Here is a 67,634-nt window from a genome sequence, read left to right on the forward strand (position 1 = left end):
GGCTAACTCAGTTAGGAAAGGATCGAAACCAGGTGGAGTTGTTTCCACATCTTGGCTATCATGAACAGGGTAGCTATGACCAGAGGTGTGTAGATATGATTTCAAGATCTTGTTTTCAATTCTTTTTTTTTCTTTTGCAGTTTTTTGGCCAGGGCCAGGATTGAACCCATGGGGCCAGTGCCCTACTTCTCTGAGCCACAGGTGCTGCCCCTTGTTTTCAGTTCTTTGGGGTATACACTCAGAAGTGGGATTGCTCTATTTTTAATTGTCGTTGTGTGAAATTTCCATAAAGTTTTAGTTATGCAAGATGAATCAGCCTTAGGGATCTGCTGTGCTGCAGCGTGCCTATAGCCAAGGATACTGTATTATGCACCTGAAAGTTTAATAGGGTAGATCTCATGTTCAGTGCTCTTACTACACACACACACGTACAAAAGACACAAGGAAACTTTTGGAGGTATTGGATATGTCTGTAACCTTGGTTGTGGTGATGGTTTCATGGGTAGTATTCACATCCAAATTGTCTTCATTAAATATGGGTAGTTTATTATATATTAATTTTACCTCAGTAATAATAAAAAAAGGGTTAGGTGTAGTCAGTTGAAAACTAACCCGTGACCACAAAATGCCCCATGAAGCCCTGCCACTCTCTGATACTTCCCAGAACGGCCTCACTGAGTCCCAGTGACTGGAAGCAATGCTTCTGGGCTGTGAGAAGGATGCAGGAGAACCTACACGGATTGCTTCTGTATGTCCTGACTTGACAGGTGACCAGTAATAGGTTCCTTGCCACATCCCCCTGTGGCTGCAGGTCACATCCCATGGGGGCAACAGGTTCCAGATTTTCTTCACTGCCATGCGTTTCTCATCGTGACTCAGGTCTTACCGAGAAAACCAAAGTTTCACGCCGCTGCTTATCTTATGCTGGAAGATTCACTCTAATAGTAAATGTTGTCTGTCATTATTTTAGATGTCAGTCATGTCCCTGTAAATCAATTTTCTGACCCATCTATCTCACCCTCAGCATGAAGATCCCTGCCTTTGGGAAAACTCCCTCTGGTATATTATCTGCATGGGTCACTAAGGCAAAAAGAACAAAACCCAAATCTTGGCGCCATCCATTTCCAGCTCACTACTCAGCAAAAGTTCTGTTTCTGCCTGTTCAAGGCCCAACTCCAAACCATCTCTTCCATGAAGTCGTCCTTGTCCCCCTCCCTCACTTTCTGTTAGGAACACCCCCCTTTGGGATATATCCTCCTCTTCTATTGGGATCCTGCTCTCTAAAACTTAGCCTCGGGTCCATAAGCTGCACAGATTTTGCCATTTTTGTGACATTTACTAGATATTTGTCTTTAAGTAATAGCCTCACTTATTTTACATACCACTTCCATTAGCCTCATTCTGAACAAGAAATCCTGGATTTCACGTGCTTGTTATAATCCTAGCACACATTTGTGTAGATATACCTTAACAAGATTTTAAAAATTTCATCACATACCACCTAAAAATGTCTCCTTTGAGGAAAAACCTTGTTGTGTAAAGTCTAGAGGAGCAATCTTGATTTTTCTTTAGGACTCAATACATGGTATTACTCCATAAATATTTGCCAAATTGAAATCAAGTGAAATGGATTATTGGAACTTATCTACACCCTAACATATTAGCATGGGTCTAGTTTATCTGAAGAGGGAACTCTCACCTTGGAAAGCAATGGGACTGGAAAGGAAATGTACAGAGAAAAGAAAGTGTTGGTGGACAGAGAGGAAGAAACACCGAGAAGCTGGCCAGGACAGGCACGGCGGATGGGTTGGGAGGCGCGTGAGTGCAGGGTCGGCCAAACCCAGGGGATTCCAGCTCAGTAGCAGTGTCTGTGTGACAGCCCATCCCGGGCCTCAGGGCGCAGTCCTGCTGGCTGCCCCTTAGGGTCCACATTGCAGAGCAACATTCGTTCTGGTCCAGCTCCCCAGTTAGGACCAATTTGCGGGTGGTCCAGCCCAGGGCAAGTCTGAGCTGGAAGTGTCAGGGGGTCTTCCAGGATCGCTGCTGCATTCAGACTCCTGTGCAAATCCCACCAGAGACATGGTCCTACAGGGGTCTGGGTGGAGACCGGGCCCACCCTAGAGTGCTTTTCTTCTGACAGGATTAAACAGCCACTTGCTTAGAAGTGGCTACAACAGGTAAAATGGACTTTGGTAGGTGCAGGGACGGAATCTCTGGCTTAATTGAGCAGGGTGGAAGACATCATGCTGAGCCCTTCCCATGTTGCTTTTAAGGAAAAAAGAAAGAAAAGCAAGAAAAGGGCTCTATACCAGCCACTGGTGTCTTAAATTAAATTCTGAACAGGTAATATAAGGAGTGAGCTGTAAACTATTAAGAAAAAGATCCACGGAAGGTAAGGATTGTAACTAAATAAAGTCTACAGCAAAGTGACTCTTACTCATGGTAAGTTTTATTATAGTACATGGTAATTAGATATAAGTGACAGGTTGTTTAAAAAATAACCCTAATTACTGTTAACTTTACAACAGTATTATGAGGGCTGCTCAGGAAACCCCCTGAAGGTACCTGAGATTCTGGTTCTTCTGGGAGAGTGTATCTTAAGGCAAGAGAAACGATAAAAGATTTTAGACTGCTGTTCTCAAGCATGGCACCCTTTTGCATCTGTACTTAAGAGTTAACACCTGCTAGTCCTTTGCTTAAACTTCTTTGATTTAAAGATCTTACTTGCTGGGTCTTTTTGAAATATAGAGATTAGATGGAATCTCATCTTTCTGGTTGCCAAACAGTGCAAAAGAATTTTGTAATCTCATTTCATCTTGCCCATGATATGGCTCTGGGGAAAAGAACAAAAAGGCAGGCAAATCAGCTGACTTACTCAGGGGCTCAGCTGGGGGCTATAGGCTTAAGCTGTGGGTCTTCCTTTCCTGGTCATCAGGGGAAGCCTGCCAGATTCAGGATTCAGAGTTATTAGGCAATTGAGTGCCCGGTGAGGCAGAAGGCAGGAAGCATCTTGTTAAAACCAGCATCCTGGTGCTTGGATGCTGCGTGTAGGAATCAACACTACTGAGCTTATGAACCCCCTTGAAGACTCTCTTACTCATGAAACCTGGAAATTTTATTTCATTGTGTCCAAAAGAATATAGAGTCTATTCCAGAGGAAAGACCCCACTATTAACAGCAGGCCCTAAACACCCAAAGGCCCAAACCAGGCTTCTCTGGTGTAAGAAGAGAGGGAAGGCCCTGGGGGATGGGGTGGGAAGTGATTTTTGAGCATGGAGCATTTAAAGGAAGTACTTCCGGCTGCCACAATTAGAACACCGGACCTCTATAGAGTGAGTGGGGGGCAGATAGGGACATGCAGGTGCAACACTTTCCCCTTAGGGCAGTATAGAGCAACGATTTTCAACTGACGTGCCATGAGAGGATCTCAGGTGTGCGTGAAAAAGTTTAAAGGACATGGATTAAATTAAATTATTTTTGAAAGAAGTTCAAGGCACAGTAGGTATATTCTTTTTACCTACTCATTTTTTTGATCAACATAATTTAAGTGTGCCACAGAAGTTTAACTATAGGTTCAAGTGTGCTGTGAGATTAAAAAAAAAAAAAAGGTTGAAAAACACTGGTGTAGAGATACAGCTGTAGGGCATACCTGTCAAATGGTGATCATCACCGTCCCTACCTCACAGAGTGAAAAGGAAAGGAAAAGTCATAATGTGTGTCCCATATTGCAAGCAGGCCAGGGCACATAGTAGGTGCTTCATGTGCGTTAGTTATTATTGTTATCATTTAGGCCATTGCTGCCTCCTCTTTCCTATAAGACGCTGGCCAAGTGCCCTTGACTTTCTTGCACGCAGCTGATTGGGTGAGGTATAAAAGATGTCCATCAACTTGAGGTCTCTTGAAAGATGAGCTGGCCCAGTGAGGGTCTCTCCTTTTGTGTTTAAACTAGGACATTTGACAAGTGCTCAGGAAGTGCTGATAGGACAGAAAGTAGCAGACGTGGCGTGTGCTGGGCTGCTTGAACAGCGGGACTCCAGAACAGAGATTCTGAGCTCCTGGTTCTTGGATCCCTGGGTATCCTTTGAATTCAAAGCCACTATTCCCTCCAGCCTCAGAAAGGACCAACCCGAGACAGCTTCCTGTTCTAAGATTTCCATGAGATTCCCTTTTACTCCATCTGTGTCCCCACCACAAAGCCCCTTGGTTTGAGCCACCTCCAGGGGTCTCTGTTCCTTCAATCCAAAAGCCAACTGAAGGAATCTGGGGAGTATCCACACGTGGTTCCTATGTTCTTCTCTTTGTTTTTCCCTCTATATTTTTCAAAGTGAGCTTATACAATCAATTTATAATTTTCTATAATGAACACTTATTTTTTACCTAGAAAAAAATGTTGTTTAAATAAAAGAATTAGCCCACCCATTTGTAGCAAGCAGGTTTATCTGGGAAAGACCAATGAACTTGAGGTCAGATCCACGTTCATGTGGATCTAATCATGTCACCTTGGTCATGGTGCCTGGCCCTCTGGGCCTTGTCCCTAAAATGAGAAGTTTAGCTAAGGAATCTCTAGCTTCCATTCTAGTTTTAAACACTATTGCTATCTTAGTTACCATCCAGCTCAGCAAAATGTGCACCCCTAAACCTGCAGCTGGTCCACAGAGGGAGTCAGACTCTGTCCAACACCGGAAGCAGACCATTTGGAACCGGGTAGGTAGGATGATGGAGCTGGGGCTCTGCACTCAGTCCTTCATCTGTCCTCTCACTTTGACCAGCATGTACTGAGTATATCACCCATACCAGACACTGAGCTAGATGCTGACACAGCAAAGATGGGACAGAGGCCAGAGGAGTGGGCCTGTAGTTTCACACTACAGTAAGTGCCACATCTCAGAGGGTGTTCGTGGAGCCCTGTACAAACACTGAGAGGAAGTGCTTAAGTCTGGCTGGTGAGGTCAGGGCAGGCAGGCACTTCCCAAAGGAGATGCCTTTGGAAGGATAAGTATGAGTTTTCCAGGCACATAAGAGGGCTGTGCCTTCCAGGAAGAGACAGAGCACATGAAACAGTGCTGGGCCACAATGAACTGATGCTGGATGTAGTCACAGAGCTGTCAGTGGCCAAGCATGAGGGGGATTCTGGTGCCAGCCAAGAAGGGGGAAGACAAAAGGCCAAGAAATTAGAAGGGGTCAGATCCTGAAGGGAAGCACATGTTGTAGTAGGAAGATTGGATTTTGTTGTCCTTAAGAAAATGAAGAGCCATCTCAGGCAGACATTCTTCCACGGCATGAACGAGAGGTTGGCTGGGACAGAAGTTATCTGTGGCAGTCTAGGAAGAATTGCAGGGGACCTGAACTAAGACATGGTAGCAAGGATGGAAATGAGCAACAGTGGGGGGACACAAAGGGTGGCCCCAAGGTTATGACTGACATGATTGGAGAGGCTGGCTCGAACCTGCCAACTTTGGTGTATGTGGCCGGCACCCTAGGATATCTAGGTAGAAAGGTCCACCAGAGGTCTGGAAACTCAGATCTGGAGCCCAGGGCAGCTGTGGGAGGCATCACCACAGTGGGGGGAAGTTGTTCAGAGGAGGGGTCCTCGAGACAGGCTGGGTGGGGGCAAGTGTCATGTTCTCACTTGGGAATGTTGACACCACTGAAGCCTGTATGCATAAGGAATCAAGCACCTGGCAGTGACAGTCAAGGTCAGTACTTCCCAGGAGATTGTGTGTACAGGTTAATAGAAAAAGATCAGAGCTTGGGGGCAGGCACTGGGAGATACGAAGCCAGAGGATATGAGAACAAGGGAAAGAAGAGTAAGAGGAAAATTATAGAGCCAGATATTGGGGCTCACCCTAACATGCAGTGGCCCGACCAGCCCTAAATGTGTGGGGTAGCCTTCCCCAGCTGCAGGATCTCTCCCCTTGATTGGCTGGCTGGCTCCTGGATCTCAGCATGCCAAAAGCTGCTCCAGCTCACCTCCCCAGGAATGACCCACCATCCAACCAGCTGCCCGGCCTTGGATCTCGGTAGCTTTTCACTCTTTGTACTCCCCACTTTCCTGGAAATGGAGCATCCTCTGATAGCTGCCCAAACGCAGCAGTCATGATTTTGCTCTTTCTTCCCTGCCAACCCAGTTTATGTTCTCTGGCCCCAAGTCACTCAGCTCTCCTGCTGTCTTATGCTTTCATGACCCTCAATAGGGCTGGTTTGGGGGTCTCCCTGACTTTTGCCCTTCTTCTCCCCAATCCTTGATCCCAGATCTACTCACCTGAAGCTTTCTTTCCTCATGTGTGTCCTCTGCCCAGAGCCCAGGGGCTCCTCACTGCCCCCACTGCCATACACTCGCCTCTCACAGGTTTTCTGACCTTGACCAAATCACTTAATTTCTGTGACCCAAACTTTCTTATCTATAAAATGAGGTGGTTGGACCAAGTGATCTCCACAGCACTAGCTACAATTTCCCTGCTGCACTTTGAAGACTCTTCTGACCGCCCCCAGCCTGCCGCACAAACCCTGGGCTTCCAGGTCTCCTCTCACCAGCTTAGTCTCACCTCAGACCGTCTGCTCCCATTGTTTCCACCCAAAGCACCACTCCCTTGCAGCAGGAGTGTGACCCAAGAGAGAAGCCTCAGCTGCGTGTCCAGGCTGGGCTGGTTCAGTGGCCGGTGTGGGACACAGCCCAGGTCTCCCCATCAGTCTGCTTTGTGTCTGATCAAGACCCAGTGTGGGTGATGAGAGGTCACTTTAATTTTTTTTTTCATTTATTCATTCGTTTGGTTTTTCTTTTTGTTTCTTTTTAAGACAGAGTCTTGCTTTGTTGCCCCAGCTAGAGTGCCCTGGTGTCACAGCAACCTCAAAGTTCTCAGTTGAAGAAATCCTCCTGCCTCATTCAGCCTCTCTGGCAGCTAGGCCTATGGCCACATGCCACAATGCCCAGATAATTTGTTCTATTTTTAGTAGAGGCAGGGTTTTGTTCTTGTTGATCTTGAACTCTTGACCTCAATTTATCCTCCTGCCTCAACCTCCCAGAATGGTAGGATTAAGGTGTGAACCACTGCGTCTGGCTCCCTCATTCTTTTTTTTTTTTTTGAGACAGAATCTCACTATGTCACCCTCGGTAGAGAGCCATGGCGTCACAGCTCACAGCAACCTCAAACTCTTGGGCTTAAGCCATTCTCTTGCCTCAGCCTCCCGAGTAGCTGGGACTATAGGTGCCTAGCACAATGCCCAGCTATTTTTTGGTTGCAGTTGTCGTTGTTTAGCAGTCCCAGGCCAGGCTCAAACCTGCCAGTTTTGGTGTATGTGACTGGCTCCCTACTCACTGAGCTACTGGTGCCGAGCCAGCTCCCTCACTCATTCTTTACTAAATGTGTTCATGGTCCTTGTGAATTTTAGTTGCTTACTCACCAGCAAATACCACAATTCAAGCTTCCTTTGACTATGGATCTAGTTTTGTCCTGATATATCTAAATGAAATCAGGTAGGTTATTTCTGTGCACCCTCCCCACCCCCAGCCTTTTCCCAGGACTTGCCCGCCCCTTCCCCACTCCTCATCTTCCTACCTTTCTGTTTCTTGCTCCTGTCTTCCTAGCCCACATGTGCCAATCAGCCTCCAATACCCCATCCGGCCATTTTATTGGGAAGATCCACTGGGCCCACCTCTCCCATCTGCCCCCTGTGGACCTGAGCCTGCCAGTGGCTGCTCTTTCCATTTCTGCCTGCTCAAACACAGACACGGAAGGGATATTGAGGAAGTCCTGTGCAAATAGGAGTTTCAATAAAGCTAAGCAGTTCAGATAAGAGCTAATCCGAACCATCACAGGGTGCATTTGTGTGGCGGCCAGATCAGAGCCAACACTAACATCCTCTGCTCCCTTGAATTCTGTGAATTCTGTCTGCAGAATGCACTTACAAGGCTGGGAGACATCAGCCTGTTTCAGATCAGGAGCTGGCATGCCCTGGTTGCCCATGGCAACCCAGCTGCACTGGCGTGTTAGCATTTGTAAATGTGTGTGGGCTTAAAATTATATTATTGATTCTGTCTGGAAGACGATAGTCTGATTTGTATATAGCTCTGAATAAATTGCTCATTATCCTTTACAGTCATTGGAGTATGAGCCTCTCTCTCCTTTTCTTTCCTTTTTTTATTTTTTGTTTTTTTTTAGAGAGAGACAGCAAACTCTGTCAGCAGATGTGAAATGAAATGTTTCCCATAACAATATCCAGGACAGCAGCCTGGAAAGTAGTCCAGGCATTACTGAATAAATAACAAATGGATTTGGGAGAGATGGAACCTATCGGGTTATCTATTCCAAAGGGACCAGAAGGTGCAGTTTGAATTACAGTGAAATACAGGCAGGAATCAGGGAAAGGCAGCTCTACCCTGGGCTTGATCAGTTCACCGGAGCCCAAGTTTTCCCTTTTGTTTTCTTCCATGTGTATTGTATGTACTCAGGCAAATTGAGGTATTGCCATAATTCCTCAACATCCCTGAAACCACCCTCTTTGCCTTTTAATTCTGTGGATCCTCCTTACAAAAGGCATCATGTATTACCTTTGACCTTGGGCTTAGTTCTGCAGCTTGCTTTGACTAATCAGCCAAGGTGGCAGTGTGCCAGTTCTAAGCCAAGGCTGAAAAAGGCTCCAAGAGTTTTAACTTTCCCTTCTGGGCACTTGTTGTCACAGTAAGAACCTGCCTTGAACATTGCCCTTTCAGTTGGGACCTAAATGCCTAAATAAATACATGTGAGACAGTGTTACACCAGCTTGAAGAATTATCTTAGCCCAAAGAGCCACTCCGGCCAAGCTATAGATGCATGTGAAATAAATGCTTATTGATATGCTACTAAATTTTTGCATATGCTTGTTAGGCAGCAGTTGCTCACTGATACAACCCTCCATCTTTCCAACCTCATGGCAACCAGCATTCAAGATGATGTAAAAGACAAGAACAACATCTCTCAGCTCTCCATTGCAGTAATCATTGATCACAAGCCTTATTGCAAGAGAATCCAGATCATGCATTACAATTTCAACTCATGTTGGCCTTTTACTGTGCCCTAAACCACCAAATGTGGCGTTGCCACCAGGAGTATTCTGATGCAAATGCATTGTGAGAAGCCCCAAGTAAATTCTAAGACTCTATCTCCAATATTCCTTCAGTGCCCATGGAAGACCTGGCCTAAAATGGGTGAGATTACATTTGCACTGAGGAGAAAGAATGGCATTATACCTTTCATAAAGCACTATAAATGTTGCCTTCCATCCAGTCCAGAACACCTTTATCAGAATACCACATAGTATTATCTTCATGCTCTTTCTAAATTTCATGTCTCCACTCTTCACTCAAGCTTTGTCCTGTGCAGTACATTCATCAACTCTCAGCAAACATTTATTGAGCACTTATTATGAGCTGAGCCCATGGAGTGTCATGCCCTACCATGTTTAATAGAAGAAAAGTGGTTGAGATGAGTACTTAGGGAAGGTGAGAGTCCAAACGGACTCTTGGGCATCTGTCTTAGACAACCAGGCAGGTGGAGGTGTCATTTTCTAAGATGAGATTGCCTGGGGAGCTGCTGGTTTGGGGGAATGTAAAAAGATCTGTTTGGGGTATGTCGTGTTTGAGATGCTTCTGAGACATGAAACTACAGATGTCAAATGAGCAGTTAAATATCCAGATACAGAGCCCAGAGCTTGGAGCTAAAGCTATCAGTTGGAGGGGGTGCCAGGGTGTGTACGGCATTTAGAACCACAAGACTAGAGCCGGGTGAGATTTCCTATGCAGGGAGCACACACAGAGAAGAGAGAAGAGTGCCCGGGCTGAGTCCTGAGGAATCCTGATATTTAGAGGAGAGGTGGAGGAAAAGAAGTAAGTGGAGGGGATAACAAAAGAGATGGAAGAACTCCAGGACAGTGCTGTGGGAGACCCAGTGCTTGGCCAGCCTTCCCACCTTTTCCGGATGGGCAGAACTCTGCCTTCTTGTAGTTGCAGGGGGGTTGTCCCCTTCACAAGAGGAGTGGCTTCTCCCTGGTCTCAGGGAGAATCAAGGCCCTGAAACACGTGCTAACCCACTCCCCTCACTGATTTGCATTTAGCCTTGAGCATGTGACACAAATTTGGACAATCAGACATCAGTGGAAGGAAGTCTACTGGGTGGCTTTCAGGAAAGGCTTTGGAAAAAACTGAGTTCCTCTCCCGCCTCACATGTGGCCTTGGGAAGGAGGAGATACTGCTGCCATTTTGCAACCAGCATAAACGTGAGGATGAAAGTCCAAACAGTGACAACAGAAGTAATATCTGATTTAAATTTCACATTGCATTAACCATCTTTGGAGAACTCCATAACACCAAATTTATGTTGTAAAGTAATTAATTTTCTAAATGTTTCAGCATTGTAGCATATTAACTGATACTTGTGATTTCATGAGACTAGAAGGTGGTGCTTAACCCATAACTGAATGGTTTCTGTTATCTCTTTTGGAGAAATAGCAATTATCCAGCCTTTTAAGTGTATTGTTTGTCAATCTTAACACTAACTTAATGTGTTTACAATTTGTTTCTTTCAACAGTCAAAAAACAAATTTTTCTGCCAAGCTAAGAGCACATTTTAGCTCAGTCACCTAGGAAGAAACAGATCACTTTTAATTATGACATTTCATCAACACTTGGCAAGTAAGAAGGATGGGTTGAAAGATTGGACTGGAAATATTCTAGAACTTATTTTTCTGCCAACATGGAAAAGAAAAGATTTATGATAGGGCAGTGTGAGAACAAAAGATGGATACCTAGTGATCGGGAGAACACAAAATCAGACAGAAACTTCCATACAAAGTACCCTGAAGTTAAAATGTTTGAAATGACAGTCGGCACCCTAATTAACCAGATTTTGAGATAATGACTGTAGAGTTTCTGTCTTCAAATGGATTGGCTGTCCTTATAGCTCTTTGAGTAGTGTTCTCTTTATTCAATTAATGCTTCTGAAAAAGCTTTAATTTTACATTAATCAAAAGCCCTCATGATAGTCTCAGGATTTACTTGAATTCAAGGGTTTTTTTTTTTTTAAGTGCAATTAAGTTATCAAGGCAGAGGCTTTGATTACAGGGACCAAATTCCATAGCAACAGCCCATTAAACACGCCAAGCTCGATGCCTGGCTGCACACCCTTGTTCTCGACAGAAGTGTTCAGACTGTAATGAATGGGACAAACCTCCCTTTCCCTTCCTCCTCAGGAGCAGAGACTGCTTCCTTGACAATGTAAACAGTTGTCCTGCACTACCCATTCATTTACAACAAATGGCTCTCTGTCTGAATCCCAAGTTAATGCAATTCTAGAAAATTTTACGTGAGATGTTTCTAACCTTCTCAAAGCAGAACTTCTTCTTCTCCCTCTCCAGTTCATGATCACAGACAGCAAAACCTCCGAGGTACCCCTTTACCAGTTAGAGTCATGTCCACTTGGTTCTTCGGCACAATCATAAGTGACCAGAGAGACGCCTCATGAAGAAAGTCGGACTGCTTTCTTGCTGGGAACAGGCAACGCTGAGGAAGTCTCCCGGGGATGGAGTCACCATGCACTGCTGTACCAGGGCTTGTAACTGGAGGACTAGGGTGAGTTCCTCCCCCGTTAGAGAGGAACTGCATGTGAGGTTGTGGGGAGGGGAGCAAATGGCAGAGTGAGCAAAGAGAAAAATACCTCTGGTGTTAAACATACTCTCTCATCATCTTGCCCAGCCAGGATGCAATCAATTTAATAATCTTAATTTATATTTGGGTGCCATCTGCCATCTAAGAGGGAACCCTTGAACACTCCTTCCCACTCCCCCCCCCAATCTCATCTCAGATGGCAACTCCATTCTTCCAAGTGCTGAGGGCAGAACCCTTGGCATCATCTCCCTTCTCTTTCTCACAGACACATTTTGAGTCTACCATCAAGTCCTGTGGGCTCTACCTCCAGAAAGCATCCATTTAGAATCAACCCCTCCTCCCTTTCTCCCCAGTATCTCCCAGTCCAAGCCATCCATGTTTCTCACTTGGACCTTGCAATAGCCTCCTATGGTCTCCTTCTTTCCATTCCTGCCTCCCTCCAATATATTCTATGTAGAGAGTGATCTTTTTTAAATCCAAAGTTAGATAATGTCAATTCTCTACTCAAACCCTGCCATGCTTCTCATCTCCTCTAAGTAAAATCCAAACTCAGAGACACCCATGGTCTGCACTTCTGCCCCTCTGCCCTCACCAGCTGCCATTCTCCCTCACTTCTCTGAGACTACATTGACCCGTTCATAGAACATGCAGGGTTCCTGCGATTTATCTGCCCAGAAGCTGCTTCTTCCAGGTAAACACACAATTCTCCCCTCCTCCCTCACTTCCACCAGAAATGAGCATAATGCCATCCTACAGAGAGGCCTTCTCCAACTACCCTACCGAAAACAGCAACCTTTGGGTATCCCTCTCCCCTTAGCCTTCTGTATTTTTCTTCATACTCCCGAATGTACCATTGTAATATATAGATTTGCATGGCAAATTTATATGAAATACTTATATGCATTTTATGTTTTTCTTTATATTTATTACTATACTTGTCATACATTAGTTTCTCAACCTTCTCCCTTTGTATATAAAGTCCATAAATGTAAATTGATCTCTTTTCTTTATTTTATTATTATTATTATTATTATTATTATTATTTTGGAGAGACAGAGTCTCACTTTATTGCCCTTTATAGAGTACTGTGGCATCACAGCTCACAGCAACTTCCAGCTCCTGGGCTTAAGTGATTCTCTTGCCTCAGCCTCCCAAGTAGCTGGGACTACAGGCGCCTGCCCCAACGCTCGGCTATTTTTTGTTTGCAGTTCGTCCAGGGCCAGGTTTGAACCCACCACCCTCAGTATATGGGGCCGGGGCCCTACTCACTGAGCCACAGGTGCCGCCCCAATTGATCTCTTTTCTGATGAGCTCCTAGCACCTAGAACTGTGCCTACCACAAATAAAGAATGAATGAATGGTACTTCCCAGTTTGCCAATTGTTTCCAAATCCATCTCTTCCTTAATCCTCATGACAACTCCGGAAGTGTTGTGAGTCCCACTTCCAGGAAGAAGAAAGCCAGACAGAATGGGACTTGCCTAAGAGTTCATAGTAAGTAATATGTGATGCAGCCATTTCTGTTCTTGGTTTTTGTTTTTGTTTTCTGAGACAGAGTCTCACTCTGTTGCCAGGCTAGAGTGCTATAGCTTCAGCCTAGCTCACAGCAACCTCAAACTCCTGGGTTCAAGAGATTCTTCTTCCTCAGCCTCCTGAGTAGCTGGGACTACAGGTCCCCACCACAACACCTGGCTAATTTTTCTATTTATAGTAGAGACAGGATCTTGCTCTTACTCAGGCTGGTCTTGAACTCCTGAACTCAGGTGACCCTCCTGCCTTGGCCTCCCAGAGTGCTAGGATTACAGGTGTGAGCTACAGAGCCTAGCCATCCACTTCTGTCCTAGATGAGCCTGTCCAGCTCTCTACCTTGACATCCAGGGTTGTTTGAAATTCACTGCAGCTATGTCCCCTCTGGCCTCTCCTAACTTTTTTAGGAAGTGTGAAGGTGTGAAGGACGTTAACTTCCTCCAGTTAATGTCCCATCTGGTGGACCTCTGTGCAGGTTTGGTTTGGTTTCTTTGTTTTGCCACAATAGCTGCATTACCCCTGTTTGGCTCATGGGAACTCAGTCCTGTGGGAAGGCCGTTCCATTCCATGGCACTGCCTTGTCTCCGTGCCTCTCTCTTTCCCCTAATCACTACCACCACTCCTAATCGGTTAATTTGCTAAACATTTTTTCAGGGTCCACATTTACATATGATTTTATATAAATGAGATCACACCATCTTATGACCTACTTTTTTCCACCTAATAAGATATCTAGACTGTTTCCATATCAATAAACACAGATCTAGATGTTCCCGTGATGTTTCATTCTGACTTTATTTCCCAGTCCCCCATTGCTGAATGTAAAGGTTGCTAACATTTTTCTGGTTTTATATAGTGCTTTGATTCACCAGAACAAAAACTGGTTATGTAAATTTTCCCATTTGCACTAAGATCCCATTTAGGGTAAGTATATAGAAGTGGAACTCTGAAACATATTGCCAAACTGCGCCTTGGAAAGATTTTATCCAACTTATGGATTGTTATGAGTTGGACTGTGGTGTCCCTCAAAAGATAACGTTGAATTTTTAACTTGTAGTATCTGTGGTTGCCACCTTACTTGGAAATAGGGTCTTTGCAGTTGTAATCAAGTTAAGATGAGGTCATACTGGATTAAGCAGGCACTAAGGCAATAGGACTAGAGACCTTATGACAAATTGAAGAATATGGACACAGACACAGAAAAAAAATGAAGACTGTCACATGACAACAGAGACAGAGATGGATAGATAAATCCCTAAACCAAGGAATGCCTGGGGCAGGAACTGGAAGAAGCAGGGAGAGATTCTCCTCTAAAGGCTTTGGTGGGGTGTGGCTCTGCCAAATACCTTGATTTCTGATTTCTAGCTCCTAGAACTGTGAGATAATAAATTATTTTATTTTAAAAACAGCTGGTTTGTACTGCTTTTTCACAGCAGCCCTAGGAGCCTCATACATACCCCACCCATGCATGAGTAGCCAACACTTTACCCCCAGCCCAACTGGTCCATCTTCTCCAGTATGGCAAACCATTGGTCATTCTTCCATTGAGACATCTGTTATTTTCTTATTGATTTATAAGAAGAATTTTTATATACTACTACTATTGCTACTTTATCATATATATGCAAATGTTTTTTTGATTATAATATTGGTCTCCTAAACATTTTCATGGTAGGTATTTTTGGGAGGCTGAAGATTTTTTTGGTTTGTTTTGGCCATAATGAAAGTTTTAATTTTAAATAGACCAATTTAGCATTCTCTTTATTTAAGTTTCTGGGTTGTGTAACATGCTTAGAAATGGCTTTCCCTGCAGAATTAAAAAAAAAAATTCTAGTAGTTTGATGATTTATTTTCTTTTCCTTTTTACATTTTACATTTATTTATATTGCCATCTAGAATTTATTTTTGTTGAGGAATAATGTGAAGATACATCTTTTTTCCCCCTAAAAAGTTGGTTTTTCCATAACATTTATTGATTGCGCCATTTTCTCCCCATAAGACTGGAGACCTTATGACCTTTTGCATTGTTTCCTTTATCAGATACTAAAGTCTCATATATATTTCAGGAGCCTATTTTGTTCTACTAATCTCCTAATTTTTCCTTGCATGTATAACATAGTATAGCATGGCAACTTTATAGTACATTTTAATGCATGTTAGGGAAAATTTCTTCTAATTACTTACCTTCTTTATTAAAAATTATGAAATTACTCTTGATATTTGTATTTTTCCAAATGAGCTTCAGGATTTTTTTTGTCAAGTTACATACACATATTTATAACACTAATGAAAAAATATTATTGGAAATTCTATTGGTATTAAATTTACAAGTCAGTTTAAGAAGTGGCATTTCCACAATATTGAGCCTTCCTTTATAAGACTGAAATGCCTTTTCATTTACTTGAGACTTCCTTCATGTTCTTTTGTGACTTTTATGGATTTTCCTCATATGGGTCCTATACATTTTCAATTAAATGTTATCCAAATTATTTTATTATAAAAATAATAAAAATTAAACTAATAAAATAACACTAAAAAATTAGTTAATAACTGATGATTGATCAACCTATATGGCCATCAATTAATTATAAAGTTAGTAAAGACACGTATTGCAAACCTTTAATATGGCTAAACTGGTGTAGAGACTTACCTTGGCTCCAAACTGGCACAAATTGATATATAACAGGACTTTGGGAGCAGAGGTCACAAAAGGGATACTCATGGAACATTTCATATCCAATTGGAATGCTTTGATTTGCACATTTAAAAAATTAGAATTAGTTAGAAACTGTTAAAAGGCAGAAGATTTCAAATAAAAATCTTATTTCTGGCTTTCAGTGTCTGTTCAGGAATCTAGAGAGCCAGAGGGGTGTGATTCTCACCCTACAGGGACAACAACAACAGAAAACTAGACAAACTCCAAGTTAACAACTTTTCGTATGCCCATCAGAAAGCTGAAGTCTTAGGGCAGCCAAATCTAAGGAGATACAAGGCACCTGAAGGGTGAGATGAAACACTAGCATTTGCTTACCTAAGACAGAAGTGACTGCACACTAGAAAGAATTCACCCGGAATACTTAGTAATTTGACAGAGGCTAAGTATAGGTGGCAAGAGTGTGAGCTCATTGGAGCTGCAGATAGAGGGTGAGTTCATACCTTCTTGCAGACTTTCCTCCATAGACACCCCAACAGGAGTCAACCAAAGGGTTTGGTAAACTTTTATTTTATTTTGAGACAGTCTCACTCTGTCACCCTCAGTAGAGAGCTGTGGCATCACAGCTCACAACAACCTCAAACTCTTGGGTTTAAGGGATTCTCTTGCCTCAGCCTCCCAAGCAGCTGGGACTACAGGTGCCCACCACAATGCCTGGCTATTTTTTTGTCATTGTCATTGTTGTTTAGCAGGCCTGGGCTGGGTTCGAACCCACCAGCCCCAGTGCATGTGGCTGGCACCCTAATCGCTGAGCTATAGGCACTGAGTCAGGTTTGGTAAACTTTGGGAGAAAACTTTCTTCTTAATACAGGCCTTGGGGATGGCACCTACTGCAAATGGTGCATGAAACCTTCCGAGATTCTTCTTCCATTTCCCCTGTGGAACAAAAGGCTTAATCTTCAAGAGAAGGGAAAATCTCATTGCCCTGAGGGCATGGGTGAAAACCCACCATTGCTGGGAGAACTGAACAGAAAACTTTCCTGTCCTCCCTGATGGACAGGAAAGTTCTCAGCCCTGGGCTATAGCTGAGGGAGAGGAAGGAGCCCAGAGACCCTCAAACACAGTGCCTGCTTCAGAATAAGGACTAACCAGAATAGAGTACACCCCATCACAAGCTAACAAGTAAGGAATAATTGGTAACAACAGAATGCTGCTGGGAGAATTTCAACAGTGTGAAGACTTAACCACAGTGAGGGAAAGATGTAAAGATGAGGAAAGCAGAAATTGAGAAAAACACTCTGGAAAACCAGTTACTACCCTAAACATAAGGTATTGTTAGATGAATTTGAAGCCTAGGGATAATCATAGTGCTATGGTCTGAATGTTTATGTCCTCTGCTTCCCAATTTATACAAGGTCTGAGAAGTTTGCAAATATCCTAGAAAAAGTGCTACATACCTCATTGCTGAATATCACTACATTCACCTTCAAAGTACTCCTCTTGGAAAGCTATGCACCTATGCTATCACCTACTCCACCCTTCAAAGCAATTTTGGAACTCTTTTCTTGGAATGTTCATTAGAGCTGCTGTCATATGAGGTCTGACAATTAAGTTAGCCAATTGGCCACCATGCAAGTATGTTGGCAGCACTGTACAAACAACTCTGTAATATTTCATAACCTTGGTATATTAGTGCCTCACAGCTGTATTCATGTCAATGTGTGGTAGAGTCTTGCTGAGTGGTGTTCATTATTGTTGTGCATTCCCTAATGAATGGGGTTAGTGTCCTTATAAAACAGGCTCCAGGGAGCTCTGCCACCCCTTCCACCAGGGGATGATGCAGCAAAAAGGTGGCAAATACAAACCAGAAAACAGGCCCTCCCCAGACATTGAATCTGCTGGTGCGTCAGTCTTGGACTCTCTAGCCTCCAGAAGTGTGAGAAATAAATATCTGTTGTATATAAGCCATCCAGTATATGGTGTTTTGTTATAGTAGCCTGAGTGAACTAAGACACAGAGTGACGACAAACCTCAAGCCCACCTCCACTTCTACTATTAACCCCTACACTAAATATCTAACAGAAGAAAAATTATGCCCATTCTTGGCCATGAAAAATATTAATCTCAGTCTCTACCATCCTACACAAGATGTCTAGCTTTTAACAAAAATTATGAGGCACATGAAAAAGTGATTTAAAAAAACACACTGCCAAAAGACAAAGGAATCAACAGAAACAGACTTGTTTATGGTACAGCTGTTAAAACTCTCTGATGGAGAATTCTAATTAGCTATGACTAATTTGTTAAAGTCTCTAATGAAAATGTCTACAAATGCAGTATTAGATAGGTTATTTCAGTATAGAGATGGAACCACAGGAAAGAAGTAAATAGAAATGCTAGAAATGACAAATATAGCAACAAAGATAAAGATTCCCTTCCATAGGCTAAACAGTACACCTGTCACATATAAGAAAACAACAGGTGAACTTGACAACAGGTCAATAGAATTTAGCCAAACCTAAACACTAAGAGAAAAAAAAATCAGAAGAAATGTAGAACAAAGCATCCAAGACCTGAGTGATGATATCAAATGATACAACATATGAGTAACTGGCATTGCAGATCACAGAAAGAAAAAAGAAGAGAGCAGAGTAAGCAGAGTAGAAGAACTATGTGAAGAAATAATGGCTGAGAATTTTCTAAAATTAATGACAGACACCAAATAATAGATTTACAAAGTTCAGAGAGCACTAAGCAGGATAAACACCAGAACAAAACAAACGAAAAACGTACCATAACCTATTCAAACTGCTGAGAATTTTCCAAATTCATGACAGACACCAAATAATAGATTAATGAAGTTCAGAGAGCACCAAGCAGGTTCAATACCCAAACAAAACAAATGAAAAATGTACCATAACATATTCAAACTCCTGAAAACAAAAGACAGAAAATATTGAAGGCCCCCAGAGGGGGACAAAACACATTACAATAGAGGAACAACTGGCAAAACTATCTTTCATAAGTGAAGGCGAAATAAAGACTTTTAGACAAACACAAATGAGAGTAATACAGTGAGGGTAACCTTACCTATAACTAATCTCAAACCCAGCCCAAATTCTGACTAAATTAACATTAACTCTCACACCAAAGGTCTACCAGCAGGAATAGCTTTAGAAATGTTACAGGAAATTCTTTAAACAAAGGAGTATAACATCAGACAGAAACTGAAATATACAGGAAGAAATTAATAGTATTAGAAATGCAATAAATGAAAGTGAAATAAAATTTAATTTTTATTTTTTGTAAAAGATAACTGCCTAAAAACAATAGCAATGTGTTATATATTTATGGCATATGTAAAAATAAAATGTATGACAGCAGTAGCACAAAAGAAAGGAAAGAGAAGCTAGGTATATATACTCACGAGGTCCTTAAAATACATATGAAATGGTAACATATTTATTTGGTGGTAGAGTCTGATTAATTCATGATATACAGGATGTCCATAAAGTTCATGTGCAATTTAAAATAGGTTTACATTGTAAATTGCACATGAACTTTATGGACACCTTGTATCTTGGAAAAACTAAAACCATCACTAAAAACATTTTTAAAAGCAACATAAATAATAAGAATGGAATAATAAAAACACTGACTCAAAGAGAAGAGAGATAAAAGGAATTATTCAAAATGGTAGATTTTAGTCCAACCATAGCAATGATCATATTAAATGCCCAAAGTACACAAATTGAAAGATAGATATCATCAGATTGGATAAAAAAGCAAGTCCAATTCATGTGCTGTCTATAAGAAACTCACATTAAATTTAAAGACATACATGCATTAAAAGTAAAAGGATGAAAAAAGATGTAGCACACTTAAACTAATCGAAAGAAAGCGGAATAGTTTCATTAATATCAGATAAAGTAGACTTCAGAACAAGACATATTATCAGAGATAAAGATATACATTACATCATAAGAAAATCAATTTTCCAAGAAGACATAACATTTTATGGGCAACTAGTAACAGAACTTTAAAATATAGGATGAAAATCTGGAAGGGCAGAAAGGAAACGTAGATAAATTCATAATTACAGTTGGAGACCTGGACACTCTTCTCTCAGTAATTGACAAATAGGAAGGAAATGAATAATAATACAGAAGATTTGAACTATACCATCAACAGATTTGACATTACTGACATAGTCTACCCCAAAGCACATACACAGTGTTATTAGGCACAGATGACCCATCACCAAGATAGAATAAATTTGGAGCCATCCAACAAACCTCAACAAATTTAAAAGAACAGAAATCATACAAGGTATGACAATGTTGTCATCATTCTGACAACAACAGAATTAAATTAGGATTTAATAATAGAAATATATCTAACAGTTTCCCATATATTTGGAAATTTAATTTCTAAGTAATCTATAAGTCAAAGAGTAAGTCTCAAGAAAAATTTTAAGATATTTGAGTGAAAATACAAATAAAGCATAATTCTTGGAGTTTAGCTAATACAGTGCATTGAGAGGAACATACAGGACTATAGCATTAAGTGCTTATCGTAGAAAAGAAGACAATTTTGAAATCAGTCATCTGAGCTCCTAGCTAAGTAACTAGGAAAAGAAAAGCAAAACAGACTCTAATTGAGAAAAAGAAAAAAAAAAAGGAACAAAAGGAAATAGTAAAGATAAGCACAGAAGTCAATGATATTAGAAAACAGAAAAACAATTTGAAAATCAGTGAAAGCAAAAGTTAGTTCTTTTAAAGTATTAACAAAATTGATAAACCTCTAGATAGGCTAGAAAAAAAAAAGGGAAAGACAGAAAAAAAGGGGGAAGACACAAACTGTATTAGGAGTGAAAGAAGAACAATTATTATGAAATCCATAGGACCAAAAGAATAAGGGAATACTATGAACAACTCTATGTACATAAATTTAACAACTTAGATGAACTGGATAAATTCTTTGGAAGACGTAAAGTACCAAGCTCATTCAAGAAGAGGTAGGTAAGAATAGTTCAGATAATAGCTATCGAGAAATTGAATTTGTAGTTAAAAAAAATACTTCCCACAAAGGAATCTTCAGGCCCTGATTGATGGTTTAATTGGGGAATTCTATCAAACATTTAAGAAGAAATAATACCAATTCTCTTTCAGAATATCAATACCAATCTCTTTCAGAAATAGATGAGAAGGGAAAACTTTCTACCTTATTTTACAAGGCCAGTATTAACAGGACACTAAAACCAGACAAAGACAAAAAAAGAAAACTACACCAACATCCTTCATGAACATGGATGCAAAAATCATCAACAAAAATATTAGCAAATCAAATCCAGCAATTCATTACAACTAAAGGTTTTCTTTTTCCAAGAAAGTAAGGCTGGTTCAACACTTAAAAATCAACCAATGAGTCCCAATATTTATACACTAAATAAGAAAAACTACATGATTATCTCAACACATTCAGAAAAAGCATTTGACAATATTCAACATCCATTCATGATTAAACAAAACAAAACTTTCAGCAAACTAGGAATAGAAGGAAATTTCCTCTACCTGACAAAAAGTATCTACAAAAAGTTCACAGTTAATATTATACCTAATATTGATAGACTATATGGTTTCTCCCAAAGTTGAGGAATGAGAGAAGAGTGTTCTTACTAATTACTCCTATCCAAAATTGTACTTGAATTCTAGCCAGTATAATTAGATAAGTAAAGGGAACAAGGGGCATGGAGAATGGGAAGGGAGAAATAAAACTATCTCCTGCCAGATGTCATGGTTTTATACATAGAAAATCCCAAAGAATTTACATAAATACTCTTAGACTAATAAGGGAGTTGAGCAAGGTCACAGGATACAAGGTCAATATACAAATATCAATTGTAATTCTATACCCTAGCAATAAACAATTAGAATTCAACTTCAAAAAGTACTATTCCTAATAGTTAATCAATGAAACACTTAGGAATAAATCTAACAAAACATATGTAGGAGCTATATGTCAAAAGCTATAAAACACTGACAAAAGAAATCAAAGAAGAACCAATTGAATGAAGAGATAGTCAAGATTCATGCATTGGAATACTCAAATCTGCATAATTTCTTCCCTTATTCAATCTGTATATTCAACATAATCCCAATAAAAAAATGACAGCAGGCTGGATTTTTGGTAGATATCAACAAGCTAATTATAAAATTTGTGTAAAAAAAGAAAAGAAATTAGGATAGCAAAAACAATTTTGAAAAAGAACAAAGTTAGAGGACTCATACTATCTGATTTCAAAATTCCCCAAACTAATTGAGACGTGTTATTGGTGAAAGGATAAAACATATATCAGAGGAATAGAGTTCAAATAAAAATTCACATAAATAGAGTAAACAGACTTTTGACAAAGATGCTGTTTAAAAAGTTTGAGGACCCCTCTCTAGAGTATCATCCCTGGCCCTCATTTTGGTTACATGTAAGGCCCCTTGTTATACTGTGATTATTTTAGTCTTTGTTTAGTTTCCTGGCACGCAGCTCTTAAAAACCCCTGTTAAGTGGTAAGTGACAAGTGTCTTTCTGTATACTTCTAAGATGACTGATGGGGGAGGGGAACCAAGTCTTCCTGATAGACTCCAACTGGGGGCTGCTTGTCAGGGGAACAAACCACGTGATTAGAGAGTTGGAACTTCCAGCTCCATCCTCCAAACAGGGAGAGGGACTGAAGGTTGAATTTATTATGAATGGCCAATGATATAATGAATCAAGCCTATGTAATGAAGCCTCCATAAAAACCCCAAACAGGAGCTTTTAGAGAGCTTGTGGGTTCCTGAGCATGTGGTGACGGCTGGGGATGGTGTGCCCCCACTGTAGGTTAGTTTAGTGCAGGCCGACATTCCTGAGGATCTGCTGGCAACAGCCCAGATTCCTTGACCCTTGCCCCAAACTGAACTCAGTATCTGTGGAACACCACCATGGGGGCAGGAATGTTCAGCAGTTTCGATTTAGATCTGGAGGTCAGGTGCTGGAAAAGGCTCAAAGGTTGAAATTGCTTAAGGTTTAAGATATAGATTAGTAGCATAGAATAGAGAATTTAAAATTTATCCCTGCAGCATTGTAACTGTTTCTTTTTTACTTCATAACCTTATGATAATTTATGTTTCTCTTTCCATTGTTTCCTCAATTGACTGATGCTGCAAAACTTCTTTGTTTTTTGGCAATGTAGTTAGAAGTTTCTGTTTATAATCAACTTTGTATGTTCTATATGTCTTGCATGTGCACATTTTTCCTGGTTCAATAAAAGACACTTGAGGTTTTTGTTTGGGGCAGCACTTTCTTGGGCTGCTTGGCATGTGAAGCTGCTAATCTCTCTGAGCCTCACTGGTTATTTCTTTGAAAATAACTTGAGGGTAAGAGTTTACTTTTCATGCCGTTCCCTCCCCGTTTCATTTATAGGAGCAGAATGACAAAAGTCCACCCCACCAGGGGTCATGGAAATTGTGTGCCCCTTCCCATGTACCTTGCCCTATGTGCTTCTTCATCTGACTTTCCATGAGTATCTTTTGTAATACCCTTTATAAAAAATGACATATGTCAAGTAAAGAGTTTTTCTGTGTTCTGTGAGCTGTTCTAGCAAATGACTGAACCCAAAAAGGGGGCTGTGAAAACTTCTTATTTGTAAACAAGTCAGACAGAAGTTGTGGGTAACCTGGGTACCTACTACTTTTAATTGGTGTCTGAAGTGGGGGGCATCTATCTTGTGGGGCTCTGAGCCCAATCTGCCAGATCTGCAGACATTCCAATTAGTATCCCAGCCAAACTGAATGGTAGGACACACACACAGTTGGTGCCAGGGAATTACTCAATGTGGGGAGAAACTCACCTATCTGATCATGGACATGTTCTGTGTTGAGTGATAGTAGTAGTAGAGTGTGGGAAAAAAAAAACAAAACTTGTTTTTTTCCCTATGTATACCTCTAGGCAGGGTGGCCCTCCTATAGGCTGAGAAGTGTTAGGTATGGCAGAAATCAGAGCTCCAGACACTTAGAAGGAGGTAAGAGTGAGACAGTAATTTATGCTGAAGGTTGGCTAAGCATAAACAATGAATTATAGAAAGAGCTATGAATATTCATGAAGGGGGGGGTGTACATGTGTAGTAAGCAAACACACATGTTAACCATGTCCATGTTCACCATAAAGGGGAGATCTCACTTTTTTTTTTTTTTTTTTGCAGTTTTTGTCCGGGGCTGGGTTTGAACCTGCCACCTCCGGCATATGGGGCTGGCACCCTATTCCTTTACAGGCGCCACCCCGAGACTTCACATTTGAATGCACTAAAATTAGGCTCCCTACATGGAAAGTTGAAATGAGGACACAGGGGCATTCTGTGCTCAGCCTCTGTAAAAGGATAGGACAAGCCCACGGTCAGTGGACTCCCATCAGAAAGGAATGCCAGTCAGAGGTTGTGTAAATAACAGTGGAGTAAGTCTTTGGAAATGGGCTGGTTTCTATTTAACCCTAAAGAAAGGAAGCCTATTGGTGGTCAGCAAAGGAGGGGTTATAACAGGCATGTCGGACTGCCCCTCCCTTCATGGCCAGGAACCCAAGTTTTTAGAAATTTCTCTGGGTCTCCTTGACCAAGATGGGGACTGTTAAGCTGGTTGAGAGGTTTAGGATTTTATTTTCATTTTCCAAGTGTGAGACTCTTGCTATTGAAAATAGCATACTTATAGTTCCTTTACCTTCAATAAAGATCTGGGCCTTACTGTGTTCCAGAAACCCTTCCCCAAATCTTCAGGCTGGGTCAGACAAGCCCCTTGGAAATCCCATACCCTCCTACCTGTGGTCCCCTTCAGCTTTTACTAAAATTTCTTCCTGTGTTAGAACAGTATTTATTACCAATAGCAGAAATCTAGCTCAATCCAGCTTTAGTCAAGCAGAGAAATGAATTGTTCGTGTGGCAGGGGCCGAGATGGTTTCTAGGAGGGATGCTCCAGTCTCACCAGGATTTCCCCCTTCTTGCATCCTCTCTCAGGTCTCCATTCTCAGGGGCTGGCTGTCTCCATGAGACTGGGAAAAAGACTGCAGGTGGCTCTGGACATGTCCTCTCACAGCCTCATATTAGCAGAGGAAAGAGAGGAAAATCCCGGAGCTGAACCCTGACTGTGGTCAGAAGGGAGAGCTCTGATTCCTGTGTGGTACCCAGCCCAGGCAGGGCACAGCGAGCCTCCAGTAGACATCAGAACCACATGGCTGAACTTGGGGGTGGGAGTGCCCCCCTCCCCATGGCTCTGGGCTGGCAAAATAACAAATGTCATTACATTTGCTAACTTGTCTGTACTTTCCACTAGACCCTTAAATCTTTAAGAATAGAAAGCAATGTCTTTCATTTCCCTGCTAATACATTATAGTGTCTGGCATAAAACACTTTTTAAAAATATTTCAAAATAAATGTTAAATGAAGGATAAAATTTAAATTGCCATAGTTATACACCTTGGATTTTTCTGGAACGATCCCAACTTTATGTGATTTTTGTAATTGAGATGGTTCTTTATATGAGTAATTAATTACCCTTTCTTTTTTTCTTTACTACATTCAGAAATCATATTTAGTACTTGGCCATACCTTCAGCATTTGGTTTTGTTTCAGCAAGGTTGGCCAACTATGTTGGTTGTATTTTGTTTGACTCCCAAATTCCCTTTCACACCATTCTCTGGCCCAACTGGTGCCACAGGAGGTTCACCCACTCTGAGTCTGCATCTCCAGCCTTACCTTGTGGGTAGACATCCCCTGGGCTTGTTGGTCGATTATCATTGCCAGGTCAGATTGTATCATAGGGAAGAAGAGGTATTTCCTTCCTACTCTCTCCCTACCTCAGGACTCTAGCAATGGCACTGTCTCTCCTAGGTGACAGCAGCTCCCTCACAACCCTGGCTCTCCCTGGGACAGGAGGTAACAGCTTTCTTCTGTTGCTGGTCTCTGGGAGCCTTACACTCCCATTGGTGAACTCAGTAAGCAGTGTCTTCACTTAAGTCCCATCATTTGAAAAAATGAGGCAAATTCTGCTTCCTGCCTAGACATTGGCTGAACTACCAACATAATCTTCACAGGTTCAGTTTGCCAATTAGGTTGCTCCTCTAGTTCAATGGATCTTACTCTTTGCTGTGCGTGGGGATCACCTAATTTTTAATACATCAGAACTCTTGGGGAGGAAACCCAGGCAGCTGCAGGTGCTAATAATCTTCTTACAGATTATTGCCATCTTCAGTTTAAAGTGATACTGTTTTCTACTCTTCCATTCATAAAAGCATTTTGTAAACAAAATAGAACAAGTTTAAACACATTTACATAACAGTTTCTTCAAGAGATTGAAAACAAAGAACAGATGTTTCTGGGAAGCACAGAAATTCTCTATGTTTTTTTTTCGTTGTTGTTGTTGTTGTTTTTTAATAGTGTCTGCGACAGTAACTTTTGCAAGAGGGTAGAAAGAAAATCAAAGGGCCACTGGGGGATACTACAAGAGAAAAAAAATTGCAGAATCAGTCTCTGTGTTGAAAAACTACTCTTTGAAATATAATAATAGGGGTACTAGTACCGCAAAATTAATGCATATCAGGTGCATGACTGCCAATCTCCTCTACAAAGGAACCAGATTAAAGTGATTATTCACAGTCTCGGCACACTAGAATAAGCAGTGGCTACTGGCCTCGTGAGAACATTTTAAGTAAGTGTTCAATTTTTAAAATACCTTCCCCTTTTGGCAGGTTTTATAATACAAAAGAACCTCAACCACATTCTTATTTTAAAATGCAACCACTTTTTAAGCACTTACATTTTTGTTGGTGATTGGACTTGGTATTGTTAAGAGAAAGAACTGATTCTACAAAGTCTTTTATCTCATTTCAAGGGTTCTAGGGATGTTACGCCTAAATCAATACTGTGCCTGTGGCAAGTCTCACACCACATACACCATACTAAGAGAGAATTCATGCAACATTCCTGACTGGCTACTGCAATAGTCCCAAAGGCAGCCTGATGCTCAAGTGTGGGCCAAAAACTGTAATAAACTTATAAATAGAAAACTCCTGTTTAGAGGAGAAAAGATTGGGATATTATTATTTTGGCACAAAATGGAAGCAGAAAATATGACAAATCCAAATAGGTGATCTATTTAAAAAAAAATAGTGGTGGAAACTTAAGAGGATGAGCTGCCTCTTGGCATAGTTCCTGCTAGTGTTTGTTATTCAGGACAGTGAGAAGAGGAGATGTGCCTCCCCAGGACTTCCTGGGAAAGAGACAGGGGGTGAGACAGGAAATAAAGAAGGGAAATTAGACAGAATGGCTATGGAACCAGCCTTTTCAGACTGATGAGAGGACTGAAAATCCTGTTTTGCCTACACACACTCAACTGTCTCAACTGACAACCTGGCTGAGGGGATTAGGGTATGTCTAAAGCTATATATTTGCTAACAATCTGGAGTAGATGCAAGGATGTATTCTCCTTGAACTCTGGTGCCATGCAGGAGCAGTCAGATCAGCCTCATGAGAGAAGATGTCTCTGCTACAGCCCATGGCAAAGAGCTCAGACTTGAAGGTTTCTTGATGGGCCCCAGATGGGCAGAGGTAGCTCTTTGAACAGAGGTATAGCTGTGCACTTGTTACTTGTGGTTCTTAGAGTATCTGCTTAAGCCTGATGACCCTAGAAAACCTGGGGGGGGGGGGACATGTGCAATAGTTGGATAAATTTTTTCCAGTATGTGCACTGAGAAAGAGTTGTTTCTCTTTTGCTTGGAGGCCAGAGGTAGGATGGGACTCCTACCTGCATATCAGAGGGTAAGTATGCTCCTGTTAGTCCAGCTTCTTTACTACTCATCCACAAAACAGAATTCACTGTCTTTCTCCTCAAGTTCATTTTTCTTGGCCCAAGAGACCTCAATGGCCTGACCCAACCTGAGGTCACAGACAACTCATGTTACCCATTTATGAGCACTTGTTAAGTCATGTGAGAAGACAAAGAACTAGACAAGGTAGCTCTACCCACCACTATAATTCACCCATATAATAAGAAAAAACACTTACATCCCCTAAATCTATTAAAATTTAAACACAAGGGCGGTGTCTGTGGCTCAAGGAGTAGGGCACCAGCCCCATATACGGGAGGTGGTGGGTTCAAATCCAGCCCTGGCCAAAAACTGCAACAAACAAATAAAAATTTAAAAACAAAAACTACTAGTTTTTTTTTTTTTTTATAACAGTATATTTTCAAAAATAAAAACAGGAAGAAAATGAAGAAAATTAGGAAAGGCAAAACTAAAAAGAACAAAGAATAGCAAATAGCAATAAAAAAATAATATATGAAATAAACCAAGTATGTAAAACATCACAGTTATCTTGTACTGACTAAATTCGCCTATCAAAAGACAAAGATTTTCATATTAGCTATACTGTAGAACCACTATAGCAGACCACTATATAACCAGCTCATGGGAAGGAGAAGGGAGAATTATAAGAAACACATGTAACATCTTGGTAATGTAACACCTTGGTGATAAGGGCATGGGGAAGGGATTTGGCTCTCCTTAACTCAAGAGCTCTGGAGACGAGAAGATCAGTGCTTGGCTGTCTCTACACCTGTGGTGCGAGTAGCCATGGGCTCACCTCCATAAGTAGTTGTAAGAGAAAACAGTTGAGAAATGTGTGCACCTTCTTTCAAGGATTTGCTCACTATAACTCTTTCCCTTCTCCTGCCCTCAGGGTGTCTGCCTGAGGGCTCTTCCAAGAAGACTGGTAAGATTTACTTTCCTACTAAGACTATTTCTCTCGCTGGAAGATTGTTTCTCTCTCTCTCCCTTCTGCTAAGGCGAATAGCCTGCAGACACCTAAGGGTAATTGTTCCCTAGCAAGATAGCATAGCAATCTGCATCCAGACAATAGATAAGTCGAGGCTGGAGACCTGGCCAGTTCTGACCCCGACAAGTGGCAATGAGGATAGGATAGTGAACAGCCACTGGCACTAGGAATTTCTAGAAACACAATGAAACAAAGTTAAAAAGAAAAAAAAGACTGGAAATTAAAGAAGGCAAGTAAGTAGGGAGAAAATGCAAAGGAGAGGTTTGCAAACCAAACCAAACCAGCATGAATGCCAATATTAATGTCAATTAAAATACAACTCAAAGCCAAAAGCATTAATCAGGCCCAGAGGAAAAACATATAATAGGGAAAACGTTAGTCAAGGAAGATGCTCCATACAAGTCATAAACCTTACTAGAATAAATAATATAGCAGCCATACATTTAAAGCAAAAATCTCAGAAACAAAAAGAAATGAATGGAGACATATTTATTGTGGGATTTTTAAATATGTTTCTCTCAGAATTTGATAGCTCATGTATAACTAAGGTAAAGACATAAGGAATTTGAAAAATACAATAAACTATATATTTTTCTTTCTTTGTTTAACACAAAAAATAATTGTATATTGATTGATGCAATTGATTAAAGAATACTGATAAATTTTCCAAAGCAGAGATTTTTGCTTTAATTCATTCAAAAAAATGAATCTACGATAAAGATATTAAGAATATTTCCTTGTTATTAGGAAATTAAGAAATCTCTTCCTCATAATTCCTGGCTCAAAGAGGAAATCAAAATGGAAACTTTAAGTATCCTAAAGGGAAAAGAGAAAACATTATATCAAACCCATTTGATGCAGCTAAAGCTGTATTTAGAGGAAAATTTGTAGCCTTAAATGATTTTATTATTTAAAAATAAAACAAAGCAAGATATACAAACTCATGCCTATCACAACATATTTGGAGCAATATGTATCTTATTTTTCCTTTATTATTGAAAAAATAACCAAGCAGGTCCTAGTGCTTCCATTGATTCTGGATTTTATTCGTTGGGACTATTTTCTTTTTTCCTTTTTCTTCATTTTGTCAGCATCACAGTAGGAATAAATAAAGTGATTAAGAATTTGTCTTTCTGAAAATCATAAGGAAAAACAGGATTAAATTTTCCATGTATGAGTATTTAAGCATTTAAATGCTAAATAGAGAAATTTCTGAAAAGAGGAAAATATCTAGTAACAGTACTAAATATGAAAGTTTGATAAAAGACAAAAATAATCAAAGGCTATTACCTTTAATACCTAAAGAGGCTCAGTTGCATAATTACTGATTAAGAAGATTAAACTTAACATTCAAAGGTTAAGCAGGCTTACTAGACAGACCATGGATTTTAGAATAAAACAGACTTAAGCTTCTGGGCTGCCAAGCATTAGCTAATCATTTAATCTTTCCAATTCTTCATTTCCTAATCTTTGATACAAGTATCAGTACTTACCTTGCACAGTTGCCCGAATGGATTAAGAATGCTGCGTGTGAAAAACTGAGACAGTGCTTGGCCCATCAAAGACAATGAATAGTAGCCCTATCCTTTTTTTTTTTTTTTTTGAGACAGAGCCTCAAGCTGTCCCCCTGGGTAGAGTGCCGTGGCACCACAGCTCACAGCAACCTCCAACTCCTGGGCTCAAGCGAGTCTCCTGCCTCCGCCTCCCAAGCAGCTGGGACCACAGGCGCCCGCCACAACGCCCGGCTATTTTTTGGTTGCAGCCGTCATTGTTGTTTGGCGGGTCCAGGCTGGGGATTCGAACCCGCCACCTTAGGTGTACGTGGCTGGCGCCTTAGCCGGTTGAGCCACAGGCGCCGAGCCGCCCTATCCTTTTATTACTGGGTGCACAGCAATATACAGTGATTTGAAACTAGAGATAACTGTGCCAAAAATTTCACAGAAGCTAGGGCAGTTTTACTACCCACCAACACTGGTAGGCTTTGCTACCCTTCGAGATAGCTATTTGGCTACGGGAAGGTGCTTCAAGTGTCTGGCCTCTATTCCCTCTTCTGTAACATGAAGGAGTCTTCTCTGTTTCTGAACATCCATGATTCCCTAATCCTAATTATGTATTGCTTTATTTTATTTTATTTTATTTATTTTTTATTTTTTTAGACAGAGTCTCAGTCTGTCACCTTGGGTAGACTTTTGGCTCAAGAGTTCCTTTTGCCTCAGCCTCCCAAGTAGTTGAGAATACAGGTGTCTGCCACAACACCCTACTAGGTGTTTTGTTTTGTTTTGTCTTTTAGTAGAGATGAGGTCTCACTCTTCCTCAGGATGGTCTTAAAATCCTGAGCTCAAACTGTCTACTTACCTTGGCCTCCCAGAGTGCTAGGATTATAGGCACGAGCAATTATATCTGCCCTGATTATGTATTTTATGCCTTTGATAAATAGTATAGAGCAGAACTGTAAAACTTTGGTCACTTCCAGTTACTGTCACCTGTGTAGTCAAAACCAAACAGAGGTGACTGCAGAAGATGTCATGTTGTCAGGTTCTATGTGCGTGTCATCCTGCCCATGTCACAAATGCCTACTGAGGTCCGGAGATCAGGGATGTGTGTATACATGCATGTGTATATACATCCGTGTTCCTGTGTCTCTCCACTTAAGTTTGCATTTATTTGTTTTTACAATCGTGTGTTTACTTTTTATTTTTTATTTATTTTTGAGACAAAGTCTTCCTCTGTCACCTTGGCTAAAGTACAGCGGCACCATCATACCTCAAACTCCTGGGCTCATGCAATCCTCCTGCCTCAGCCTTCTGAGTAGCAGGGACTATAGGCATGTGCCACCACACCTGGATAATTTTTCTATTTTTAAAATGATATGAGGTGTCTCCCTTGCTCAGGCTAGTCTTGAACTCCTGACCTCAAGTGATCCTCTTGCTTTGGCCTCCCAGAGTGCTGCTTGGATTACAAGCATAACCCCTGTGTTTAGTTTTGATCCATTCCTACCCTTCTCCATAACTTGACTCTGTATTTATTAATTGAAATATACTTTTCATAAAGTAAAATGCACTGATCTTATGTGTACAGATGAGGCTGATACTTGCATACCTGTGACCTGTGACACCCATATGATGATACAAATCATTTTCACCATCCCAGAAGGCCCTTCCTGGTCCTTCCTAATCAATACTTCCTACCCCAAGACGTGCTGTTCTGATTTTTTTTCATCATAGGTAAAATTTGCCTACTGTAGATTTTCAGATAAATGAAACTGCACAGAAGGTATTCTGCCGTGTCTGGCTTCGTTTGCCCAGCATAGTGGTTCATACACTTTGTTGTATACAGCAATAATTCGTTCCTTTGTATTGTTGAGTGGCATTTCATTATGTGCATATACCACAGTTTATTATCCATTTTCCCGTTGACGGAGATTTGGGTTGCATCCAGTTTGAAGCTATTAAGAATAAAGTGGTTATCAACATTCTTGTACATGTCCTTTTGTAGACATATGTTTTCTTTTCTCTTGGGTAAATACTCAGAAGTGGAATTTCTGGATCACAGAGTAAGTATATGTTTAACTTTATGAGAAGCGGCCAGAACTGTTTCCAAAGTGATTATGCTATTTGGTATTTCCACCAGCCGTGTTCTGGGGGTTCTGATAGTTCCCTGTCTTGGCATTTGCTGTTGTCAGTCCTTTTCATTGTAAGCATTGTCTCTATTTTTAAACTTTATACCAAAGAATTTATTTTAAAATAAGCAAAAAAAAAGATTCTTTCTTCTGATACCAGAGATACCATATGAAGCAAGTTTGGCAGGAATTAGTAAAAAATATGAGAGTGCACACGTAAAATTTAATGTCAATTTAATAGCTACTCAAAAAAGCTACAAGTTGTCATTCAAATGTTACCCATGTTTACCATATTTAGATGCAGATTCCATGCCCTCATGGTTTTGTTTATGCTGTTCTGTCTGCTAGGAATGGCCCTGCCTCTCCTTGTCATGCAGATTCATCTTTGAGACTTAAAGGACACCTCCTCTGAGCAGCCTTCTATCATTCCCTGTCCACCCCAAAATTGGGAATATCTCTCACAAGCATCTATTACACCCAAAGCTTATTTCAGTTACAGAGCTTATAACTATGTGTCTGTCTCCCACATCAGACCATGAGTTTCCTGAGAAGATAAAGATAATTTATCTTCGTACCAAGTAAGCCTTATATTCAATCAATGAAGTTCACTGAATGAGTGGATAAATGGATTCTGAATATTAAATCACAAGCTAGGAAGAAACACTTCTTGGGTAGCCATATTCGTGGGAGTTGTAGTGGAGAAAGATGGAGAGGGAGTCATAGCTGAATAAATTCACAGAAAACTGGATTTCAGATCACTTTGCCTTTCACAAGTAGGGGCAAGGTAGATCAACAACACATCTTTACAATAACTAAGGGGGGCCTACAGAGTAAACTTTTGGGTGACCTAAATTAGACCCAGGGATTAAAATAATTTTGCAGATAGAATAGCGACTAAAGACATCTTGTTTAAGCTGCTCAAGTTATAAATAAACTCAGTACCAAATACTGTAGTGGCAACACACAGTTAATGGACACTGAAGGCTTGCCCACAGCTCTCTGTCCCCTTTTTCCTTCTCTAGTTTTATTTTTTTGTCTTGCTAGAGTTTTCTCTATTCCACCCCCTGCCCCATCTCCCATTTCTTTACCCCTTGACTCGGGCCACTATTTTAGGGGAAAGCTAACCCTCTCCGTTCCTCTTTCTCTCTCTCGCAAATCTACCTTTTCTGGGGTCCTATTCTTCCTTGGCCTATGACCTACAAGGGATAATCCAGTGAAATCATTTCAGCTGAGTTGATAATAATTCCGCCTGACACATCTGCTAGGTTTTAAAAAAAAATCTCTGCATATGTGCTCAGCTACAAAAGCACTGCTGAGATATTCACCAGCTGAAAAGCATTAGTGTCATCCTTGACACTAGAAAATGACAAGAGGTTTGGGGCATGAGCATTCAAAAGGAACCTCCCATTTGCTTGTCAGCCTCTCACAGAGCTGGCACTGAGAAGTGAGTGGGCTGCTGGAAAGCCGAGCTGGGAAAGAGAAGCTAAGATTCACGGGGGCAGACGCTGCATCAGCCAAGTCAGCACCAGATAGCAAAGCTCTGGGGCCCGGGCTTCAGGATCTATCCCACCACTGCCCTAAGGAAACCAGGGAGCGGGGGTGCTAAGCAGAAACAAAGGCAGCCTGTCCTAAAGTTATCTTGCAGGCTAACGGTTCCTGTCTCAGCAGCTGGCGAGGAAAACCCAGTCAGGTAAACACAGTGTCTGCAGGGAAGATCGGCTTACCCTCATATGTGGGACGATGTAGACCCAAGTTGAACAGGGGCTGACAGAGCCCTCTGGGGAGTCCCTAGCTCACTCACTAACCAAGGCTTGGTTAACGCGACACACAGACAGCAAGGAGCTGAGGTGCTCGCAGCCAGCAAGGTTTCCATGAGGGCAGAGATGTAACAGACACCTCTGCACTGTGAGTCCCTGGCCAGGTGGGCCTATCTGCTCAGGAAAGACAGAAGTGTTCTTTCCCCAGGTTCCAACACATGTGGCTTCTAAAGGCAAAAGGAGCTCCTTTGGGACCGCAGAGGACGGTTTTACATACATGCACCAAAGCTGAGAAAAAGAGCAGGCAGGCAGGCTGAAGCTTGCTGCAGAGCTGCGGCTGGGCCGCTGGGAAGATGGGCCGCAGCCTGCGAGGAGCCTCGCGGCTTCCTTCTGAAGTGTCAGACTGGCCCAGAGGTCTCAGGAATGAGCTTCTTGAGAGAAATGAGCGCCCCCCGTAGAAAACACCTACTTCTGCCTCAGAACAGGGTGAAAGCCAAGCCACTGGTACTCCCCTGAAACCCAACACATAAGCTCTTTGAAAGGTTTTTAGGCCCTCAGCCCTCAGTCTCTGTTGGAGGAAAACATCATTTTTTTCCCCCAAAACACACACACCTCTGTCAATCTTGCCTACAGTAGAGTTCTGTCTTACTTGGGGAATGGAATCCCAGGAAAAAGAAAGGGTTTTAACGGGGATTTCAGAGGAGCAAGTTCTTCTGACTGTGTTTGGGGACAGAGACTGGGGACCCAAGAGAGTTGGGTAGGTGACAGAGAACACGTTAGCAGCCCCGCACAGCCTAAAGGACAAAGTGAAGCTGAGGATGATCTGTTTGGCGCAGGAAGAAATAGAACTCGCACTCACATTTGCTTTGTACTTCCTCCTGTAACAGCTTGCATGTTTGATAACGTACGTGATACACCAGTGGCCCTTGAGTGCGCTATATAAATATCCGCCCTGGGCCACGATGTGCTCATGCTGGAAGCATGGGGCGTGTGATCCCTCCCACAGGCATCTGAGAGGCAGCCGGGGAAAAGTTTTGTTTCCTCTCCTCAGAATCGTTTGTTCCCTGAGCTGGCACTTCACACACTCACTAAGACAGCCTAGTTGCCCCCGAGATGCCCCTGAACCGATTCTGCTCACTCAGTCCTGAACCAGGGTAAGTCCTGGTCACGTGGCGTGAAGCAACGCCATCCCGAGGACGGCATTTGCTCTCTTTGGGGGTATAATAACACATACAGATTCTCATACACCTCAAAAAGCCTGCCACCAAAGAGGAACCAACAAACAGGAAATCAAATTAGACAGAATAAAACAAAACTCTGAGATAGTACAAACACCCCCTGGAGAAAATCAATTAGCTGTAAGAAAAAGAGAAACCTCCTGGAGCCGCTCAACCACAGGCAAAATGAGTTCAGAAATGGGTGAAAAAAACCTCTCGCCTGCTTTTTAATAAGTGGGAATATAGTCACTGGGGCTGCTTTCAAGAAAAATTTCTTTTCGTTGGATTGAAGTTAGCACAACACTATGAGTTTTTTGTTTGTTTGTTTGTTTTGAGATAATATTTTCCCTTTTGTGGCCATTTGACTCTGGTGGCTAGAAACTAGAACACTTTCTATTTGGCACAAAGCAGTGTATTATGAGCCACACGTGCATGAAATAATAACTGAAGGCCTCATCTTACCTTCGTAGGGAACACTCTGAAGATACTCTTTGATTTGGGTGGGAGAGAAGGAGTGCAGCAGTGTCAGGAAGTCCTGCTGTGCCCTCTCGTACTCGCTCTGGTACATGGTCTGCTTCTTGGTGCGCTCCTGGTTCCCCATGTAGCTGTGCAGCACAGACGGGACTGCAGAGGCACACAGGACAGAGACCCGCAGGCAGTCACCCGAGCACAGCACCCCTGACGGCCCCACTCCCGTGACTAGGGCAGAGCCCCTGGGATGTCCTGTCTGCTCCTTGCTGTTGGAGGTGGGAGTGGTGGGAGAAGCAGCCGGAGAGAGAGTTTGCCCACCACTTCCAGAAAAGAAGTTCTCCATGAACTGGATTCTTATGTGGGTCAGTGTATTAGGATTTGTGAAGGAAAACCAAATTATGCTTCGTAACGTATTTTGAGAAGGGTGCTCAGACAGCCTGTAGACAGAAGTAGCCCTGCAGAGTGGCTTGTGTTGGAGTGCCGCGCATCTGTTGAGAAAGTCCCCAAGATGCAGCCAGGCTTTCTCTGGGCGCCTCCCTTGCCTGGATCTGGGAGAGATTAACTGAGAATTTGACACTTGGGGAGATCTAAAAGAAACACTAGCCATCTAACCTCTCCGAGGGCTGCTGCCTGTGAGTGTTATTCCACAGAACAAGCCCCCTTTGCTAGCCAGGCCTCCTTCTCTTCCCTTCTCTTGGCTTGTTCTGCCAAGCTCCAGCCACATTCTTTCTGTAACCTTAAAATGCTATAGAAGAGACAACCATCTGGTCATGTCTTCGAGTTCTTAGTTTTCACGTGACTCCCATGTGTGTTAATAGATTTGTATGCCCTTCTCCTTTCAATTGCCCTTTGTCTGTTGAATTTTTTAGCAAACCTTCAGAGGGCAAAAGAGAAGGTTGGCCTCAGCCCCCACAGTGGTCACATGCACCACCTTCTTAATAAACAAAGCTTGTTTTTCTTTCAGAACATCTCCTCTGCAGCCTTGGGACAGCACACTAAGGTCTCCTTCCAAGGACCCAGGTGTCTGAATGAGCAGCTGGAAGCATGTTGGTATTTATGTTGGTATTTATGTTGGTATTTCGTTTTCCATTCAGACTAATGGGGGTATGAGGTGCAGGCAACCCTCAAAGATAAGTGATTACTTAACTATTTGATGCTCAGTATTGTTCACTTAAAGTGCGTTCTGATATTCATGGAACTATCATGAAAAAATAACAAAGACATGATGTGAAAACATAATTTCTACAACTTGCCCAACCTTGAGAACACCTTCCAGTTCTGGGTGACCCCTAGAAGGGACTATAGGCCAAATGGAGGGATTAGACTGCTGAGGGAATTTGATACCACACCCAGAAAAGAGCATTTGTAGGGTCTGGAAAAGAGATTTACAGGTCCTATAGTAAGGTTTTCATAGACTCACAGATCTGTGTACCATTGACTTTCCCTGGGAGATGTAGAACCAATGATTAGAAGCTCAGTGAGGAATATTCCAGCTGCTACAACTTTTTAAACAGTTGGAACATCTGACAGTGAAGGAGCTGCCTTGGGGGATGGGCTCCATTCTGAAGTGAGTACACAGAGATAGTATCACCCCTCGGCCAGGGCAAGGTGGAAGAAAGAGATCACACCTGTCCTGAGTCTCTAGTAACTTTTAAGCTACTTTCTACTCTCAATGTGCTAAGCTTCTATTCTGTGACTTTTGGCTCAAGAAACTCCCAACTCCATGTCAGTAATAAATCATGTTTCAGACTGACACCAAGTTTTCTTCTTTGCCAGCAGCCTGGGAGTGGCTTGGTCATGGAATTTGTGTGCCATCTGGATAATAGACAAAACCAATTAGATCCCTTCCTAATCTTTTTTCCATTTTACAGCCACCACATCCTTCCCTTACTTCATAAGGAGGAAGCGTCCCTGCCCCGTCCCAGCCTGCTTCTCCTCGGCAGAGCCCATACTTGTTTTGTGGATTATCAAAATTGGCCAGGCTCCTCTGCATTGAGAATCCCTGCTTCCAGGGCTTAGAGTCTATAAAATTAGTCTAACAACTACAGGTATACTCACCTAGACCCTGAGAAGCAACTGGCAAGCTCGTGCAGCAGCCATATTTGACACTAGAATTCTGAAGCTCAGGAATTTTAGCTGGAATTTGGTAATTCTGTCGAAATTCAGTGTTTAGAGGCCGAGGAATCAACTTTTTCCATTCCGTAGACAACAGAGAACTATTCTTAATCTTCTGAGCTGTGGTGGGGGATAGAAACAGAAGGTAATTATTACTCCTTGAAAGCTATTTTTAAAATAGCTTTTCACTCCATTTTGCTTGTGGAAGTAGCTTCCAAGTTATCATACCAAAACCCCACTCTTCTTATACTAAGAGGTACAGTCAATGTACTTTTTATGGACACCTTGATCGAAGAATAATTGTCTGCTTTATCAGTCACAGAAGTGCATGGTCAAATGATTATGAGTAGTTTCTAATGAATATATTCGTATGTCAGTTAGAATTGTTCTTTTGTTCTACTTAGTGGGCAAAGAGGCACCGATCATTCCCCCAGGTCTGCCTACTCCCCAGGACAGAGGTGAGCAGTAGAGTGAGAGACTTTGGATAGGATTGCCACGTAAAACACAGAATGCGCGGTTAAATTTGGATTTCAGATAAACAATGAATACTTTTTTATTATAAAGATATATAAATACTTATTATCTACTGCATATCATTATTCAAATTTGCCTGGGCATCTTATATTTTTATTTGCTTAATCTGTCAGCCCTAGACAGGGTGTTATATATCATCTCTACTGGGAAAGATCCATTCAAACTTATGCCTCACTCATGGAGGCTTAGGTAGCATCATTGTCTTTAGTGGACAATAGCACTGTAATTTCTTTGAAATATCTCCGCTAAAAAACATTCATTAAATATATCGTCATTAATGTCTACGAAGCACTGTTAGTTATACAAACATTACCAGATTGGGAGGAGAGAGTCACAAGCCATCTATCTCGCTTAGAGTGAGTGAGATTCTAATTCTTGCTATAAAGCCTTAGTTCAGACCCATGTTAAACAACATCATCTTTATTCAGAAGGATGAAGATGTTAAAAATGTGGGTTTCATGAGCAATGCCCAAACACTGCAAATTACTATTGACACTGAATTCAATTTTCTTCCAAATTAGTTTTTCAATAGGTCTTTTCAAAATAAATTCTAATATACATTGTATGTCAAATGATTCTTAATGGCATCACTGGCATACGCTGTATATCAAAAGATACATAATTGTATCTCCTGGCACCTGAGAGCATTTTAATATTGATTTTTTAAAAAAATAATTTCTGTGTAGACCAGCAGAAGAGGAAAGGGTTCTACCACATTCTGCCTTTCATTTTGGATGATGTTAGAGGAGAGGACCCATGTGCTCAATCGTCCTCCTAGTGACCGCATAAACTGCCCATGAAAAATAGTCTACAGAGAGAAAGAAATTGTAGAACTCGAAATCAGGGAACCTGGTAAAATATTTTGGAAATCATCCAATACTGTTCTTATAACTTCCATCTATAACTTAGTGCTATGCCTTGAACGTGTTCCCCCACAAAGCATGTGTTGGAAACTTAATCACCACGGCAGCAGTGTTGGGAGGTGGGGCTAATGAGGGGTGATTAGATTATTGCCCACATGAATGGATGAAGGCTGTTACTGTGGGAGTAGGTTGGTTATTACAAGAGTCTCTTCCTGATAAAAGGATGAGTGTGGCTCCCTTCCTCTCTTTCTCACCTTCACGCTTTCTTGCCTTACCACCTTTTTCCATGGGTTGATCCAGCAAGATGGCTGTTACAAGATGCCAGCCCCATACTCTTGGCTTCCCAATCTCCAAAACCATGATCCAAATAAATTTCTGTTCATTATAGATTATCTTGTCTCAGCTATTCTGTTACAGCAGCACAAAATGGACTAAGACACTTGTTGTTTATAATTTACTAATAGCTTTATAGGGGAAAAAATCCCCATTGAAATATTTGATACATATATCTGTATCTTTTCCCTAGGGCTACCACTCAATAGCAAATGTTTTCAGTTTCCTTATGTGTTCTATGGTGTTTGCCAAGGTTATAGATAATTAAGCCATTATTCAACCTTGAGGCAACTAGTATGATTAGAAAGATATCTACAGTGCAAAAAGATACAGAATGTGATACTCCTTGCAACCATAACATTTGGAACTGTGGTTCTCAAGTGAAGATAAGACATGAGAATTATCTGGGAAGGGTTTCTCAGAATATAGCTGCTGAGCCTCATGCCAGACATTGAGAATCTCTAGAAGTGGGTCCCAGGCACTTAGATGTGAACAAACTTCTCATGTGCTTAAGAATCACTGACTCAGAGCTTTGACTAAGGTTCTAGGAAAGACCAGAGCATGAGGAGTTATGTCAGGGGGAGAGGAGAAAGACAAGGACTGAAAGGCAAACACAGGAAAGGGCTTTGATGATGGGTTAACATGGAAGGAAACCATCTCTGGAGTGTCCATGCAATATGCTCTGGTTGGCAGAAGTGTGGGGTGTTTAGGGAAGAAAGAGTAGTTGAGGGTGAAACAGAAGAGATAAGCGAGGGCCGGGCTCTGAAAGGTCTTCAAAATCTGGTCCACATGGACCATGATGGATCAGTAGAGAACTAGAATAGTTGGAAATGAAGATCCATAAAAAGCAATAAATCAGGACCTGGGCTTAGTCTAAGTTCCTTTGAAGATTAAATCTCTGACTTTGTTGGTCCTCGGTACTTAATGGCAGTAATAGACCTCATTAAATATTTATCAAATTAATGAGTGAACCAAAAATCTCTAGAAACATAATTGTTATGGATTAGCAATTGATATCTGAACTACACTCCAGTGACTTGCCCATGTGATTTATGCTTAAGGTAACTTCTAATAAACTGTATATTATTCATTCCATAGTGTGGGATTTTGTTCTTCTCAACTAATAAAAGCTTTTATTGTCTCTATAAAGTTTCATGTTAATGAGCTCCTTCACACATTATCAAGAAGAGAAGTTCCTGATATAATGTGACCCAACCAACACCTGAAACCCCCACAGTGGTGCTGAAGTATAGGCAGAAATGATAATCATGACTCAGAGCAAACCTGACCCAAAGACCCCTTCCAGGGAGACATCCTTGCTCCTCAGGAGCTCAGCCCCCACCTCCATTTCTTCTCCTCTTGATAGCTATGATACTAGAGTGGTTTAGCCCAAAGAAAGAAATTAGCCTATTTTAATATTATGCATGGCATCTGCAGAAAGGCCCAATCCAAACATAAATTTACAGCAAGGACTATTCAACACCGTTAGGCGCATGGACACATAATCTTAACTAAGCGGGAACTAGCTGTGCTGGCTTTGTCAGTTGTTCTGATTCATCAAAGCCAAGTTCTTCAAGTCCAAATGTGAAAACAAACACCTTCTAGTGCTTCACTCCTTTGCCCTGATTCATTAATGAGGATACAAAACTAAGACATTGTCCCTGTGCTTCAGAAGCTTAAACTATTAGAAACACACACACACACATACAAGGATAAGGACAGTTTCATGTGACAAGTCCTGCAAAAGAGACAAGAACCTGGAGCTACCAAAACACGAGAGGACCATGACCTAAAAGTAGGTGATCAGAGGAGGCCTCCAGGATTGAAATGAAGCCCATATCTAGACTTGAGTTAGGTCTAGACCCAGCTGTGGAGGAGGGGAGAGGTGTTCCACAGGGCAGAAGCAGTGTATGCAGATGGCACGAGGCTCCAGCAGGTACAGTGAATGTGGAGGACGCCTGGCCACTTGGTCGCATCCATGAATATGGATGAGGGGAAAGGCAGGAAGCCGGCCAGTACCAGTCTGAGCAGGACTCATGCAAGACTGATGCTTTTATCCTGAGGATAACAGGGAGTCATTGAAGGGTTTTTAATCTGTAAAATGACATCAATTTGCATATCCAGAAACTTACTTTGGCTCTAGTATGGACAGTAAAAGTATGGACAGTAGATTTGAGGGGACAACACTGGAAAAGGGAGTTGGAATAGGGATGACCCAGCAGAGAGACGCAGACGGAGGCAGGAGAGGAGGGTGTCTTGACAGGTCCTGAGAATTTACCTACCCATGGGGAAATGATACCCTGCCCAGGCTGAACAGACAATTTTGCCTGGAAGCTGAAAAACATCTTTTAAGGATGCTGACACGTTGAATGTTTTCCCATGACCCTTAATGTTTATCTGCAGTTATGGAGGCCTTTTGATCCCATATCCACCAAGGTTTTAAAAAGGTACTTCCTGTACATTCTCTCCCTCATTCAGCAAATGGTTACTGAGTTCCTTCTGTATACCAATCATGGCACAAAGCCGTGAGTGAATAAAGGCCTCTGGGAAGCTTACTGAACAGTGGAGGAAAGAATAAAACAAAACAACCCAAACCAAGAATCAGTAACAAATGACTTCACAATGGAAGGAAACAAATGAGATGGTGGCTGCCCTCTCAGGTAAAATAACAAGGAAGGGGCACAAAGAGAAGGTGCCGTCCACGCTCAAGTCTACAGAATGACAAGGGAAACCACAGAAGGAGCTGAGGCGAGGGCTAGACTCTTACCTGTGGGGTACAATGTGCACTACTCTGTGATGGGCACAGACTTCAGCATTATACAGCTCATCCATGTGACAAAAACACTTACAGCCCTTTAATGTTTCGAAATGAAAAAGAAAGTTGGCATCTCTGGCACTGAAGCAAGGCCATGTGGTTGGGGCCTGGTGAAGGAGGAGACTGCAGCAGCAATGACGGTGAGGGAGTAAGGTTCAGTCTAAAGTAAGGTGACCAGATGTCCCGCTTTTGGCAGGACAGTCTGGATTTTTAACAATTTGTTCTGCATCCTGTGGCATTTTTAAAAAGTCCCGATTTTTGGAAAGAATGCATGACAAGCTAGGGAACTGTGGGAGAACGGGAAGGGAATAGATGGTTCTCAGCTGCCATGTGGCTATTTCAGCAGGATATGAATTTTATATTATTTTTGTTAATTTTATAATGTTAAACTTTAATAATAACAAATAATTGTTGAGAACTGATTATTGAGAACTGCTTATCAAAGTTCGCATTGTTGATCAGTTGTTAGAATTCGACCACCATTGTTTGGACTTAATGAACAATGGCATTGTTTGGCATTGGCAACCACAAAAACATTTTGTAACTGTCCCTCAGATGATACACATTGTGCTGTGTGCTAGTGCTAGTTAAACAAGTGATGTCAACAAATCAGCTATTCAGATAATTTAGGTAAGTAATTTATTTATTTTTTTCATGAACTTAGCAGACAGTACTCGTATTATTTATATTTTATAGTGGCAGCAAAAAGTCTAGTGCCGGCCTTGAAAGTGACACTTATGACTTATGAGGTATCATTATTAAAAAAATATATTGATAAGGAAAAGGTTAAATCTTGGGCATCAGCAAAAATCACAATAGTGAACAAATAGTTAGAAATATTTCCTCATTTTGAAACAAACCATGTTCCATACAATAACGCACTAAAAATTGTGGGATACGCGCTGTCCTTACCAGGAACTAATGCTGCGACTGAACGCGTTTTTTCTATGATAAATAAAGTGTGGACATCAGAAAAATCACAATTAAGTGTTAAGACTTTGAAAACCATTTTATGTGTGAGATATAATTTAACAAATTCTTGTGAAAAATTTCATGAGCTTTTAAACAACAGCAATCTATTAAAAAAAATTCACTCAAATGAGAAATATACCAAAGAATAAAATAATACTATACATAATTTTTAATGTATTATATTTATAAATTATACTTATGTTGAAATTAAAAAATATATATTACAATACTATTTTTGCATTCTATGAAAATTCTTCTTGCTCCATATAGACTAAATTTTTAATTAAGAACCCCTTCCCCCCCAGTCAATGGTGTCCCACTTTACCAATGTTAAAATCTGGTCACCTTAGAAGGAAACTCAAGAGCCAAGATAAGGAACTAGAATTTGAATGTTATTCAAAGAACAGCAGAAAGCCAATGAAAGGAAGCAATAGAATATATGATCTGATGTAGATATTCAAGAGATAATCCAGCTGCCATGTGGGGAAAAAAATTAGAGGGACCTATCGCTAATGTAGGAAGATCAGTTGCCAGGGAAGGAAAATGTGATGGGTTGGCGTCCCCATGAGACTTGCACTCAGTAACCAAATATGTGAAAGTGGGATCTGAGAAGGAGATTTAGAAAGAGATACAAATGAGGGAATCCTCAGGATAGGTGCTCCTTAAAGGAATCAGAAACTTTAATCATTAGAAGGCAAATAGCAAATGGCTTAAGTTTTCTAAGGTTTATAATAAATCTACCTCTGCTCCCTTCTAAATATAAACAGACAGCCAAATATTTATTGGACCATTAAGACATTCAGAAAAACTAGAAACAATGCTAGGAACAGATGAAAATGCTAAAAATTAAGGATGTCATAAAAATCTTACGGGATTACTACATCTATAAAACAAAAACGGAATGCTTTAAAAAATCTAATTGGACTTCTTAGTAAAGTATCACAAGTATCCAATGTACACTATACTAACATGAAGCCAGTACAAGAGATACTGAGAAAGACACAACTCAACTCAAGTTGGGGGGAGGGGCAGGAGGGAAGAGACGGGAGAAGGCAGGGGGACGGGTGTGCGCTTACCTGATGGGTACAATGTAAGGGCAGAGGACATACCCCCTGGGTGAGGGGCATAATTACAGTGGACACTTTACCTAACAAAATGCAAACATTGTACCCGAATTGTTAGTACCTTCATATTAATCTGAAAAAAAATTTTAAATGTGGAGAGCTCTTGTTTTTGTTTTCGTTTGGAATATACTCTCATAGATGGGATCTGATAGTCACTGTGTGTGCTGGTGGGCTGGGGTTAACACTTGGGGGATGAAGAGACAATGCAGTGTCAAAGGCGAGCTAACTGGGGCAGGGGAGACAGATCCACAGTTCACACGGGATGTGGGGCCGCTGGGGCGGGGGGAAGGGGAGACACATAGGTGTTGAGAGGTTTATTTATCTCCTGACTCACAGAGACCCAAGGGGACAAGGGCTCTCAGTGCTCCTTGGTTTGTGTTCACATTCCTTCCGCAGCTGTTTTTAGTATCATTATTTTGTCATCAAAGAGGCAAGAGAACACTAAAACTCCAGCTGCCATTTTGTCAGCAAGGCTTGCAGCAGTAAGCCAGGGTGCATTATTTTCTCAATAACTTAGGGAAAGGTTGCCTTGTTGAAGTTTTTAAATAACTATAATCAATTTCCATGAATTCTCAATAAAGCAAATTTCCTGCTGATATGCAAGATCAAAATTGTACTGCATCAGCAATTATGTCATTTCTGGAAAATATGTCTGTAGAAATCAAATTCATTTTTGGTCCCTGGGACATGAGGCCAAGGTAGGGACAAAGTTATGGTGGCATCAATATGTGCCCTATAGAAAACCATTCATAAGCTTCCCCAGCTATAGAGCGCTGAGGGCCAAGTGAATCATAAGAGAAGCTAGACTCTCGCAGTGGAAGATCTGTAGGGCTGAACGCCCATCCCAGAAGGAGACACAAGCTCTTTCAGCAAGCAGGATGAAATGCATGGTAGCCTCCTTCTCTCTGCCCAGGGAGAATAAAATGGCCCTTGCTTCACCCTGCCCTCATTTCCCTGCTCATCTACAAAAGGTACTACCATCCCATCCACACAGAACCCCAGGTCAGAGACCTGCCAGCTCCTTTCACTCCCTCATCCCTGTCATCTGCTCAAACAATATTTCTTTTCATCACCTATAAAGAACCAGACACTGGAGTGGGTGCTGGGGATACAATGTAAGCCAGAGCGCCACAGTCCCTGCCCTGGAACTGGCTTATTGTAACCAACCCCATGAACAAACAGAGGATGAACCCCCACATATGTTTTCCTCATAGCTTTCTTATGCTTTCTTTGGATTTCCAGGCTAGTAGGGTTTGATGGCCAGAATCTTGTAACTTTCAACTAACTACTTGACCTTTTGAGTTGTTTCCCCCAAATAGAAGAATTTGTGTAAGAGTTGAGATTGTGAAGGCCCCCGCTGCAGACTTCCTGATGTCAAGAATCACTATCCCTCACTAACCTGTACAAACTATCTACCTGCATTAGTTTTAGCACAATCTGCCCCAGTGCACGTCTCCACTCTCTAATCTCTTGGCTTGGTGCCTGTAGCACAGAGCTTACAGTGCCAGCCACATATACCGAGGGTGGCAGGTTCGAACCCAACCTGGGCCAGCTAAACAACAATGACAACTGTAACAAAAAATAGCCGGGCATTGTGGCAGGTGCCTGTAGTCCCAGCTACTTGGGAGGCTGAGGCAAGAGAATCGTTTGAGTTTGAGGTTTCTGTGAACTGTGATGCCACAGCATTCTACGCAGGACAACATGGCGAGACTCTGTCTCAAACAAAGAGACAAAACAAAAATTTTTTTTTCCAGGATCCTGTGGGAATTAGGAAAAAAAGAACCCCTACTCTCTGTTAGTTGGGGGAATAGAGTTGAGGTTGCTTCCCTTGTATTCCAGCTGAGATCATTTGTATTAAAAATTCCTTTCTTCATTAACAGTTCTCATTGTCTCAGTAATTAGTTTTCTGTGCAGTGAACAACCAGACCGAGGCTGGACCCTCCCTTGTGGTTCAGAAACATTATCGCCTACTCAAGTGTCCAAGCCACACCCTGCCAATTCTGTCTCCACCTGTCCTGCTGGCATCAAGCCACCTTGCTCCTTCCTAGGCTTCCCTGACAGCCCCAGGCTGGTCTTTTCCTCCCATACTGGTCCACCTCCAGGCTTCACTCCACAGCCAGAGCAAGGCTTCTAAATCCTGCATCTGAATGGTGTCACCACCCTTATCAAAAACTTTTAATCACTCCTGTGATGACTCCTTCGCATGCCTTGCCAGACCCTTCTAGAGGGCAAGGTCCCTGCCCAACTGTGGTCTCTTCTTTCAGCCTCCCCTCACCCTTGACTGCCCTATTCCTGCTGAAGTTCTTTCAGTTCCTCAAATATTCCTCTAGTCCAGTGGTTCTCAACCTTCCTAATGCCTCCTAATGCTGCAACCCTTTAATACAGTTCCTCATGTTGTGGTGACCCACAAACATAATATTATTTTCGTTGCTACTTCATAACTGTAATTTTGCTACTGTTATGAATCGTAATGTAAATACCTGATATGCAGGATGTATTTTCATTGTTACAAAGGGGTCGTGACCCACATTGAGGTTGAGGACCACTGCCTAGGCATTCAGGATCCAGCAACAACACTCTCCCCTGGCTCTTTGCCTGGCTAATTCTTCTTTATCCTTCAGGCACAGGAAGGGAAGCCTTTTCTGAACCCTCTCCCCCGACACACATGAGGCTGAGGCTGGACGTCCTCCTGTGCACCCAGTGCAGCCTACATTTCTAACAAGGTGCCCCTTTTTATACTTGATAGTTTTTGTTTGCAAAATCACCTGTTTCCCTGCCTAAACCTTGAGATAAGAGACCAGGCTGATAATCACTGCATCTCCATGACTACCACATGACCATGGAAAAAAGAAAAACAAACAAGTTTACCTTCTGCTCTGTCCACAAAGTCTCTCTTAGTAATGGAAGCAAACTGATTTGCTATTGCTTTCTTAACGTCTACCATCGAAGATGGGATTCTCCAAGAGGGGCAGTCCCTTAATGCTGTCGTTTGCTGACCTTGAGGTAGTGTCCACGGAAAAAAGCCCTATAAATGCAAAGCAATCGTCAAGAACACCTGTATGGATCCTAATGGAATCACGAATACGAGTCTTCGTGTGTACATATTCTTCTGAAGCCTTAACACCTAGCTACCGCCCTGGAATCGCATGTTCGCAAGGAACCTGTCAGGGGGAGCCTTTGGTTTACCCAGCTGTAACACAAATACTTTCTGCATTTGACTTTTCAAGTCGATGATAAGAAAATGAGATTGAAGACTTCAAAGTGTTATACTTCTAACCAGAACTCTCTTATCAGACAAGACCACAGGAGGAGAAAACCCACATGATTCTGTTTCTGCCAGATAGTGCCAAGGAGCACAGAGACTGGCTGCCTTCCCCTGTGAACCCCCAGAGGGAACTTCAGCATATTGCTGAAGGTTAGGCCAGGCAGGTATTCTTGCCTTTTCACACCCAAAGAGATTTTATTATTATAGAACTTGAAGCTTCTGCCCCCTCTTTCTATCTTCCCTTTCTCATGACCTTGCTTCCTGTTTCCCCGAGAAAACTGAAGCCACCAGTGGAGACTTTCTACAGCTCACTGTACCTTTTCCCAGCAGCCAAACCTTCACTGCAGATGCTGTGATGGGAGAGGAGCCACATATGTTCCCTGCCCTACCTGGGTTACTAGAGCTCAGTTCACTTGTAAACTAAAAATAAATCCTAAGCCCAATGCCCCAGCTGACTGTATGGGTCCCTCTTAACCACGGGGACTACAGAAAGACCTTAAAACCAATCTCCTGGCCATGAAGGGAAGTGAGGTCAGACATGCCTCACTTATACCCCCTCCCTTTTAGAATTTAGATGCAATGATTAACCAGCATGAATATTAAAACAGAGATCATAATACTGATAAAATAGTCACTTAGAGACAATAAAATACTAAATTATTAATGGGACTAAAGCAATGCAGGACAAAAGTTAAATCACACCTGCAGGCCATCAATTTGCTTAACACATCACTTGCGTCAGTATTTGTTTTGTCACTGATTAACAGACTTCCTTGTCTTAAATCATCTAAGCTTTTAGATAAAGCTTTGTTTCCTTAACTAATTACAAATCAAAGGATCTCTGAATTTACCTGTAAGCCCCTGCTTTGAGATGTTGCACCTTTTGGGGACAAACCAATATATGCCTTTCATGTACTGATTTATGATTTTACCTACAGTTCTCATCTCTCTAAAATGTATAAAACCAAATTGTGACCCGACCATCTCTGGACTACTCACTCAAAGCTTCTTGGCTCCCTAGGCCACGGTTACACTCATTGGCTCAGAATAAACCTCTTTAAATTATTTTGCAGTGCTTGAGTATTTTTCCATTAACATAGTCTAAGCAAATCACTCCAACAATTTTTACTTCTCTCTTGAGACTTCAGTTTCTCCCTGTCCACTGTGTGGTTGACACTGGTATTTAAGCATGCCTCTTTTCTCTTCTCTTAGAAAGAAAATTCTCCCGTCTAGTTACAAAGATAATTCTTAGTTTCCCTTTACATTGAAATTCCTCAAAATAGTTATACATAATCACTGTCCCAAATATGTCTTTCAAGTCTCTTTTCATTTTCAGGTTTCCTCTCAATCTTCTTCTTTCCCTTATAATTTATCTACTAGAGAAATCAATTATAATTTATCTGTTGAAGAAGCCATGTGATGTGGAATCAGGGTGAGGTTCCCATGGTCTGGATTTTGTTGAATCCATACAGTTCCTCTGTTCCCTGTATTTCCTGTAAATTGGCAGCTGGATCCAGAGACTCAGATTCAGAATCAACACCTTTGACTAGATCATAAGTGGTGTTTGGCAAGACTAGAGGAGGCACACAATATACTGTTGTTTCTTTTTGTGTAATGTTAGCAGCTGTTGATGTTCAATACGTGGATTAATAGGGTTTGCAGTCTGGCATGTGGACACTCCTTGGTTGAGAACACACAAGAGAGTTTGCCACATTACCTCTCATTGGCTGAGGACACATAAGACCATTTGCCATTACCTCTCATTGGCTGAGGACAAGACATTCTGCCAAACTACCTCTCATTGGTTGAAAGCATTGGTAGGACTTAGAAGGGAAAAATATATGCCCGTGTGTGTGTGCATAGGTATGTAGTATAATATTGTAATCAACTCTACATTGACTTTAAAATATTGAAGAAAATATTTAAGAGCTAAATAGGTAATAATGAATGGATATCATGAGCAACCAAGGTAAATGAATCATATATATATGATTCCAAAGTCTGTATCTCCAGCTCATCTTTCTCCTGTAGGCTCCAGACCTGCATATTAGAATATCCTCAACTAATGTGAGCTCACATTTTTCCCTGTGTCCTTCCCTATCAAACCTGGTGGTCTACCATGTTTCAGCTCAATAAATAGCAACAGCATATATCCACCTGCCTAAGTTGGAAAGACGAATGTCATCCTTCCCTCTTTCTTCTTTATCTTTCACATCCTTATAGCCATCAAATCCTGTCCATTCTACCACCTAGTATTGGCATCTATTGAATTCATCCAGGTGGCTCCATCACAGGTGGCTCCATTCCAGGTAACGGTCAAATAAATAAAACCCTTTACTACAACTGAGCATTGCCTGTTATGATGGCAAGGCCAAGAAAACACAGAGGGAGGATCAATTACTTCTATCCAGGAGGAAAAAGACTTAGAAATGGATCTCTTTGAACTGAGATTTGAAGAAATATAGGAGTGGAGAGAAGAAGGGCATTCTAGATAGAGGCAACAGAATGATAAAAGACCTACAGGTTTGAGGATATATGAAACTTAATACCAAACACAAATGCTTAAACATACCTATTCATAGCAGCAAAATTCAAAATAGTCAAAAGTTAGAAACAACCCAAATATCTACCAACAGATATATGAATAAACAAATTTGGTATATCCATGCAATAGAGTATTATTCAATTACAAAAAAAGAATGAAGTGTTGATTTCTCCTACAGTATCATTGAAACTCAAAAATGAGTTGAGTGAAAGAAGCCAAGCACAAAAGATGACCTATTGTATGATTCCATATGTAAAATATCCAGAATAGGTAATCCACAGAGAAAGAAAGAATATCAGCGATTGTCAGGGGCTCAAGTTCAGGGGAGTAGGAAGTAACAGCTTAATGGGTATGGGGTTTCCTTCTAGGATGATGAAAATGCTTTGGAATGAGATAGAGGTAGTAGTTGCCCAACAACATAGATGTATCAAATGCCAGCGAACTGTTCACATTGAAAATTCTATAGTATGTGGATTTCACTTCAATTTTTAAAAATCTTTAAAAAGTAATCCTAGGGGATAGAGAAGTGGTTAGAAATAAATGTAAGAAAGTAAAAAAGAACTAGTCTAAGAAGGACCATGGATCCTATGACTTTGGAAAAGGAGGGGCCTTTACAAAATACTCAAACTCTCATTCTTATGGGTTGTTAAATCCAACAGATATGTGGACATTATCTTACTTGATTGGGGTGAGATTTGTTACTCCTGAGTCCTCTGGAAGTCCCAGGTGCGATCAAACCTTCTTTAGAATATGCCTTCCAGCTGTATTCATCATTGTAGTGAGTCTGATTGGGAATAGGATCGCTAAGTGAATATGTATATCCTAATCTTCTCATACCTTTTTGACTATAAAAAAAAGTAGAAATTAGAGTAAGAGATTAAATGTCAAATTTCACACACATGTCAAATCATTTCACTCATTACATCTTTTTAAAGATTGGCTGGCTTAAGACTTGACACCAGAAATAATTTAATTTCCAGATTCTCTTGAAAGGAAACAATCTTCTTGTATTTTAGGATAGCTTCGTGATAGTCTCACAAAGACTTATAATGAAATTTTTTAAAATAACAATCTGAAATTTATTTCAATAATTTTTTTAAAAAGCTAGTTACTCTCCCACGCAAACAATACTTTGTTATAACCAAATAGTTGATGAAAAACCAGTCTCCCTCTAGAAATGTTCCACTTGATGAAAGAAATATATAAGTAGTAGGATATCACTGGACTGCAATTCCCTGATGAAATAATGCATCTGGCAATGGCCAGCAATGTTCACTCACGGCTTAAAAGAGAGACCACCAGACACCGTGAGCTTCCAGGTAGCCACACATGGCATCACCTATTAAATATTTTTGCCAAAATATAAAATTTGAATGAGATGAAGTCTTTAGAATGCTGGATTACAGGAAATATATGAAAAGAGAAATGGTTTAAATTATATGAAGGAATAAAATCAGAAAAATACAGAACACTCCTGTTTCTTCAACAAAAAAAATTCATTAAAAGGGGTCTCCTCTTTTTTTCCTTAGATTAAATAAGGTAAGAGATGTCATAGACTGATACAATATGTGGATATTGTTTGGATTCAATTTCAAACCAACTGTGTTTTTTAAATTATGAAACAGTTGGGGTAAACTGATTGCCATTGGCTATTTGTTATTAAAGAAGTAGGTTTCTAAGGTGAGATAATAGTGTTGTTATGTATTTCAAAGGATCCTTACCTTTTAGAGATACATACAAAATATTTAGATTTTAAATGATACAGTGCCTGGAATCTGCTTCTACATTATCCAGTGGGAAGGTGGGGTGGAAGGTATGGATGAAATTTATCCATGTGTTGATGGCTGCCATACCTGGGGATAGCCGAGGATTTGTTGTGTATTTCTTCGTGTATGTGTAAAATATTTCATATTGACTTTTTTTAAAGAAGAGGGCTGGGTAGATTCAGGTTATGTGTGTAAGAAACAAGTACCTGGAAAACTGGAAACATGTGGATGATTGATTATTTTACTATCATTCACATGTAAACTAGAGATTTTCCAAAGGGGACACAATACGGCTTTGGAAGAAGCAATTTCAGATTTCATTTTCTTCCTATATTCTTATCTAAAAACATATCTGCCTGAGAATGAACCTGCATATACATACATACATACACACAGAGATTCTTCCTTTCCCACAGTCCTTGCCTAATTCTCCATTTCCTCTTGTACTACGAGATCTTTCTAGGGTTCATTGCCTCAGAACGTAGGTGTCCAACCAGGAGAGGGGTGCCAAAGGAAGAGAAAATGTGATTTCAGGGAGGCCTCCCTGGAATCTCTGTTCCATATACTTGCCTGGGCCTGGTGGTTTCTCGGTGTCCTATGTATTTTTGTAGGGAGTCAAGGTTGTGCTGTAGCCAGGGCACTACAGACTATGCGGGGATGTGCTGAATTTAGGTATGTTGTACCTAAATTGACTTTTAAAAAGAAAAAAGTAATGTCTGGTTCTCCATGTCTTACTAATTACAAAATTGTTGATCCATCTTTAGGGAGAAGCTTCAGAGAGAAGAGCAGAGTGCTTCAAATGGCTCTTTTCTTCACATAGTTAAAGATCACATTTCTTTTTTTTGTCTTTAATTAAAAACCCTAGGACATGTCATTAGCTGGAAAGAACAGCATCTTTGAGTGGGTGAAACCATTCAGGTTGGTGCTGCTATAAATATAACTTTAAAAATAACTAATTTTTTCTGAAGATTTTTGAAGTTTTGCTAGATAAAGCTGGTAAATAAGGAAAGTGACTTTTTTTCAGATTTTGTAGTCATTATTCAATAAAGTATTAATCTTATTTTAATCAAATCACATTATGAAGTATTTACTCCAACACAGCCAGTCTTTATTTCATGTTGTAAAATATTTAATAATAAATGAAAATCTATACTAGCTTATCAGACCTATTAGTCTGACTTACTTTCATTCAATACTAGTAAATATTTGATTTGATGATTAACAAAATTAATAAAATTGTTTCTCGGTTTCACACATGATTATTATTAATTATTCCCAAAAGTCAAACAGCAGGATTCTATATATTAATACCTGAGGTCATATTGAAGGAGCATCATATTTTTTATCACCCTCTTCAATCAATATACATTTAGCTACACATTTTATTGCATTATTTTTGTTACTTGGATATAACTAACCATATGGGACCTGAAATATTTTTATACTTCTCATGTCTATTTTTAATGATCTTCTCTAAAATATTCATTCTATAGTTCATTTTTCAGTAGTTCTGAAAATATTGAAAAGCATATATTTAAAACATATATTAACATTTATTTGAAAATGTATTCCGATTTTATTTAGACAGGAAATAAGCCTATATTCACTCATTGGTTGAGAATAAGGACTGATTTTTACCAACTAGGTAAAGATAGTATAAACTGTATAAGCAAAGTCTTCAGCGCCAAGCATTTGTTAAAAATACATTAAAGTATGTGATGATAAATACCTTTTATCTAAAAAGAAGGTTCTATTAGAAAACATTTGTTAAAATTAATGTTTCCATTTTCCAAGTCCTTTTTGATCATACAATATTAAACAGGTTGCCTTCAAGTGAAAGAGTAGCAGGTGCAATTTAATACTCATCTGTTAAGATGTGCTTTTTCAATATATTTCTCAGAAACTGAGATAGGGTATAACTCAACAACCAGGTAACAAATCATCTCATTACTGACTTTTGATAAAATTGAAGGTGTACCCAATCAAGTTGTCAGCAGATCAGTCATTAAAAATCACCTTGCGATTTCTGGCATGTAAATCAGAAACGAGTTCAGAGTGTTAAATGACATCACTATCCTAAAGTTCCTTTTATTCACATCTACCTATTTATCTATGAACCAAGTTTCTCAACACTAGGATCTATACATTGAAAATAATAGAGGACCAGAAAAGAGCTTTCGCTGAATGCAATCCCATTATGAAACTAACACTTCAAACTGCCTAAGTGAAGTAATTGAAAACAAAACCGCCTCATGTATCTCATTAAGATGCAAGTACCAAAAAAATTATTTTTTGTATTTAGTAATTATCAACATTTGTAATGTATTTTTTGCTTTGAACAATTGCGTACTAAAAATAAGCATGATAACAAAATACTTAGGTGACGTAACATGTTTAAAAATTAATTTCAACTAGTACAGTAAAATAGTTGCAAAGAAGTGTAATAGAGTGATCAATAAATTGCTTTCAAACATAAAATATATTGCAGCAGGAAAAAAAGTCAGAGGAGGAAGTGGAATAGAAATGAGGGTTCAGGAAGAAAAAGGAACGAAGTAAATTATCTATCAAAGAAGAGCTTGTTTATTTATTAAAAGGATCATGGCGAGTATTAATTTGCTAAGGCACCTAGAGTACTCATTTGTTATATTTAAAAGCTTTATTTTAAAATGTCAATATTTAGGGTGGGCTGGAAGTTTAATCTTTTATAACTATTTAAATTCACATTGAAAAGTTTCATGAGAACTTCAAAAATATGTGAGTTTAAAGACCACTGACCTAGACTCCCTAAGTATTTATTTGATTTCAGATTTCATCCTGAATGTTTCTTCTTCAGATGAAGCTTCAGTCATGTACTCCGCAGATTCATCACAGTCAGACGATAAATCCCCCTCTTAAGGGTGATAATGGACTGGGTGGGATGCCAGTAACTCAGAAATCTGGAATCTTGCAGCCTTGTACTTTTTAAAGTCTACAATATATTATGTAGGAAGAAAATGAATGAAAATGACTAACTTCTTAGTGCTAGTCACTCTCCTTTTGCTTTTAATTCCATCCTTGGTGCAGCTACTTTAGGCAGGTGGCATCATCCCTATTTCACCAGTGACAAAACAGAACCCCAGATGGCCTATCATTTGTCTAAGGTAGCAGAGATGATAAAGGTTAGAACCTTGAACTGAGGGCAGAATCTATTTCTACCAGACTCTATGTCATGGTCTTGCCAACTTCCTGTTCCACATCTCAATAATTTGACTTTTAAGGTAAAAAAAAATCCAATGAAGAATGGAAACAATTCACAAAATGAACACAGGCAATTGAAGGCTCTTCACGCTGATTTCATACCTACTACTAGTGATCATCAAGGACAAGATGGTTTCCCAGTCCTGCTCTCACTCCCCTACTGATGAGCTGAGAAAGGCAGCTGATGTTTAGAAATTCCCACCGGCCTCAGCTCAGGTGGAATGGTAGAAGCTGCAGGCCCACGGCAGTGTCTGGAGGAGCAGAGGTAAGGATGGGGGACAGTGGCCTTCTTACGGTTCCCAAAACTAGTGTCAGTGATGGTCAGGATAACAAGTATTCTCTCATCCACCCAGCCATTCACTCATCTGCCTACTATTTATTAAGGAATGGATTCAATTCATACTAATGTTTAGGTAGCACAATCCTAGATACCGGGCCTGTTGTAAACCAAGAAACATAGTAACTTGTTAAAGAACCAGTGTGGCTCTTTTCTTGGTTTTCTTGTTAGAGGTTTGGACACGGATGCTGGGAGGAGGGCTTTGCACACAATAACCTCTGCCTGAGTGCGTTTTTACAAGCCTTCTCTAATTACTATCTCTGTTTTGGATTCTGAATAATAAGAGACAAGTGAGCAAACTGAAGCGTATATATCAGTCAACTGGAATAAGGATCTACCGTATTGGAGTAGCCACTGCCGTTGTTTTAGGAGTGAATGCAGTCTTCGTGGTGGTAGCATAGGAATCCCAGTTGGTATCACCTGCTTAAAGGACAATAAAGCAGTTTTAAAGGTGGCAAGCCAGAACATTTGATCAAGCATTGTTTTAAAAATTAAAATAATTTCAGAAGAGAAAAAAACATTTTGAATACAAGCTTTAGAGTCTAAGGCCATGGTTCTCAACCTTCCTAATGCTGCAGCCCTTTAATACAGTTCCTGTGGGTCACAGGTTGAGAACCACTGGGATAAGGAATAAAGGCCGATTTATGGCCTCTAATAGGAAAGAGGAGAAGCTCGACTTAATTATGTGGGCTTCCCTCCCACCCCCAAATAAAAAGGATGCACTATCATTTTGCCTGAGTATTCATCTATGCTATTTTTAAGAATTCAAGCCATAAAAATATAAAGAATACAGTAGTTTATTTGAAATTCTATCATCTAAAAAGACCCAGTATTATGTTTTAGTGAACAACTTCCTTCATATTGTACTAGATATACCTTTACATACATGGAATGATTTCACACACAGGAGATCATATCGACATGCCAGGTTTCACCTCGGACACCCTGTCACATCTTTCTTTCCTGGCCCATTGTCACCCTCCCCACCTCCGTCCCTCCTCCCAGGTAGCCCACGTCAGCAGTTGTTCCCATTTCTTTCTGTACTTGCATACACGTGGATGTGATTACATGTTGATTTATACACACATATAAACACACAGACATACTGGGTTTTACTTCTTACCATTTTGCTTTACAAAATGGTCATGTATTACACAAGTGTTCTTTTCTTATATCTGTCACTAACAGTGTCTTAGGGAAAACCCCTCCAGCTCCTCTGGCATAGTTCAAATTCATTCTTTGTGATGATTGTGCAAAATTCTGCAGTGTAGACTTTATTTAAAGCTAGGAGGGTAGAGGGACCCACCAGGGAGGGTGCAGACGTGCAGGAGCAGTCCCTAAGGCTGCAGCCTGGGGCACCCTCATGTCAAGAGCGTGGAGAGGAGAGGGGGACAAAGTGAAGAGCTGAAATGAAGAGAAAACCAGAAGCCTGTGTCTTCCCCAAAGCAGAAGGAAGCTGTTTCCCAGAACAACTTGCAACAGACACTGTCAACAGTTCCAGAAGGATGTCCGGACTATACCCTGAGAACGTACCCTTAGGTACACACTAGCAACAGCTCAGTGTTTCTGTCCCAATCTCTCGTTGCCAACAAAGTACCACCAAATTTTTTGGATACATATATTTTGAATTTCAGATTCAGTCTTTCTCTCAGTCTTCACATCTGGCAGTTACCTGTTGCTTTATTACAGCTGGGAGAACATGGATCGAAATGTCTCTACTTTTTTAGATAAACAATGCTATCTAGGATCTGTCAGCTCATCCTTGGAATGCTGTAGCCAACACATTCTCTGCTTGTATTCTATTACAATTGCTATAAAATATCTCTCCTCAGTATCCAATGTTCTTAAAAGCTGAATGCCACCGTCTACCACAAAGAGCTCCGACCAAATGTTTATGGTTTGTCTCCTGTGAACATCTTAATGTTCATCTGCTCTTCACTCCCAACCAAGCCTTGTTTCTAATTTAGCAGGCTCTCTGTTCCAGCCAAGAGCTGCTCATCTGTGGCTATTGCTCACAGCCTATACGCTGGTTCAAGTTCTACCTCTGCCTAGAAGCCTCCCCAGGGAGGGACCTGCAGCCTGAGTGTACCTGTGCTCTCACACAGTGCTGGCATCTGCTCTGTAATCCACTCTGCTACAAATGACATCATCTTTTGATATTCCTGCTTTACCAGAAGTCACTCTGTGCTTGAAAGTACTTTATTTATGGGTGAATTAAATATTCTTTGTGAAAAGAATTTGAAGTGTGGACAAGAAGGAAAGAAATCGTGAGACATACTGCTCGTAAAAGAAGCCACCTTTAACTTTGGAGTTGGCCTTTGCAAGGCTCAGGGAGAATGCTCTGCACGGAGACCACACATCGCTCAGCCCTCCTTCTCCTAAGGCAAACAACACTCACCTCACTCAGATCATGCTCCTGCTAGGCCCAGAACAGCGCTCCAGGCTGCATTTCCCAACCAACCCCATGGGCGAGCAAGAGACACTGCTCCATGGCCCACTCTAGGATCCTTCTCCTTCTGAGGACAGGGTGGGCCCAGGTAACTGGGCCCAACGGTTGCTAAGTGGCCGTTCTTGGAGCCTGCAGGACAAGGATGATGTGCCTGGCTGCTTCCTAGAGTTTTGTCCCTTGCAACACATTAGGGTGGCCTTATTCTGCTAACCTTGGTGACCCACTGGACGTATGAATGATTATAAAAATATAATACAAAGCTTTGATAATGTCATATAATAATAATTGATGTGTATATTATACTACATTTACAAAGTATTTCCACACGCATTATTTTGTTTTATTCTCACAATAATCTGATAAGGCTATAATGGTATGTAGTAATTCTAATCTTGTGTTGTTCTGAGGATTGAAGGAGCGCACTTGTAGAATGCTAGTTTCCCTAACACATGTCTGCGTCCTAATACCCAGAACCAGTGAATCTGACCTTATTTGGAAAAAGGAGTCTTTATGCAGTTAAAGATCTTGAGATAAGGAAATCATCCTGGATTATCCTCATGGACCCAAAATTCAAATGCAAGAGTCCTTAGAAGAGAGAGGTGGAGGGAGTCCACACAGATAGAGGAGAGGAAGCCGAGCTTACGAGGGAGGCAGAGGCTGGAGAGATGCTGCCCAAAGTCGGTAATGCTGACGGCCTCAGGAAGCGGAAAGAGGCAAGGAAGGATCCACCCCCCAGGGCCCCAGAGGGAGTGCAGTCTTGTCCAGAGCTTGATTCTTGGAGTCCTGACCTTCAGAGCTGTCAGAAAATACATTTTGTTGCTTGAAGCTACCAGCTTGTGGTAACAAAGAGCAGCCTCCGGAAACTCACACAGAACTCAAGAGCCCAGTCTGTAGTCATCATTCCACGGCAGTGAGTCAATGTCAGCCCATCCCACCCTCAGACCAAAGCTGCACAGTGACACATCCAGCCTACCTTTTGGAGGGTGACCCAGCAGCAGTGGATGAGGGACTAGCTCAGGTGGCTAATACAGACTGGAGTCTGGAGGGGAGGAGTCAAACTCACTCAGAGGGAACAGAACTTTGGAGGCAGAATCAAAGAGATCTGGTGATCAAAATGCAGTCTCAAGGAGGTTCCCTTCTGATCTGAGCTGAGGGGACCCTCCTAACTGAGCTCTCAAAGTCTGCAAGGTTTAAGGAAGACAAGGAGTGTAATTTCAGTCGGAAGCCCTGCTGTGACATCCAAAGGGAACTGTCTGATAGACAGGTGAGTATTCTTGTCCAAAAATGAGGAGGAAGATCCTACTTAGAGAGTAGAGAGTCATCCAGCTCCTGAAGCCCTGTGGCAAGGGGTGATCACTCACATCAAGGGTATAAGTCCCCAAAGGTAAACCTGGGAGGACTCCACCTTTCCCAAACAAGGAGGGGAACAGGAAACAGACAGACACCAAGATGGGGGTGGGTGTTACAAAGGGAAGAAGAAAATCAAAAGAAGAGCTGGAGGGTCCTGGGGAGAAGTTTCTCCCTCCACCGACTCTCCCGCTGCCCCTGCCATCATAAAGAAACAGAATATATTTGGAATTTTATGCTAATTAAGTATTTTCATTTTCTAGTCATAAATTACAAAGGAATAAATTGGAAAGAAAATACACATTTCATTCATTCTTGTGGGAACACAGTTCTGGGGAATTTGTACTTCAACAATTCCTCGCTGCTCCGCAGCGACCAGGGGAGCCACAGTTTCCCAGCTAGAAGGCGGCAACGGGAGGAGAGAAAGGCCGGGTGGGGCTGACTGCACAATAATCAGCCACTAGCAGCACAGCTCCAGCAAAAGCCGAGCTGGCGGGCCTGCTGCATCCTCAAGCAGAACTAGAACTAGTGTGGAGGGCGCTCAGCTGTTACACAGGAAATCTCTTTGAAAGAAAAATCAGCCCAGGTCAGAAGCAGCAGCTGAATGCCAGTGCTGCTGAATGCCTGCTGCAGCCAACAGCAGGGTCCCTCCTTCCTCCGCAGACCTGAGTCTGCATTGAGCGCCCCTCCCCCCCACCCCACACCCTCCGTTGCGGTTTCCAGGTCCTGCATGGGGGTCTGGACCCACGCTGGGCCTGTTTTATTCAGCCTTTTGCTGACATCTCTGTTCCTTCTTTGCCTTTGGCCCTGTTCTCTTTTAGAACTGCACCGTCCTTCCTTTCTCCTGTCCGCTCCTAGCCAGGCAAGTCCTGCAGTATTTAAAGCACCTGGCAGGGTGCTTTTGGGGGGGGGGGGGGGGAATTGTGGGGGGAGGAGGGTTGTTGGCAGTGAGTATGAGGTCAGGAGCAACTGTCATTCTGCCTGACTCTCCGTCCCTGTTCTCAGCTGAGCCTAGCAGGGAGGCGACACTTTAAAGACCAAAGCCCCTTTGCCAGCAGCTCCCCTTCCCCAGGGGAGATCCCAGCCCCGCTCCCCTGTCTTACTTGGCTGCAGCTTGTGCTGTCTTAGACAGAGATCAGGAATCCCAGGGGCAGGTTGTGCCATTCCGCCCCGGAGGCCCTAGCCAGGCCAGGTTGGAGCTGAACTTAGTGGGGCTAGAGGCGACCGGCCAGTTTTGTGACGCGTCTCCATGGAGACACGGGTCCGGTTCCAGCTCAGCCAGAGTCCACGGCTCTCGGGGCTTATCCTGGGGGGGGCGGGTGGGATGGGCAGAAGGCAAATAGATGTGTTTCTGATGGCATGGATTCCTTACTTTTGCGTATTTGTGTAGTTCTGCCAGTGAGCTCTGCTGACCATTGGTGTATATTTCGGAAGAGGAGTAAAAAGGGAAAGATCGAAGAGAAAGTAGTAGTGTCAGATTTCTTTTGCAAACCTTCATCATTCACAACTTTCAGCTTGAGCAAATGTGGGCAATGTTGTTGTTAGTTTTTCTCTACCTCTGAGAATAAACATTCATCAAGTCTCTACCTCGGGGGACTGAACATTTATTAAGTAAATACTCATTAAGTAAAGAATAGAGTAGGACTTGTTAGTTTTCTCTGGCTCTGAGTGGTCTGGACATGCATTAAGCAAAGAAGAGGACTGGCAGTGTTTCTGGTTCTGTGAAACTTCCTTTCAGATTGCTGAGGATTTACTGCAGATGACCCTCGGAACTTTTACAAGGCCTCCAGCACGGCCTTTGGTCCTTGACACCACACCCCCCTTACTGAGTTATGGCTGACTTCCCACCACCTCCTCAGTTGCACACACATCACCTCCTGAGTGGCAGGAGGACATTCAACCCCACAAATGGGAACTCCCTTACCCCGACTCAGGGTGTCACCACTTTCCGTTTTTGGTGGCAGCCCATCTGTTTGCAGATGCTCTTATTACATCTCTGCAAGGAGCTCTGCTTGGCCTGCTTCTTTGTGGCACCTTTCCACCTTTAGACGTGAATCTTTGCATTAAATAGGAACCAAGCAAGAGGACAAAAAGCACAAGTAATGTGGTGTAAGTACCTAGAATGAGTCTCTGGGCTGGTTATATACTATAAAAAGGGTCATCTTGGCTCAGGAGTTAGGAGAGGGAGCAGAGGCTGATCAGACACAGGGAAGGGCAGGGGGGTTGGGACACCTCCTCACCAGCCTGTGCGCCTGGCACCAACCACAGGCTTCTGAGGTTGTCAGTTTTGTTCTTTTACCCCACTGACTAAACTGTGTCTTTCACCCCCTGTAAGAGTTTTCTAGGCTGATGACTGTCTTTTACCTTCAAATATTGACAACTGCCTGGTAATTTGATACAGAGTAGGTGGCTGGTAACTACTGAGTGCCTTCTGGGTGGAACACTGCTATTACCCAGTGGGTGGAATTACACCTTGACGACCTAGGCAACATGTTTAAAAAGCAATTTACAATAGTTCCTTCCCCTGGAAGGGGTTATTCTAATTTAGGGCCTTAGGTGAACAGTGAAGTATAAGTAGGGAGAAGTTAATCAAAGGAGACAGAAGAGCATCAAGGGAAGCATTCTTAACAATGAAGAGCTAAAGTAGAATTTTCTAAGGCAGAGTCCTGTCCATATGATGGAATGAATAGAGTGCATTTTAGACTCTCAAATTTGGAAGCAATGAAGGGTGGGCCACGTCAGAAGGCACAGATGTCACTAAAAGGAACACATCTAAATTAGGATTTAGTAGTGGCATCCATATTTAGAAAGTAGCACCCAATAACAGAGTACTGCCTAGAATGGTAAAACTAATTCACATAACATAACTTAAGGGAAATTATTTTTAAAATAGAGCAGTAAGCATATAGAATTTTTAAAGTGAATTCTTATTAATATCTTAGGGTTTGTGTCATCTTAGGCAAACTGTGAAATGGTGAGGGAGGCACTGAATCCAGAGCCGGGGCTTTCTCTGTCACTTTCCACCTGGAGGCCCTTCAGGCAGAGCAGGTCCTTCTCTGATCTCTAGTATCCTTCCCTTACAATGAGTACACTAGTTCCTACCTCACCAGGCTGTAAAGTGTATTAATAATTCTAACAATTTACAAACTCCAAAGCCACACAAATCTAAGGTATTACTCTTCTGTCTTATTACTATTCTGATCTTTATTCTTTTTATAGTCTTTTATTTCTGCTTCAAAATGCATTTTTGTCTGGATCCATTTTAGTGTGAGCTGTATAGCATTATTCCTGATTTTGAAATTTGGATGCCCAAGGCAACCCCTTTAAATAATTAAGTGGATCGGAGCGGGGGATCCCCCTCCTCTGTCTTTCTTCTTTCCCTCAACAAGCCCCACTGCTGTGCACTGGATACAAGCTGTATGATGACATTCAGGGAAAGCCTTGGGTGCTATAAGGGGTCAACTTCCTAGAAGAAGAGGTGCATGAGCTGAGTGCTCAGGGATGCCTACAGTCAACCAGGTGAAGAGGAACAGGCACATGAGATAAGGCCGGGGCCTACTGGCCCAGAGCTATGACTGTAGTCCAGAGGCCCTGAGTAGTCTGCCATATTGCAAAGGGCAAGCGGGAACCCAGAGAAGGCTGGAGTGGGAGGCCCTGCTGCCCAGGTGAAGAGTCTAGACTTCACTTGAGTGTGAGGAGCAGTCACTGAGGGGGGTTAAAAGATGGAATGAAGGGGGTGGGTAGGAAGTTTAGGTAAATCCTGGCCTCTTTTTCCAGGAGGAGAGGCAGAGTTCCATATCATCCTACCAGAATAAGTTAATCATTCAGTATTAAACCATCTAGTTACTGATATGCCTTTTACAGAGTTTTCAATTGATCCAAAACTATTGAGAATAGTTATATTTAATAAGTTAAATGTTATTGGTTGTTTTCAATTAAAATTACTATAATAGATTTTTTTTCTCCATGTGCACACACATACAGAGAACATGATGGAGAACAGTAAAGATGGTGGCAGGTAGTGAGGGTGAGGAGGCAGTGAGTTTGAAACACTCAGGTTTGGGCTGGGGGCCTCTGGCAGGGGGGAGGGAAGTGAGTTATTATGTAAAACGAGAGAGGTAACCAAGTGCATAGGGCAAGGGTAAGGAGTAGAGAGGAAGAGCTTGAGTCTACATGAAAGAGCAGAGGGTGCAGGCCTAGAGAAGACAGATGTGCTAGAGAGCTGCTCCTCTATCTGCAGGTGCACACTCGCACCTGTGCATTTGTGAGTGCATGGATTTGGATTCAGTAAGTCAGCTGGGGCCTGAGCTTCTGCATGTCTAACAAGTTCCCCAGGAGATGCAAAAAGTTTGGGATGGACAGATCAAGAGCCTGGCTTATGGACCAAGGACCCGCTGCCTCAGCATGACCTGGGAGCTTGCCAGAAATGCAGATACTCAGGCCCTGCCTATATCTACTGATTCAGGATTCAGCATTCTAAGGAGAGAACAGAAGGTTCCTAGACACATTCAAGTTTGAGAAGCACTGCTCCAGGTAATATGAGAGGCAAACTTATCTCCCAAATGAGAGGGAGAAGAGGAAGGAGTTGAAGGGAAAAATTCAAAGTTCAAGTTAAAGAAGAATGTGCAAAAGAATCGACTGGTGGCTGCTCCCAAAAGTTCAGAAGAGGTCAAGGACAATCTACAGTGATGCAGCTACTTTTGATGTGAAGGTGCGAAGCTAAGGTTCCCTGCCTTTGTTCTTATATTTGGGCAAAAGACTTTCTAATGCTATGTAGTATGCAATGCTTTATTCAAGTATCCCCTTGTAAAAAAAAAAAAATTGCCTATCTTTTACTTTATTTACAAATATTAGTTGTCTATTTTTTGAGACTTTGGAAATAAAAAATAAGAGAAAAATAAGAGAAGTTAACTGATGACTCCATACTGGATCTCAGAGTCAAAGCATTCTATAATAGACATACTCTTATTTGACAATGTGAATGTTACTTTCTTTGCATTATTATTATTGCTTAATATTTCAATGCAGCAATTGTCTGATTTCTTTTCCGAATGTATTTATCTTCATTCGTTCTTTACGAGGTTTTTGTTTCTAGTCCTTACCTTAAACATTGTTATTATTATTAAATTTTAAGCCTTTTTAATTTTGTGAACGTAAAAAGTGGAAACCTAATAAACATATGTATAGAAGCCAAAAAAAAATTGGCTTCTTTCTTTCCCTTTTTCTCCCCTGTTTGTTTCAATGGTTGATGAGCTCCTAAAACGTTTTCTCTATTTTTGTGATGGACTCTGAATTATTCAGTATTCTCCAGAGAAATATAACCAGTAAGATCCAATAGGATATACACACACATATATAGAGAGAGATTTATGTTTATTTTAAGAAACTGGCTCATGCAATTGCAACAAGTCCAAAATCTATAGAGTGGGTCAACAGCCTGGAGACCCAGGGAAGAGCCCATGTGGCAGATCAGGGCTAGAGGCTATCTGTTGATAGAATTTGCTTCTGCTGCACAAGGTCAATCTATTGTGTTCTGCACAAGGTCAATTTATTGTGTTCTGATCTGCCAGGCCTTCAACTGAGTGGATGAGGTTCTCCCACATCAGAAAGGGCAAACTGCTTTACTCAAAGTCCACTGATCTAAATGTTAATCTTATTCAAGAATGCTCTCACAGAAACGTTCACCATAATGTTTGACAAAATCTCAGGCCACAGTGGCCCCAGTCAACTTGATGCATAAAATTAGCCATCACAGATTTAGATCTTCCTGAGGTCTCTAAGTCATAGTTGCCACTAAGTAGGGTTGTGGAGAAGCTGTCCAAGAAAAGTTGCTATCCTCTTATTGCAAATTCTAAAAAGAAAATTCTATTAATATAATATTCTCTGTTTTATTAGGACAGTCCAATTGAATAGAGATAAATTCTAAACTCTACATGTAACTTGCTGCTTACCAAATTTATTTACATTTTATCCAAATAAAACCATTACAGCAAGTTCAAACTGTTGATTCTATCAACACTCAATCAATTTCCTTTAAATGTGACCTCCCTCCTGGACCACTGCTCCTCTCCCTGGGCCATCCACTGGGTAATTACCAATGTTTCCATTGTTAGTGCTCCTTCTGGGTTTGCACAAGTAGTTAATATCAAGTGTGAACACTCATTTCAAATCTGTTATACCAGCACTTGTCCACCCAAGTGAATGTTCTCTTCTTCAAAGTAATTGTTTTTATGGTGTTACCATTGCTTAAAGGATTTTTAAAAATTCTTTAGAAACTCTCTTCAGAAACTGATGCATACTTTTTTTTGAATTTTTAAAATAGGGGCATAACTTTGTTCTTTGAGGATAAATTGGATATTTTAAACAGAAAAAAAAAAAAAAACACTCAACCTGATCATTAAGGGAGAAAATCAAGTTGGTTAATGTTATTCTTTAGCCAAAAATCAAACTGTGACTGTCAGATAATGAGAAAATAAAATAAAAACTCCCTCATTCTGTAAATAATTCCTGGACTGGGGGCAGAGGCAAGATGGCCAATTGAAGCCAGCTTTCCACAGAGGCTCCTGTCCAGAAGGAGAGTTAAAGGACAGAAGTTTAGCAAGTAAGATGATGGTTTGGAGCTAATCCAAGAGAGAAGGTTGAAGAAACCACATCAACCCTGCTGAGGCAAGCTGTGACCCCAAGGATACAAACAATAGGTACAAAATCCATCACCAAGCTGACAGGAGTCCCCTCCCCCATGAGAATGGCTGGCAGTATACTCTATACAAACAAGAAAGCAGAGTTCAGATATCCTCCTATTTAATCCCACAGGAGAGACCCTCTAAAAACCCGAACTCCTTTCCCAGAGAGGACCTACCAGTGTGCCATGGAACTCTCCCGCCAGGCATGAAACTATATAAAACTGTATATATTATCTACCTGCAATTCCGAACTCTCAGCACTCCCCTCCACTCTCACCCTGGGATCTGGAGGCTTGTCCCCCATGTAGTCCAGATTCTTGGGCATTTTCTCAAGAGGTGGATGGGGTGTGGGCTGTTGCTGGTCTGTGCTGTGGCACATTCTGTGGCACAGCACAGGGAATAAGGAGAAGATGGTGAACTGAGGGAACCATATGGGAGAGGAAGAGGTGGTGTCCCTGTGGCACAGAGCAGCAATGGCAGCGGAGGGAACAATAGGTCTCACACACCTGGAGATATTTTGGAAAGACACTCCCTGCCTCTCTGGGAAACCAGAGGAAGCCAGACATCTTCTCCCATGGCAGCCACTAGCAGAACAGATCTGGCATTGAAACACAAGCCCCGTGAGTAAAGGGTATGCCTGAGGCAGTACCTGCCTGTGTTAGGCAGGGCTGGGACAGAGACTACAATATGCTTGCACAGAAAAGGCATACTCCCAGGGTAGGCTAAGCCACAAGGACTGTTTTAGTGAGTCTAAGAAGCACCCGACCCCCAGGAGATCATAGCTAAGACAAAAGCAGATGGGGAGAGGCTGGAACTGAGAGCTCAGTGTGAGCTCTAACTGCACCCACCCCAACACAGACTGCAGCCAAGGCAGACATGCCAGCTCCCCAGGGCTGAGTGGCAGTTTCTGTCAACTCAAACAATGCCTGGTCCGGAGGGGAAAATAGCCAGGACAGAAACAAATTCGGCCAAAATAGAAGTGTCAACAACATCAGGGGCAGGGCTGGAACTGAGTGAACGGCCCCAGCTTTCATTAAGCACCCAAGGTTGTTGGGCCTCAGCTGTCCCTGCTGGATAGTGGGAGAAAGCGGTGGCCTGGGAGAGGAGACATAGATCTCCCTGTGACTCAGGCAGGTGCAAACCCCTGGAGCATCTGCTCATTGGAGGGAACTGGGTCACAGCCCTGCGGGGTTACCAGTGACTGGGTGTGACAGAGGTACAAGATGGGGAAGGAGGCATCAACCTTCCCAGACTAATTCATTTGCTGGGTGGGTCCTTCTGACCTCATGGAGCACCAGAGTGAGTCATACTAAAGCTGCCAGCAGACTCTTGCTATCAGGTTGCCAGAGACCTTTTGAACTCTCCCACCTGAGACCAGTGTTGACTGGGACAATTGATTTGGATCTCTTGAACTGGGCCAATCACCAGGGCACTGTCGGGAGCCAAATGACGCCAGATGGCCGCCCATCCCCACTGTCTGGAGTATGCTAACCTTTATCAGATAAGGAGCTGCTTT

The 67,634-nt window shown here is 41.5% G+C and overlaps 1 protein-coding gene across 1 annotated transcript; it reads right to left on the bottom strand.

Moving 5' to 3' along the window:
* Positions 1–29,725: 29,725 nt before the first annotated feature.
* On the bottom strand, positions 29,726–60,599 carry TEX26 (testis expressed 26). Its single transcript, XM_023517764.1, has 7 exons — positions 60,539–60,599; positions 55,978–56,059; positions 50,979–51,144; positions 47,358–47,514; positions 37,792–37,968; positions 35,725–35,886; positions 29,726–29,802 (listed from the first exon to the last, which is right to left on the bottom strand). The coding sequence occupies exons 1-7, from the start codon at positions 60,597–60,599 to the stop codon at positions 29,726–29,728; spliced, it is 882 nt and encodes a 293-aa protein (XP_023373532.1).
* Between the last annotated feature and the right edge of the window lie 7,035 nt (positions 60,600–67,634).

Source organism: Otolemur garnettii, unplaced genomic scaffold (genome assembly GCF_000181295.1).
Source record: "Otolemur garnettii isolate 467f Iridium unplaced genomic scaffold, OtoGar3 scaffold00120, whole genome shotgun sequence".
Lineage (NCBI taxonomy): Eukaryota > Metazoa > Chordata > Mammalia > Primates > Galagidae > Otolemur > Otolemur garnettii.

What these genes read in the sequence shown, in the direction of transcription:
- TEX26 (XM_023517764.1), bottom strand. Translation starts at nt 60,599, where the DNA reads ATGGCACAACCTGCCCCTGGGATTCCTGATCTCTGTCTAAGACAGCAC. An exon ending in ACAGCACAAGCTGCAGCCAA is followed by an intron (nt 56,060 to 60,538) that starts GTAAGACAGGGG and finishes TCCTTTAAGCAG; the next exon opens with GTGATACCAACTGGGATTCC. An exon ending in CTTTGTGGACAGAGCAGAAG is followed by an intron (nt 37,969 to 47,357) that starts GTAAACTTGTTT and finishes CCCCCACCACAG; the next exon opens with CTCAGAAGATTAAGAATAGT.